Genomic DNA, 61,370 nt, shown 5'->3' on the forward strand with positions numbered 1-61,370 from the left:
ACCTGAAAGCCTGCAGGCTTCATACGGATCAACCGTCCTCAATGACTTGCGACGTTTCCTTCAAAACCCAGGTCCCGTCTCTTTCCTAAACGGCTGCCTACTTCAATCGAAACCGCCGTCCTCTGATCTTCCTCAATGCGCATTTTAGGTGTATATCTGAGGTTTATTTCGCTCCATGTTTTGGCCAAGAATTCCCTCAAACTTTCTTTTAATTTACTGGATGCATCTGAGCTTCTCGAGTTCAAACCATCCGCGACGACGGTCGCGGCCCACTCCTCCGGGATAGCTGGCAACAACATTATCTCCCTTTGAGACCTGTCCAGGAACCCTCGGAGCAACTCATCCTCCCGCTGCTTTATAGCAAACATATCCTGCTTGTGCATTTCGACCCTTCAGGCACCCGCGTGAGCTTTGACGAAAGCGTCCGCAAGAGCGGCAAAAGAGTCAATAGAATTTTCGGGTAAATGAGCATACCAGGAGAGCGCTCCTTTTACGGACGTCTGATTAAATTTTTTCAGCATGACTGATTCGATCCCATGCTGCTTGAGGTCGTGCCCGGTGAAGGTTGTTTCAAACATCATTATATGCTCTTCAGGATCTGTGGTACCATTGTAGTTAGGCATGTCCGGCATTTTGAATTTTCAGGGAATGGGCGCGGGGGCTGTGCTTTTCGGGTATGGCAGTATACCATACTTTCTGGCTCCCGCGCCTTTCATCACAGAGGGGGCTCCTAGAATCTGGCCCATTCGTTCATGCATTTCCCTTTCGACCCTGAGTAATTCCTCGATAGATGCATCCAACCATTCTTTCGCTGCCTCGGCCTTTATAGTTTGTAGGGTCGTAGGGATTTTATCCGCCTCTAATTTAATGTTAGAGTCCCTGCCCTAGTATGTTTGGCCATAACAGTCATAGCTCTTTCCACGTGTTGCATCCTCTCATCCTGTATTTTCTGTGTGGCCATCAGTACTTCACTCGTCAAGGAACCCGTCTTTTGAGCAGGTCTTTGCCCGTCAGGTTGAGATTGCGCTCGACTCGTTCTTCTGAATGTGCTCCTCGCTAGGCTATCCATGCGGTGTCTCACTTCCACTGCTCCCATGCTCCCTAATGGGTTCCTCCCCGTGCTCCGACACCTGTACCTCCACCAGGTCCTTCATACCCCTTACCAGCATCTGTGCGTCCTCGGGTCCCTGCATACTACTCAAGTTACCGCTTGCCTCAGACATGTACATCTGCATGTAATGACTTTACTAGAGTTCTTGGAAGGAGAATTTCTACTGCGAATCAGGACAACACCATAACTGTCTATCCCTACAGACGGCGCCAAACTGTTTTCCGGTGAAATCAGATAATCAGTTAGAGATTTGTATTTTAAGGGTTTAAAGACAAGTAGGTCGTATCCAATCTCGGAAACTCTCCTTTTGGGGATTAATATAGGTGATTATCAGAATCAGATTGAAAGAACCGAGCTTAAGAAATGATAAAATCAAGCAATATAGGTAAACATTCCAAGAAAACCTGCGTGCCCAGATGTGTATTGCCTAAGAGAAAAAAATAAGAGGTGGGTTACAAGAGAGGTGAGATTCCTTAGCTTACATGATAAGCTATCTATATAGAAATCAAAACAAGACTTTTCAACCCTAACGGATGACTGATGTGACCCGACGGCATCCCCACGTGCGTCTCTGCCACAACACACTGATCGAGGTTCATTGATATGACCCGAGTAGGTGAAAGTGGATGCCAGCTGTAGAGGCCTTCCCGGCCCCTCTGAGCTCCCGATTGTAGAAACTGGTCCGGACACGGATTTTACCCAATACAAAGACATCAAACAAGAATACTAGTGCTAGGATTCTCATTCACAATAGCGTGAACAACTTTAAATTAATATCTCATTTGTTATTATATGTCAGAATTAAAATACTTTTATTGTTGAAGAGTCTCACATCGGATAAAAAAGGACGAGTGGTCTTCTTATATAGATTTGAGCAATCCTCCCTTCATGAGCTAGTTTTTGGGGTTGAATTTGGCACGCCTTCATATAACATTTCCAATCAATTAAATTATGAGCACCAATTTTTTTTCAAAAATCGATTACTAACACCCTATGATATTGAATTGAGTCGTCTCTGTTAGCTTGTATTATTCACTGTATGTGGCGTTCTATATAATCCTATATTTCCTATTCCAAGAAAGTCACACAAGGAAATTAGTAGTTGAATCTGACTCCCAAGGTTATTGCTTTATTATTTTGAAGAATAACCTATGCAATATATCTTCAGTGAAGCTAATAATGTGCCTGATATTTTGTCGTAATATGACTGCGTTAACTGTTAATAATGTTACTATTTTCCTGTTATGTTTTATTTGTTGGCCTTCGTTTGTATGTCTTCTTCAGACCCCAAACAGAAGGAAGGGGGCAATTTGCAGGATTGCCCTTCGCTGGGGTGGTCTTTAATTTTTACCCCTCAAAATGTTGGTCTTTAAATTTTGTCCTCCAGGCAAAATTTGGCCTGCACAGGCAGAATTTACATGGGCAGAAATTCTAGCAACCCAAATTTTGTCTTAAGGCAGAATTTTGCTGAGCAGATTTGCAAAATTCTGCCTTGCGAATTTTTTTTTTTTTTAACTGAGCTGGGTTCGAACCCACAACCTCGGAGTATTAGACGAGGGGTAAAATTTAAAGACCACCAATTTGAAGGGCAAAAATTAAAGACCACCCCAAATAAAGGGCAATCCGCGCCAAAAAAAAAAAAAGCAAGGTTTGTGCACACTCATACAATATTTGGCCCTTTCATTCTCTACGTAACCCTACGTTTTGTGATTCTTTAATCATGATGCCTTAGAAGACTAGTTTTTGTTAATAAATGAAATCTAATTTAGCTTAGTACCGAAAGCAGCCATAAGGGTACAATAACAAAACGCGTTTACTACTTCGAATACCTGATCAACAATCAAATAATTACTGGGCCCCTCCATTTCAGTCACAAATTAGTTGGTAGTAGTGAAAAGGAATACTTGTTGGGCTAAACGATCCAAAAATATTGTTAATATCATGTGATATTGTTCGCTTTGAGCCAAATTCATAGTATTTTTCCAAAAGGCCTCATACCATTAAAAGTAGAAAAAACTACATATATATACATGTTAAGGAGAAATATTTACGAAACGTGATGATAGTTTTCTTTATTTACAAAACATAACGATATATTACGAAACATGACGGATTTTCATATATTTTTTGTTTTTTTTTAGAAAACATATATTTTAAAAAAAAAAAAAATTTATATATATTTTTTTAAAAAATAATTTTTATATTTAAAAAAAAAAACTAATTTGTTTTTGGCTCAAAGGCTTAAAAAATTACCTTAAATTTTTGTGTATGAAATGTGTATGTGTGAACGAAATTTTTAATATAATTTTCATACACAAAATTGTAAGCGAAAACTTTAAGCCTTGAATATTGTATGAAAGTTGTTACAATGTTGTTGTAGTTGTATTAATTTTCGAGAAACCTAATATGAACTTTATATACGAAAAATGTGAATGAAATTCTAAGTCTTGTGCGAGATATATACATTTCATACCATTCTCATGCATAAAATTTTGAGCTTAATGTTTAAGCCTTGATCGAGATATACACATGCATATGTTCTTCATACATAAAATTTGAGCGAACTTTTTAAGCCTTGAGCAAGATATAAACATTTCATACACAAAAATTTGAGCGATTATTTTAAGTCTTGAATGTTGTATCAAAGTTATATACAATGTTGTTGTAGTTGTATTAATTTTATAGAAATCTAACATAAACTTTATGCACGAAAATGTGAGCGAAATTTTAAGATTTGAGCGAGATACAAATTTCATACTGTTTTCATACACACAATTTTGAGCAGATTTTGTAAGCCTTGAACGAGATATACACATTTCATACATTTTTCATACACTAAATTTTGAGCGAACTTTTTATTCCTTGAGCGAGATATACACATTTCATACAACTTTCATACATAAATTTTTGAGCGAAAAAAATATTTTAAAAGAATTATTTTTTTTTTTTAATTTTTTTTTTTTTAAATTACATAATTTGTATAGGGTTTGTAATGTTATGTTTTGTAAATATAAAACTATAGTCACATTTCATAAATATTTCTCCCTAAGATGTAGATATACGTAATCCAACACCTTATAAGTAACTCTTTTTTCTTTTCAGCTACCAATGTGGTACTTTGTTCGCACACCCAACAATGTCCACCTCGAACTAAGCTCCACATGGCTCATTACCATAATTCACGGGCAGTGGCGGAGCCAGGAAATTTATTAAGGGGTGTCAAATTTTTTTATTTTTAAAAAAGGCCAATGACTGAAGTAAAAAAAAATAAGCATGTCACCAACTGGGATCGAACACGCAACCTTGTTAGCCTAAACCTTTGACACCCCTCAACCACTCGGCTAAGCCCTCAACTTATTACAAGAGGTGTTAATAGTAATACATATATGTATAAAATCAGAATTTCACATACCTATACAACGTAATTTTCCGGCGAAAGGGTGTCGCTTGACACCCCTCGGGACCAGGTAGCTCCGCCCCTGTTCACGGGTCAGAGATTCAACATGTCTATGTGCCACCACACATCTGGCCCATAGACGGGCAAAGGCACTAAGTCGGGCCCCACGCCACACTTCCCCATCTTTATACTCGTCCCGCCAAGCCATTGGCTCTGATACCAGTTGTTGGGCTAAACGGTCCAAAGATACTCTTAACATGATGTGATATTGTTCGCTTTGGGCTAAGCCCGTACGGGTTTTCCCAAAAAACCTCACACCATTAAGAGTATCAAACACCTTATAATTAAGTAGCTCTTTTTTCTTTTCAACTACCAATGTGGTACTTTGTTCGCACACCCAATAATATATTAACATCTCAATATTTCATGGAGAAACTTTTACAATTTCTCGGATCACTTTACCTGTTTGTACTGTAAGAAATTATTAACCACATAGATTTAAGAATTTGTTATGAAAGGCTTTTTTCAAGACGAAGTTAAATAAAAGTGGGAATGTATTCAAGGGTGTAATCAAGTGGCTAATGAAATATATTGAGAATTACTTATAAGGTTCGGGTTATTTGAAGCAAAAGTACTAGCTAGATAATTTCTTCCCGTGCATCCAAACCTTGATGGATAAAATTAACCGACACCTGTTCTGATAGGAGCTGGTAGCAGATAGATACCTCTTGACATTAATTGAGATGTTTGCAACTTGGCCAGATACCATAATTATTAAAGAGAAGACACAAGTGGGAATAGCATAATATTATTTCATCAATTTATAGTGACCATTAACCAATACGTATATTTGGAAACTATTATGCATCTAATGTTCTAGCATTATTTCATGATACTTTGGCAAAGGGCGTATGCATGCATGTCATGTCATGTCTGCAAATATAACACGCATATTTGTCATTTCATAAATAAATATATCAACACAAAAAAGACTTGCCTCCTTGGGCTTGAATTCCCAAAAACATGTCAGAAACAAGTATTTTTATGATCAATTGTAGCTTTTAGTTTATTTAGGTAAATCTTGGGCAAAAAATGTAATGAGCAAAATTAGACTTCAACGACGAAATTACTAGCTGGAGTCATCATTGGACATAATGACCATACCTGTACAAGCAGCGATGATGGGTAAGTAAAAGTTTACAAGTATATATTCTAAAATCTTCTTTTCTTCGAGAGAGCTTCACTAAGTTGACTAAACCTTCTAACCTTAGTTTAATAAGAGTAGTACTATTATTCTAAGAAGCCTGATATCAAAATTCAGAGCTATTTTTGTCTCTATTTACACGTGAAAAGAAGAGGAAATTTTTAAAAGAAAAAGGGGGTTACGATGACTTGTGATAACCTCACTTTCAACATACAGATAATACCCAAAGGCCAAAACACTTCCAAAGCCCTATAAGTTCTTTTATAATAGTTGGATTTCAAATTTCAAATTTAATTTTGATCAAAAGTCTTGAGTTCGAGTCTCACCGTCACCGTTATAAAAAAGATCACGTTTTTGGCCTTTAAAAAAATGAAATTTACATGTGACGAGACTTGTTACAGATATAATTAATTCTTTAATAAATAAAAGTGAGATCTGTTAATTGTTAAGTTACACAAAAATTTAACAAGAGTATAATTATATCATCAGACACAGATTCAGTGTAACTTTTTATTCAACATAAGCAAAAAAAATTCCTATGGAAAAAATGTGATTTTTTTTAGTACAAGGCGAATTGGACGGACTAACAAGTCAGGGGTACCATAACTTGTGGTGTGTGGTGTTAATTAAAAACTAGAACAATTCGAAAGGATGATGCTACTCACCCTTAACAAATGATTAAGATTTCAACAGTACATGTTTAGTGCTGATAATATAATGACTAAAAAGGAAGAATGAAAATGAAAGAAAACGAGAGATAATTAAAAAAATATCAGCAAAAATAAAAAATAAAAGAAAGAACAAAGGCACCTCTACTAAGGGTCCCATGTCTCCTCAGTGGACTATAGGATGTAATTTCCATCTTTTTTCTACAAACTGCACCCTTCCATTTTCTTTCCTTTCTTCAATACCCTCCTATCTAATTTTCTTTCCAAAAAAAAAAAAAAGAAAAAAAAAATCATGAATCCTTCAGCTATAGTCATGGCAAAGGAACTGCCTGCTGGATCTTCACGATCCAGCGGTGACCAGGTGCAGAATAATCCTGCACCGTTGAGTCGATACGAGTCACAAAAAAGGCGAGACTGGAACACTTTCGGACAGTACTTGAAGAATCAGAGACCACCAGTTGCACTATCTCAGTGTAATTGCAACCATGTTCTAGAATTCCTTCGATACCTGGACCAGTTTGGGAAGACTAAGGTTCACTTACACGGGTGCGTGTTTTTCGGACAACCTGATCCACCAGCACCTTGTACTTGCCCACTAAGGCAGGCTTGGGGCAGCCTTGATGCTTTGATAGGGAGACTTAGAGCTGCTTATGAAGAAAACGGAGGGTCGCCAGAGAATAATCCGTTTGGGAATGGCGCGATTCGCCTTTATTTGAGAGAAGTAAAGGAGTGTCAAGCTAAGGCAAGAGGGATTCCTTATAAGAAGAAGAAGAAAAGGAAGCTTAATAATAATTCAATTAAGTCCATTGGTGCTGCTGCTACTGCTGCTGCTGATGAACACAAGAATTTGATGCAAGCTACCTGAATATGGGTAAGTATTTTTATTTGCTCTAGAGTCTGGTAAATTATACGTCCTTTGGTTAAATCATAAGGCTTTACTTCAATTTTGACTTATATCTCCCGACAGTATCCATATAAAACTATAACTCATAATGAATCAAGTAATTTGCTTAAATCTTTGAAGTTTCTTCTTGAAAAGTAAAATTTTATGGGAATTTAGAAAATTTAGTAATTACAAGGCATATTTATGATTGCCATAGGGTAACTATCAAGTTCATTTTTTAACATGAAAATCCGTAGAACCGTGCTTAAAACCCTGATCTTTATGGTCATAGTGAAGCAATTGAATTTGAGGAATAGTAGATATAAGAAAATCCCCTCTCTTTTATTACTCCTAATCTTTGGAGTATAGGGTATGAATAGTGCATATTCTAGTAACCTTATAAGAAATCTCTCTCATATTTCTTCCTCTCTCTCTCTCATATCATGTAAAACCAGTTTATAAATTTCATGGAATAGTTCTTGGCCCTTAAAAGATTTGACGTGATTTTGTGTCTTAAATCTTAATGAGTAAACCATGTGATGTTACTATAGAGTTGGAGTAATTTTGAAGTGGAAACAAAACTTATATTGTCTTGGACCATTTAAATTATATATAATTAATAGAATCTTCTGTACATCACCAACAAGCATATGTATAATCATTACTACAAAAAGTTCCAAACGAATATACAGATAGTATAAGCAGACACATAATGCTTGCCTTTTGTACGTAGGTTCTAGCAGTCTAGCCTTTTTGGTATTATTTGTCTGTAAATAGTCATATATGTTGGTGAAAAATATATTTTAGATCTACGTATAGTCCTTTTGTAGCTTGTTATGCTCCTTCTAAGGAGTGTCTCTCGCTTCTTCTTGATCTTTTAATGATCTTCTCCTGTGATAAGAGCATCCTAGATGTTCAAGATATATGATCTTTTGTAAACTTCGATTTTTCCCTCTGATTTCCAAGTAAACCTTTTCACTCGGACTTCTAAGTAAACGGCCTAATCACACCATTCTTCCATAAATTGTTTTTATTTTTCGGTGTATGGCACCCCGTATTGTGATCCAACTAGATTCAGGTTAGCACCGGAAAGTCCCAAATTAGGGGGTAAAACACTCCCTAACAAAAGGGACTCCATACCAAGGTCTCGAATCTAAAACCTCCGCTAAATCACCATAGAGTGATTAAGAAGTATTTATCACTCTGCCGCAATCGTGATTAGTCATTCTTACACAGATTATGAAGAGGCAAGGCACTATATATGTCTGATGTCCGTCCTCATATATCAATTGTTTCCCTTTTGAATTCCAATATAGAAGGTGTTCATTAACAAGCATAAACATTAAAGTTTTTTTTTTTGTTTTCAAATTATTGATCTTAATTTATTGATATCTTTGTAAGTTAATTTTTTACTACGCAAGATCACTGCACAAATTAAGACACCATAAACAGGTGAGATTAGACGCGTACATGTTCCTTCCTCCTTCAGTCCTACAACTCTCAGTTGGCACTAGCTTGCCTATGATTAAAAGAGAGGAGAGGACTTAGAGCCTATTTGGCCTAGCGGTTTTAAGGTTAAAAGCGTTTTTTTTTTTTTTTGAGAAAAAAGCATTTTTTTAGATACTTGAGGTGTTTGGCCAATTAGTAAAACTTCTTTTAAGTAGAAGCAGAAGCAGTTTTCCTGCAGTTGGGGAGAAGCAGAAAAATTCGAGTGCTTGAGAAAAGCAAAAGCAGAAATTATTTTTTTTCAAGACAAAAATATCCTTATCGTAACTACATATTTACCAAGTATATCCCCCTCATTAATCTATTAGGGATTAAATCATTGAGAATCCTCATGATGTATGAAGGATTCTACTTATTTTGTGTTGAATTTTAATTGGTGGAATGATTTTGAATTTTATTTGGGTTGTAGTATTTTAGTATATTTAAATTATCGTGTTGATATTATATCAATATTTTATATTTATTTATTTATGTATCATATTAATTAAAAAAAATATTTACTTTTAAAATTTAATTAGTTAAGTAGAAACTTAATTAAAGTCTTTCATAATAGATATATTAAAATAATTTATATTTGTAAAATAATTTTGATAGTAAACGTTATTGATATTTGTCCTTTTTCGTAATCTGACACTCAAAAGCACTTTTTTAAGAATATTAGTCAAACACAATCTGCTTATTAAAAGTAGACAAAAATACTTTTCAAATGAATTATCCCAACACAAACTGATTCTCATCAAAAGCACTTTTTGAAAAGCACTTCTCAAAATAAGCAGTTTTTAGCCGCTAGGCCAAACAGGTTATAACCCTGATTTTAAACGACTCATTTTCAACCTTTAGCTTATGGACATGTATTTCTAGACTTTTAAATAGTGATTTTACAATTTTACCCCCGATTTATATTAGAAAATGTCTTTAAAAGATTTGACATGATTACTTCTCATTCTCTATATATTACTAGTTCTTTTTCACCATTCAAATATAACTATTTCATTATGTTAATTGTCCTATATGACGCAACCGAATAACCAAACCTAAAAAATCGAAGTAGAAAGAGAAAAATCGAACCAAACCAAACTTATTTTGGTTCGTATTGGATTGTACTTTTTAAAAACTGAACACCAAAAAACCGAAACCGTACAAAAAAATCGAATGCACGCCCCTAAAGATAAGACATGGAGTTTAAATTAAATTATTTTCTAACCTAGAAAGAGGGTCATTTTTTTTTCTTAAACACATTAAAAAGGAAATAGGTTCACTTAACTTAATTTGAAACAACGAGAATAGTACAATCAGGTCTTTTAATTTTCTGAATCTGAATACATGTCTAAATATGGATTATGATATTGTTTTAAAAATGAATACTAAATAACTAAGACTATTTGTTTTTTCAATATTGCAATGTATAAAATTTATTTTCGTTTAAAATAAGTGTGCACCTAGCCTTTTTCACACGCTTTTAGAAAATACTGACTCCTCTATAGAAAGAGAAAAGATATTTGACTAAACTCCCCTTAGCTAAATAATACCTCACTTATCTAAACAGGGATAACTCTGGAAGAACTTAATTAACTCCTTCTTAATTATGTAAGGGCACACTTATTTTGAAACAAACAAAAAGGTCAAGTGGACACTTATTTTGAACCAGAGGGAGTAATAAATATAAGATTCAATAAAATACTAAATTAATCTAATAATATATCAATAAAATATTTTAAAATATATATATGGTGTTTAGTGGTGATGATTATAGATGGTGGCTAGGGACGGTGACGGACGCTGAATGCAATGGTGATTGTGGATGAGGATGGTGGTTGGCGGTGAAGATTGTATATGGTGACTAATGGTGGTGACAGTTGATTGTCGTGATTAACAGCGGGTTGGGTGCGCATGGTGAATTATGGTAGTTGATAATGGTGGTCGGTTGTACTAGTGGTAGTGTGAATGGATTGAATTGGTGAACTGTCATTTTTGTAAAAAAAAAAAAATTGAATAGAAATCTGAATAATATTAAGATTATATTACATAACTTAACCGTTGGGGTCTATTTAGACATATTAAGTGATTGTAACATAAAAAAGACACAAACACTAATGATTAAGATCCAAATATAAAAATATAAACGAATTTAATGATTGAAATTCAAATGATTAAGATTAAAACTTTCAGTAAGTTACAAATAAATTCATGTCTAAAGTGGGAGAGGGCAATTTGTTGATAAAAAACGCTACATTCATAAATGTTTCAGACCATTAGAAACAAAGAGAAATAATTTGCATTTGAAAGAAAAGTAAGTCTAGGCTCAGCAATAGACACAAATATTTTGTTTTGGAGTATGATCACAGACAAGATATTTGCCTCTTAATTTCACATTGAGTTAAATGATGGAAGTTAAAAGGTAAACTCAAATGAATTATAAAGTTGTGACCACTAAAACTCACCTCCTCCGTCACATTGAAAACTTTTGATCTTCCTCTCGGAAATTGATTCTTTATGAGCTTTTCAAAATTCATAGATATTGCAAAAAACATTAGTTTCGTTTTAAGGAAAAAGTTAAGTAAATCTTGTACAAATTGCAATCATTCATAAAAATAACATAGTACTTTATGTTACGAGATGATGCAACATAAGCGTGTTCCCATAAATCAGAATATATTTTCCTCAAGGCTACATCTTCCAATTTATTGGTGCTAGGGAAGTTATTTACAACTTATTTTCAATTGAAATTTTCACACCCGAAAGAGATTTTATTCCAACTATTAATATTGATAAATTTATTTGAACGCAAAACATAAAATTCTTGGACTGACTAGATATTTTAATCTTTAATGCTAGATTGGATCTGTTCCCTTTCTAGTATACAACCGTTAGAGCTTCCATACAGGTTTAATCCAAAGCATAGACGTTGCTCTTCATCTTGTATTCGATTTCTAAATCTTTTAAGGTCCATAATCTTTTTCTCTCATTTCAAACATATCCAAAACGTATCCAACGGAATTCTCCTAGCATAATTGTTCTTAGGGTTTTATAATTTTTTTTCAAAGTCCTCTTGCAAAACTTATGACCTACCTATATATCTTCATCAAACCGTTTGAGTACAACTGTGAGCCTATCACAAATTTCTCTAAATTCTTTAATCTAGTCTTCCACGGTTTAGTTCCCAGCTTAATGGTTTGTAAATATTGCTTCAAGAAGATTTCTTTGTCCTCGCTATCATTTAGCTTTCATCCTTGAGATATTATTATGCTTGTTTAGCAGTCAAACAACCAACAATGAAAAACTGACTCCTCTGTTATTGTTCTAGAGATCAACTTCAAATAAGCATATTTTGTTCTTCCCATTCAACGAATTTGGGATTTGGTGTGATCTTACCTTTGTCGTCTTAGGGTGTATAACGAGTGAGTCATTTGTCACAAAATGGCAAGGTTTGTGCAATCAATTGGTGCAAAGATGAGGGAGATAAAGCTACTAGTTGTATTCGTGAAAGACGTACTTTTTGAGGATTATTTTTATCTGAAGTCTAGAATTTGATACTATGAAAGTTGCCGAGATGAGAATGTTGAGAAGGATGTGGCCACACCAGGAGTGATAGGATTAGGAATGAGGATATTCAGGATAAGGTGGGGGTGGCCTCGGTGGAAGACAAGATGCGAGAAGCGAGATTGAGATGGTTTGGGCATGTGAAGAGGAGAGACACAGATGCCCCAGTGCGGAGGTGTGAGAGGTTGGCCATGGATGGTTTCAGACGAGGTAGGTGTAGGTCGAAGAAGTATTGGGGAGAGGTAATTAGACACGACATGGCGCAATTACAGCTTACCGAGGACATGACCTTAGATAGGAGGGTTTGGAGGACCCAAATTAGGGTAGAAGGCTAGTAGATAGTCTCGTTATCCGTTCTTATTAGTAGTCGCAGTATCGCAATTTAATTTCTTGTGCTCCGATTTATGCTATAATTTGCTATTTTCTGTGCTTTAATTATCCCGTGGTATCGGTGTCGCTTGCATTATTTTATTTTATATTATTTCATTTTCATATCGCTTTGAATCTCTTAGCCTTATCTGACTTTTTTTATGCTTTTATGCTTTTCTTGAGCTGAGGGTCTTTCGGAAATAGCCATCCTACCTTGATAGGAGTAAGGTCTGCGTACACTCTATCCTTCCCAGACCCCACGATGTGGGATTTCACTGGGTGTTGATGTTGTTGTTGTTGTGTCTAGAATCTGATACTATAAAAAAACATTTATGAATCTATAGAACCAAAGATGTCTTCAATGTGAAGAGATGAAGAAGAAAAGTATATTCTACTTCATTGCTTCAGATGTGCACAACAGATTTTTTATTTATTTGACTAGGACTTGACCAGTTTTAGATGAATCCTAAATAGGTTAATACTCTTCAAACTATATCCAGTATTTGTATAGATATAGCTTATCTCATTTGACAAGGACTTGGCTAGTCATCCACCATCTAAACCTTACGTATAGTTAATAATTAATGCATATGCTCCTGTCAATTTATCATTTAGCCAGGTAAATTAACAGTACTCCTTATTTAGTGTATGTAGACATTTGGTGCGAATAAATAGTTGCCGCAGATTAATCTTAGAGTAGTATAGTATAGGAGTATTTCTTTACTTTATATCATAACAGCTGAAAACTTAACAGCTGAAAACTTATCTCATTATTGATGAAACAATATGCATGTAACCTACTCATTTTTCATTTCTCTGATCTCTTATATAGACATATAGAGCAGACGTTCTTGACCTACCTAGCTAGATTCCATTCCACTGATTCATATATAAAGGCAACCCTAAAGCTAGGCTATATTAGTGACTAACAAACATTGATGTACCATTACTTTTTCATGGATAATTTTAATCATTCAATTAATGTCGAAGTGCTTGAAGTTTTTAATTCTTTTCTTCTGGATAATCCTTAGTTTATGCTAACCAGATTCATTGCAGATGTACTAGGGTGGTCACAATCGGATGAATCTTAGATAAGAAGATGTTGCTGCCTACCACAAGACAAATATCTAGCTCATGAATACTAGCTAGCTAGCTGGCTGGCTAGGTTTATTTCTTATTAGTAGGTTATTAAGTTATATATACTGAAGTCTTAATTAGTCTTAAATAATTTAGCTAGATAATCAGTTTCTGTCAATGAAATAACTATCTTTTGGAAATTTGTGAAGCGAGTTTTCCACTGCTTAATTACTGCTGTAAATTAAATTAATTACTCCCCAGCTGCTACACTGGGCATTAATTATATTACTGCAGTAGTCATGATAGTTGTAGTATTTCAGCACTTGGTTATATAAAGTAAGCCACTATTTAGTCCATATTATACATATAGTGTCTCTTTTGTTTTTTTGCTTAAAAGGTTATTCTTCTTTCTTCCTTTCTTTTCTTTTAAATCCTTTTGTGTCTCTGTAGTATGTATCAGCAGAGGATTTATTCCAAATGGTCAAGAAAGACTTTGCAGTTATGATCGTATTAAATTACTGGTGGATTTCAAACTTACTCTGTTGTCCGGATTAACAAAATCTGGCATGCTAAAGCTTTTATTATTTATAATCTTTTTGTCAAAATCACATTAAAAGTAAATTAACAGGGAAAATTTTTGCTTAATATAAATACATCTACTTTGAGATCTTGATGTAGCCAACATGGGAGGAATTGTCCATTTTAACCAAAGCTCCAAGCTCAGGTACAACCAAGCACTTTGATGACTCCTCTCTATAGAGAAAGCCCACGCACTTGCAATCTTTATTGCACCTATTTTTGCATTCACTTAGCTTCATAGGTCCAGTACCTTCATTATAATCACTAGTGAAATGTTCAACTCCTTCAACCTTGTAATAGTCCACCTTTGATCCTCCCCTGCATGGTGGCAAATTTGGTGGTGCACAACCCTTGCTCCACCCAACCAAGCCTCGAGGGCTCGGACACGCCACACACTGGCTGTCCTCGCAAACGCCCAATGATCCACACCTCCTCGGGAGCTTGCATTCGCTTTTCCCATCGTTGCCCCTATTGAAAAGTTGATATGTGATCTCCCATGCCCGCCAATCAACATTTGGTTCATAAGTGTACATTCTTAGATTACCATCCATGTCAACTCTAAACATAGTGTATGTGCTATTGTATTTGGGCCTAGTAAAAATGGATGTGCCAGAGCTAGGAGAATTTGTCATGTTAAACCCAAATCCTAACTCAAAAGCATGGTTTGCACCATATTCTGACTCACAATAGAAGTCAAAGTTAGCTAAAGAGCCTTTCCCATTGCCATAATCGTCTGATTTGAAGTATGGCAAAGGCCTTTGTGAATTTACACTTCCATAATACATGGCCCAATGTCTCCCTTCCAGGACAAAGCTATAAGGCCCATCAACAGGTTCTTTGCTAGATTTTCTACTAACAAGCCTAGATGGGCCTTTAGCCCTTAAAGCTTGACCCACCAAAAGTGTATCAGTTGGGTGTTCAAAACTTTGCCAAACAAATCTATCATTTTTATCATGTAAAACCAAGTTACCATTAGGCAAGAGTTTTATCCCTGTCACACCCTTGTTGGCAGTATTGGTATGCCAAGCTACCGTGCCATCGACATCAATTAGTTTCAAATTCCCGTCAGCACCAAAGGTTAGAGTGGCGTTTTCTCGAACAGGCTTGCCACGATTAGCCTCCCATACCCATCGCATAACGGATTCAGATCTTCGATGGCCCATTCGTAGCCCAAGGATAAAGGCATTTGGGGTAGAATTAAAGAAACAAAGTGTAAAGGGGAAGTTGACAATGTTTAACGTACGATAATCTGCACCGTATTCAACAGAATATTCGCCGAATGAGCCTTCATTGATGTATTTGAAGGTTTTGGCAGGCGGAACATTGGCTGAAGTTGCAATGAATAGGGAACAAAGTGTGATTACAAGCAAAGAAGAATAGGAAGACATTGTTTTGGTTTTGTGAATGAGAACAAGATTGAGTTGCTAGGTAAGTTAATGACTTACCATATATATAACAAGTAAGAAACCAATATAATATGCAGAGACATCCATTTTATTATGTCTTATTTATGCTCTCTTATCCAGTGGATCAATATATCCTGTTTTTGACATAGCATTTGTTGACTTTGACAAATTCATCATTGTTCAAACTTAAACAACACACTTTTGAATCCACTTTCTTTTGACAAATGGGTTTTGACTTTTCGGTCTAGTCAATGAAACCATGACCCATAACTTTCATCATTAAAAGAGTCCTTAATGGCAGGGGCGGATTTACCTTAAGCCGAGAGGTGTCACGTGACACTGCTTCGTCGGAAATTTTTGCTAAATATGTATATTTAATTAAAAGGCAGAAGTTAATATGATATATAGAATATAGTGACACTCTTAACACTAAGTATTGCGCAACTCAATTGGTTAGGTGCTGAAATCATCTAGTGAGTGCACGAGTTCGAACCCTCACAACACCATTGGTCACCACCTATCTTTCTGCCAATCGATTGATGCGACAATAAACATCTTCAACTAAAGAAGAATCTTCCCACTTTCGTTGATAGTTATCTTTGTTATGTTTTTTTTTTCCTTTCACCTTCTTTCTCGCCAATAAAATTGATTAAAACAATTTACAAAATCAAATGAATAATCAGTTGTTTAGTGAATATTTGGTGCCAATTATTAAAAAAAAATAGTATTATTTCTACTAAGGTAATTTTGAATACATTTAAAAAAAAAAAATCATCGAGAAGTGTAATAGTATTTTTTTAGAAAAGTTATAATAATGTACGTGAATTGTGTTTTATTAGTATTTGTTCCTTTTTAATGTGGTGTTATATTATTTCATTTATTATTACTCACTTTAAAATGTGACACCGCTGACGAAAAATTCTGCGTACGCCACTAGTTAATGGAAGAACATTTATGGCTATAGTTCTGAAAGGCTTGAAGCACATGTGAGGTTTTTGCCGAAAATATACTATCAGAAATCTAGGAAAGAAGCATCCACTCATAGTTGACATTTACATATACGACTAGTCATGGATGTAATGCATTACGTCATTATTGGGTAACTTAGGAGTAATTAGTTGGATGACATTAATGATCAATTTAAGATGGAGTTCATCACCCATGCTGTTGATTTTTTCGTCCCAATTCTCTACAATAAAGATCCAATTTTTCTTAATTCTTTTAACAGTGATATATGTGGATTTAAGAAGCCAAAACAAGAGTGGAAGATTCATCTAACTCAAGGTGGATTCAAACGTTTTTCCTCCATTTTATTTGTGCAGAATTTAGAAACATAGCCAACCCTACAAGTATTTGTCTCTATATTTAAAGTTGTCCTCTAATTATAAGTCTAGTCTGTGGTGCGCTCTGCCATCAAATGTTAGCTGTGGAAGATTTTAGTGAATTTTCTGTATGTCATTACGTTGGTGAAGGGATGCTGTTGCATGTGGATTAGAGAACTTTGATGAGAGTGGTCCCCTAGAGAGTTGCAAATTACCAAAGGCATGGGAGTGAGTTAAGGGGGCAAATGAAAACAGAGCTTCAAATGTCACTGCATAATTATGGCAAAATCAACACAGCTATGAGGATGGTGTACTTATGGACGTCATTTATGCTACTTTATGACATTATCTGGGCTTTGGCTATGTATCTCCGCTTGGCACTTTTGTTCCTATTTTGTGTTGGTCTTTAATTTTTGTCCCTTATAACAAACAACTTTTTCGGAGGCATAAGTTAATATTTTCGTATCATAATATCCCACAAGTTATACCCTGCGCGGTTAAAAAACTTATGTCCGCTAGACATAAATTCAATTGCTAAGGGCAAAATTAAAGACCAGTCCGTTGAAGGATAAAAGTGCAATTTTTTCCCATTTTTACCCATCCAATAAGCCCATCTAAAAGCTAGTCTAATATGTAGCCCAAATTGGCCGTGAGAAAACTTGTTAATTTTTTTTTATTATTTGATATGTTATATATAGTTATGATAAAGAAAAAGAAATTATTAGGTAATTAAGCAAATTATAAGAAGGAAAACTATAACTTGGTTAGAGTTGGGCGGATTGGGCCATAATCCATTGTTTAGACCATTTGGATGTCCATTTCGGCCCAAATAATCTTTGGGCGGGTCAATAACTCATCCATTTAGGAGGTCAATCTATTTTGATGTGTCCAAATTCAGCTCATGGCCCCATTTGACACTCATAATCTCTATTCATATATTCTTAAGACCCCCATTCGAGAGACTTCAGCAAATAAAAATTTACTTTTTTTTTTCTTAACTAAACTTTCTTATTTCCCCCCCCCCCCCCCCGCGCCCCCCGCCCCCCGCCCCCCGTACCGCAACCCTCAGTTTGATAGGAGTGGAGAGGACAGGGAAAGGCGAATAGTTTCATTTTCATTATAATTATTTCTACTGCTAATCTGTCTGCACATATTTATACAGACAGAAAGACATTGAACATGTAGGTATTAATTATATACAATATTAACTCCACCTGCTAAGTACTACTAGTAACTAAGGACCACAATAAAATGGAGGTCATATAAGTATGCCACGTGTTTTGGAGAAATTACTTATGATCACGTACGTCTTTCTTCACTTTTGGGTAAAAGGAAGCCATCATTTATTCTTTTCTGTATTATTGTTTATAGCAATTTCTTCTACTGGAAAAGAAAATACTAGTAGTACGTAGTTTTTAATGGCTACAGTCTACAGTTATCTCACTTTCACACTGTCGTATACAAAAATATATATCAGTCGAGATCGAATTATTAGTCACATATATAATTCGATGAAATTGTAGTGACATTAAATTATAGAAAACTTGTGCATTTGTAAGTTGATGAAGTTAGTTGAGTCACGTATAACGTGAAGTCCAATAAAACATGAGGAATTTTATAAACTTGCCAACTAATCTAGCTATTCGCCACAACAACAACAAAACAAAAAAAAAGGTTGTTGAATAAATTTTAGTAACCAAAGATTAAAAAGAAAGATTAAAGATAGTACAATTTTGATATTATAAATCAAAGGGCCTATTGGAGTCTACTCAGGGGAGTGGGGGGAGAAGAAGACAATTAGAATTAGATATATCAATGGGCCTATATTTGTACCCTCACTACTGTGTCATGGCCCATGGGGTTAGTACGGAGTACCATTAGGATAAAACCCTACAAAAAAGGATTTTCCAAACTAGCTAGTGCGTTTCCTATGACGAAAAAAGAAATTTATGAAATTAATTTTCTAGTGTTTAGTTACTTTGAGTTGCTAAATATATTTTCTACCAGATGAAAAAAAATACTTTTCATCACTTAACTGTGAAAGTCGTTTTTCTTTACAGTTTTTCTTTTTTTTTTCAATTCACTTGCTTCAACCAAAATTGTTTTTGACTTTTATACTAAAAGATACCATCAAACGTTGTTTTCAAATCCCATCTCCTCTAGTTAACAAAAAAAAAACCATTGTTTTCAAATCATATTTTTTTTAATCTGATTTGATTATCCTACATGACATATATACTTTTGTGTCCAACTAATTGTTAAAAAAGGCTCTAGACCTATTTAATGAAAAATCTTTTTCACGAAAAATAACACACCCTAGCTAATATTTGCTTATTTCTCGACAAGGTTCTTTCATTTACATTTTTTACTTTTTAATAGAAAATTTGGCTCAAATTAGCAATTCCACTCTGATCATTTCACATGAATGAATTTCCTGCGTACTACTTTCAGTACTTTCACTTTGTAATAATTATTAATTAAGGAAACACAATCACTATTGCAAGGTTGTAAATGAAAGTGACCACTCACAGAGGAGCTAAAGACAATGTCAAAAGCTCTTACACAAATAAAGATCAGGAAATAAAATGCGTTAGTGCAGCTTAGTTTCTGCAGAAAATACAAAGACTATTTATTACAGCTATGAAAGAAAAACGACTAAAGGTCAAAATAAAACTATCAATTGTACTACTAATTACTGAATTCATGGCTTGGCAGGCAGAGAAATTCATTGTTGGGTTGTTGTCTGTACCCTAAACAAATGTTGGTCCATCCTTTGTTCCTCATGTAAGAAATGAAAAATCTATTAAACACTACTGTCCAAAATTATATGACGGCCGTCTCTTTTTATTCAGATTAAAAAAATATATATATTTAGTAATAATTTAACTTTAAACTTCTTATTTTATTTTGAATAAAATGATTTATTATCATACAAATATTTATATCTTATTTTAGATTACAAATTTCAAAAACATTGTGTTTATTCTTAAGTTTTATATTCAATCAAATACCTTCACATAAAGTGAGATAGAGGAGTGACATTTACTCGACAAGTGAGGGATGGCTCAGTGGTTAAGCACCTCCACCCACGACCGGTAGGTCATGGGTTCGAGTCACACTGGAGGGGAAGTGTGGAAACACTATAAATCCTCCTAAAAATGGGAGGGGGGAAAAAAAAAGACAAAAAAATTTCTTCCAATTTATGAAGAGTGGAAGGTGGTTGTGGGCGCATGCATTTGACACACTAACCAAAAAATTCTCTCCCTAGGAAAATGCTATCAGTGGACTCAACTTACCACAACCCCCTCCCCCGACCACCCCCTGACCCCAACCTTCCAACGGTAACAACAAAGGAAAATTCTGAATTCCAACCCACCCAAACCAATGAAACCACGCCAGCTCAACCATGTTTGGTTGCTCCTCCACCTCTTTCTCTACCTAACCCATCGGAAAATAGCAAAATTAAAGAAAGCCCTCCTCCTCAGACATCTTCTCCACCTAATGATAACACTAATCCAAGCATAGCTCCACCCAATAACAATTTCCCAAAAATTTCCTCAAATTTTGACAAAACAAACCTTCCCAAACCGACTAAAGATGCTGAAATCGCCCAGAATAAGAGGAAAGAACCTTTTACCTCTGCGGATGGAGTAGGGGAGAGACAAAATTTTCCAAGCTCTATCAATACTAATCAGGGCATTTTGAAGCCGAAAATCAGTGGGCAGAAAGGTAGTATCAACTCTAGGGCCAACAATCAAGGAATTTCGAAACCAAGTTTCTCTGCAGCGGTTCAAGCGAGCCTTACACCTCCGGAAAACTCCGCTCCGGTGGAGATTAGAAGAGGCACACATCTTGGTAAGCGAGCAGTTTTTTTCAGTGCCAATGACTACTTCATAAATCTTGCACAGGATTGTAAAATGACTGTTGTTGGGAAATTCTACAAAGGAAGGCCAAATATGGAGGATCTTAGGAACCAGTTTTATAGTCAATTCCACCTCAAAGGGACAGTCAACATCGCTTATGTAGACTCGACACATGTTTACATTGATTTCACAAACGACACTGATTTTAGACACATCTATTTCAAACCGTTCATATATTTTGGTGATTGCCCCATGAAGGTCCTTAAATGGACTCCTGATTTTAAACCAGAAGCAGAAACTACCATAGTCCCTGTTTGGATTCTTGTTCACAAATTACCTTGGCATCTCTTTAGATGGCACATCCTTTCCAGATTGGTAGAGGATGTTGGGCTAGCTATTGCTCCTGATCAAGCCACTTTCTCCAAATCTAGGGGAAATGTGGCTAAAGTCAAGGTTGAAATTGATCTTCTTAAGCCTAGAATTGATCAACTTTGGTTGGGTTTCAATAGGCTAGATGGTGCAGAAGATGGGGTTTGGCTTGACATTGAATATGAGAATGTACCTGGTTACTGTACCTATTGTAAATTCCAGGGACATAATGTTTTTGAATGTAGAACTAAGGCTGCATATGAAAGGGCAAAGAATCAGAGGGAACAACAGGAACAAGAAAAGAAAAATCAACCACATGATCATAATAACAACTTTGGTGACAACAATCGTGATGAAGATGAAGAAGGTTTCATTACAGTAAAAGGAAAGGGCAGACAAATAGGTAATAGCAGTGGAATAAATGACACCAATATGGCACAACCCAACAATAATCTCACACAAAACAGTGAAAGGGATAAGATAAATAATGGTGAAAGAAGCAACATCAGAGGTGATACTGGCAAACAAGTTGTTGATAAGCAAACACTTTCACAAATCAGTGATGATACAGATTCTCAAAACAAAAAAAAAATGGAAACTCAGAAGAGAACCCAAAGACATGAAGCTTGGACTAGCACAAACAAGAACAGATACCATGATGCTCAAATTAACTCAGGCAAGAACAAACAACATGAAGCTAAGGATTATTTACAGGACAAGGAGAAGCAGTTACCAAACAGGAAATATATTGACAAACAAAGGGAAAAAAGGCAGAGGAAGAAGACTATCCAAATGGAACAAGACACTTTAAAAAAAAACAAGAAGATGGAACAGGAGGAATCACAACAGATAGCGCCAACTCAGGAAAAAATTGAAGAAGGAAAAGTCCTTATTGATCAGATACTTCAGGATGAACACAAAGGGCCAAACCATACACCTATAGAATGTGCAAAAGATACAAACACAAGTCAACAACTCAAAGGCAGTGAAACACAACAGGATCAAAACACTCATGATGAACAAAATGTCCCAGAACATACCGCTAGAAAAAGTTCTAGAGTTTCCAACTCCAATCAGCAATCAAAAGGAAGTGATGGACAACATATTGAAAAATCTGATTTGCAGATTCATAAAGAACCAAACATCATTAATGCTACTAACAACATTCATGAAGCTAGCTCATCTGATAGTGAAGTTGGGGTTCCTGACAGTGATTATGAAATAGGGGATGACTCAGACGAAGAAGAGGAATCAGAGGATGCTTCAGATACACTGGATGAGGACGACTATGAAAGCCTGGAAGAGGGCCCTTTTGATGGTGATGAAGTTGCAAAAAGGATTGTTGAAACTTTTAATGGACAACATAGCAGTGACCCTACCATTTCCCAAGCTTTTGGGGATATCTCTGATAGGGTAAACCTATCACCAAGAGGATCTAATATGTCAAGAAGGGGAAGAGGCAACTACAGAGGTAGGGGTGGCAGAAATGCTCCCTCATCATCAACACAACACAACACAAAAACCAAGTTTGTTTACTATGATTAACATTTTAAGTTGGAATATCAGGGGCATAAAAAGCTCCATTGAAAGGCTATGCCAGCTCAATAGACAACACAAAATTCAGTTTCTTGCTATTCAGGAACCATTCTGCAAAACCACAAAACTTGACAGATACAGAAGACGATTGGGTTATAATTTTGCTTATGCTAACTGCAACAACATGATATGGATATTTACTGATGAAGATGTTGAATGCCAAGTCTATTCTGACACTGAACAACAACTTTCTTGCTTTATCAAGATTGGAGATGATACTATTTCCATCACTACTGTTTATGCCAAGTGTAAAGCTTCTCTCAGGGAATCTCTATGGGAAGATCTCAGCCTTATTGCTTCCAGTCAGAATCTTGAATGGATGGTTTTAGGAGATTTCAACTGTATTACTGATCAAACTGAGAAGATAGGAGGAAATCCACATAGAATGGAGAAGAGTTTACCTCTTCTTGAATGTATTGGAGACTGTGATCTTTATGACCTGGGCTTTATTGGTTCTGCCTTTACTTGGTGTAACTACAGAGCTATAGAGAATAGAATATGGAAGAGATTAGACAGAGCCATGTCTAATCAGAAATGGTTAACTACTTTTCCTGAGACTAGTGTCACACATTTGGTTAGATCTGGGTCTGATCATGCCCCTTTGCTTATACATGCTAAAACTTGTAACATTAGTCATATTAAATACTTTAAATTCTTGAACTTTTGGGTGGATAAACCTGATTTTCAGGATATTGTGAAGCAAGCTTGGCAGATAGATGTACAGGGTTCTCAGGTCTGGAGGTTCCACATGAAACTGAAAAATACAAGTAAGAAACTATCTTGGTGGTCTAGGAACATCATTGGAGACATTTTCGAGCATACAAAAACAATGGAAAAAAGGGTGGCTGATCTTGAGGATGTTTGCCTTCAAGACAACTCTACTACTAATATGGTTAACCTTAATGAGGCCAATGCTTTACTAATCAGGCATTACAAGACTGAGGAAGCCTTCTGGAGGCAAAAGGCTGGTATTAAGTGGCATGCTGAAGGGGATCTAAATACAAAATTTTTCCATTCTGTTATTACTTCCAGGAGGCAAAGATTGTCTCTCAAGAAGATAAAAAATGGGGAAGGTAACTGGATTGAGGGGGACAGAATTGCTCAAGAAGCTATTTCATACTTTGAGAACATTTTCACAGAAGACAACAATAACAATGATTTTTCTAAACTCTCATGTCTTCCTAAGATTGTCTCAAGGGAGGATAATGAGATGCTATGCTCTATTCCCACCATGCAAGAACTCAAAGACACTGTTTTCTCAATGGATCCTGGAAGTGCACCAGGCCCTGATGGCATGACGGGTATTTTTTATCATAAATGCTGGGATATTATTTCTATTGATCTTCTTAACATGATTATTGAGATTTTTAAGGGTGGGATTATAAATAGGGCTATTTCTCACTCTTGCCTGATTTTAATCCCCAAAGTCAAATCTCCTCAAGCTTTTTCTGATCTTAGACCAATTAGTTTAAGTAATTTTTCTTGCAAAATTCTCTCTAAACTGATTAATGGTAGACTTACCAGTATTATGGATAAGATTATCTCCCAAAATCAATCCGGCTTTATGAAAGGTAGGTCTATTAATGAGAATATTACTCTTACTCAAGAGATGGTGCACAACATGAACAAAGCTGAGCCCAATGACAATGTAGTTATGAAATTAGATATGGCTAAGGCATATGATAGGGTCTCTTGGACCTATATGTGCCATGTGCTTAAACAGTTGGGCTTCTCTGACTCTTGGGTTGATCTGATTCAACGTATTATCTCTAATAACTGGTATTCCATTAATATAAATGGTACAAGGCATGGTTTTTTCAAATCCACTAGAGGTCTCAAGCAGGGTGACCCCCTTTCTCCTTCTTTGTTTGTTATTGGAGCTGAATTGTTATCTAGAATGCTGAATCATTTGACCAATGACAGTTTTGTTCCTTTTACTTGCAAAAGTAATGGACCTTCTATTACCCATTTGTGCTATGCTGATGACACTATCCTTTTCAGCTCTGGGGATCGCAATTCCATCACTATGATGATGGATAAACTCAGTGAATATGAGAAAATCTCTGGTCAACTTGTTAACAAGAGAAAATCTGGCTTCATGGTTCACTCCAAGGCCAGTGACTCTTTTATCCAGGATATTATTAATCTCACTGGTTTTGCTCATCAAAAACTCCCTTTTAATTATTTGGGCTGCCCTATTTACACTGGTAGGAAGAAAATTACCTACTTCAATGATTTGGTGGCTAAGGTGTCCAATAGAATTACTCGTTGGCATAACAGGACTCTTTCTACTGGAGGCAAGGCAGTACTTATCAAATCAGTTCTTGCTTCTATTCCTCTTCACACTCTTTCTGTCATTCAACCCCCTAAAACCTGTATTAAACAGATCGAAATGTGCATTGCTAACTTCTTTTGGGGGGATAGTGATGGCAAGAAAAAATACCATTGGATGGCCTGGAAAAAGCTGTGTTATCCTACTTGTGAAGGAGGAGCTGGCTTTAGAGGCATCCAATCCTTTTGTGATGCTTTTGCAGCCAAGAATTGGTGGAGTTTTAGAACTAAATCTTCTTTGCTCAACCAATTCATGGAAGCAAAATACTGCATAAGATCTCATCCAGTTGACAAAAAATTTGCGAGTGGGGATTCCCATGTTTGGAAAAGGCTCACTGACATCAGGGCTAGATGTGAACAACATATATTATGGAAAGTTGGCCAAGGCAACCTATCATTTTGGTGGGACAATTGGACAGGACTTGGACCAATTGCTTACCTTTTACCTACTGAATACAGAGCAAAGAGAGTGAGGGTCTCTGAATTTATATATGATGGCAAATGGAACACTCTTACTCTTTCCAGTCTATTGCCTGATCATATTTGGCAACATATTGCCAAGATTGGCATTGAACCAGACAAGGATGATTATCCAGTTTGGCTACCTGATCCCAGTGGTAGATTTACTTGTAAATCTGCTTGGGATCTACTTAGACCAAGCAGAAACCACACACTTTCAGCAGCGAAAACATGGCACTGTAAGCTTCCATTTAAAGTTTCCTTCTTCATGCTCAGATTGTTACATTCCAGGCTACCTACAGATGAGAAAATTGTGAAATTTGGTGTCAATGGACCTTCTAGATGTTGTTGTTGCAAAATTTTCAAACTGGAAACTATTGAACACCTTTTTTGTCATAGTGAGACTGCCAAGGTTTGGGAATATTTCTGTAACACTTGCGGCATTCCGTACAAAAAGATTAATGCTAGATCCTTGATTCTCCAGTGGTGGTTGACTAAACCAAAAAACAAACTTCATGAACTTCTCTTACAATGTACTCCTATTTTGATCTGTTGGGAAATTTGGAAGGCAAGATGTGCTTTCAGATATGAGAATATCCCAATCTCCTATAACAGGATCATTAATCAAGTTACTTGGCTTGCTTATCTCATTATTAACAGCCAGATACCATCTCTGAATCTCAAGCCAATTTGGCTAGAGTTGTGGGATCAGGTTGAAACTATTAAACAAGCTATTGATATCAAGGTTGTTAGATGGGCCAAGCCTAATCACCTCACTATGAAACTAAACACTGATGGTTGTTGTAAAGGCAACCCGGGAGAGGCAGCAGGTGGTGGCATCCTCAGAGACTACAATGGACAGCTGGTGATGGCCTTTCATTCTTACTTTGGCACTACTAGTAACAATGTTGCTGAATGTTTGGCTATATTGAAAGGACTGCAATGGTGTAATGATCATGGCTTTCACGACCTTGTGATCGAATCAGATTCTCAAATGGTCATTCACATGATTAATGGGACATATAATATTCCAATTGTGTTGAGAGATCAAATCCGGAAGATCAGGCAGATTATGTCACAAGGAAGGATTATTGCTCAACACTGCTTTAGAGAAGCCAATTTTGTTGCTGATCATCTTGCTAATATGGGACTTGCTGACAGAAGGGATAAATTCTTCACTCAAGCTATTTCTTTACCACATGAAGTTAAAACTTTAATGAAGAATGATCAAAGGGGCTTTGCTCATTTCAGAATTAGGACCAAAAAAGGGCACTACACTTTTGACAATGACTAAACTTAGCTACTGTAATATGTGGTTCTTAGTTTTTGCTTTCAACACTTTCTTTTTCATATGTAACTCAGGAAAGCAGTCCTTTCTTGATATCATCTTCTACTTGTTTGCTAGCTTTTTCAGGATGTCTAATCTCATTCTTCATTGTATCATAGAGGCTAAGGTTTATGTCCTCCTCAGTGTCTTCTTTTGGTTAAATATATGGACAGGTAGGGGTCTGGCCAAACCCCCCGTCACCATAGGTTGATAACCTAGGTGAGTGGATTATTAAAAAAAAAAAAAAAAAAAAGGAGTGACATTTACTCACCTAGTGATAACAAAACTATCTAGAGAAACTACATCTCATATCCGCAAACCCGGTTGGATATTAATTTTTTTCTTTTTCTCAAAAAAAGATTTCAACATATAGTTGGATTGATTTTTGAAAATTTTCTTGATAATGAGTTTCAATTTGAATTAGGAATTTTGACCAAAAAAAAATCCACTCACAAAATTTCTACCTTTTTTCAAATTAATTAAATACATTATCCAACACACAACTTCAATTTCTAAATACCATTTTTCATTTTTTTTTTTCAAATATCAGTATTTTCTATGTTTAAATACAACTGAAATCTAATAACCTTAAATGACCCTTTGGCCATAGAATTATTTACTTTTTTTTGGATTTTTTTTTTTCAAAAATTAGTGTTGGGCATGAAAAAAGAAAAACTTGTTTTTCACAATCAAAATCTTGTTGAAAGTACATTTCAATAAAAAATATCATTTACAAAAACTTAAGCGAAACATACCTCTAACTCCAAAATTTCAAAAAAAAAATGTTTTTTTTTTATTTATTTCAATGGCCAAACGCCTACTAAAGAAAGAAGTCAGAAGATTAGAGTACTGAAACTATCTAGCACTCATGGGGTAGCGTGCTAGACCTCTAGGCTCTAGGTTTAACCAATTCCTTTTGTTTGGCTGTACAAAGAAATGAGATATATGAGTTTTATTGTACTAACATTGGAAAAGAAAGTAATGATAAATAAATGTATAGTGCCTTTCATTATATTTTTCTTGGATCTCATCATGCAGACAGCGATCATCTATCTGAAATTATGTATATTATTATTATTTGGATTTACTTTTGATGTTTAATTAATTCGCAAAACAATGTTAGTGTCTGAATCCTAATCTTTTAACCTACAATTGCTTTAAAGATAAATTGATCGAATACCATGTGCTCCTACTCTTTATATTTAGTTTTAGATTTGTCCCATATTTTTTCCTTTTCTTTTTATGGTAGTAGGGACCAATTTTGAGCTCTCAATAATTACCCAAACATATAAGTAGCAATAAGAAAATGTAGACAGCAAGTACAATTTTGAAAATGCACTTATAAAGTTTGCTTTTCAGGATTTGCCTGCAAGGGTGATGTAGCCTAATCAAGTATACATTAAAAATCATAAGGTCTCAAATTTTGATGGACAAAATTACCGACCTGTGCTGGTATTATGAGATAATGAGTACCTCATAAAATTAGTCGAATTATGCGTGTAAGCTAACCTGGACACCTTAATTATATATTTTAAAAAAACGCAAGAGTCCGAAGAACGTCAAAGTTTATGGTTTAAGCCTTAAGGTGTTACACTTTTTCATCTCTTCAACGTCAAACCTACTAAGTACTAACAAGAAGTAAAAGAAGGAAAAACTAGAAAGAGTTTGGTCATCAATCTTTTCGTTTGAACTAAGTGGTTGTAGCCTTTGGAATATTTTGGGGCCCTTGACCTTTATGTGAATGAAAATGACTTGAGGAGAAAAGTTCAATAATTATTACTTAAAATTTATTTAATTTTTAGGAAAAGATAAAATATTTATTTAATTGTGCGAATTAGTTGAAGTTAGCGCCACCTAAGATTCCGAACGGCTAAATTAAGTTACTAATTACAGCAGCCAATGAATGATATATTTATTAGTCGAATATAGATTTATAGATTATTAGTTGAAGTCAACCATATCTACTGACATGAAGATGCCAGCTGTTTCTATTTTTAATTTTTTTAGTCAAGGAAATTGTGTTGTTAGATCTACTAAATAGTAAATTTACTAAATCTTGGATTTTGGAAAGGTTTAATTAGATGCGGGACTTACATATATTTTATTCTTGTAGAGTTTGGACAAGAGAAAGAGCACAAGATCTAAGCAGAATCCACATGATTGACTGTAATTCTAGTTTCTTTTCTTGAGGAGAAAGTTGAAGACCATGATTTAATTGTGCCTGGGTAACTTAAACTTGGAAAAGTTTTTGACAAAATGATTTCTAAAACCTATTTCGATTATTGCTTTAAATGATTGTGTGATGAGAAGTTTCATCTATGGACTAGTAAAAAGTTGCATTTTTTTTTTTAATCAAGTAGAGCTTACTCTTAAAAAAAAAGAAAAAAAAAGAAAGAGAGAGAGACTGATAATTCCGAACCTAGAGTGTTTTTGAAGAAGCAAAATAAATTTGTCTACCACATATGCCTCTCCTGCTGTTATTTTATTTTTAAGCAAACATGGAAAAAGCAGATATTAAACACTTTAAATGCTTTTTGTCGTCTAGATGTCTTAATCTTTAGGAAGAAGTTTCTAATATTGTGCTGCTCTAATATTATTCCTATTGTTGAGCTTATAAGTGAATATATTTTCCCTCATTCTTTTAGAATTCCTGTCTCATCACCTCATTCTTTCTACTCATTTGACCATCGTTTTTGACATTAAACAGATCATTGATTATTTTTTTCTTCCTGAAAGAGAATATTTAACTTGCATAAACTTCTTAAAGAACAGAAGAAGCATCCTTTATATGAATTATCTGATTGAAAACAAGAAAATAGGTATAGCCAAACTTTTTAACTTTCAAAGTTGTGTCCTCATCTAGCAGTTTCATCGTGTTTTGCTGAGTCTGTGGTCTTAACAAATAAATTCAAAATAAATTTTGTTAAAATTATTTTAGTTGATAACTGTAATAATTAGGCCAACTTAATAATTTAAGTGTCATAACTCGTGTTGCACTTCTCCTAGATTGTAATGACTGTTTTGAGGTATCAATTAATTATCACTTATTAACAAAAAAATCACGCCGTATTATTACCTCCGATGTTATTGATATAAAATAATTATAGAGAAGTTTGTCATATCAACGAAAAGTACTTCACATACATATGTTTGTTCGATGCCTATATTATAGAAAATATTACGAAAATAAAATATATAAGCTTAGTGTAGGAATAAAAATAAAAAGCAGAACAATATAGATTTAATGTGAACAAATAATTATCAACAAAATAATGGCTTAAAGCGAAAATCCTATGATGCATAAGAAAATTGAGAATCAGAAAATACCTTTTACTTTTTAATTAGTAGCACTTAGAAAAAGAAAACTACGTATATTTTTATTATTAGCATTTAAATAAAGGTGCCGTGACCTACCATACACGGCGGAATAAACAAACACTTATGGGAACCCCAAATACTTTCCCACTGTTCAAATAATCAATAGATGAAGGGCAACATTGTCATTTCAAATCTGCTCATCTCCACCATTTCCGGACACTGAAAATCTGACTCGAGATTATGTGTCCTCGACCATAATTAAAATTCCAATTTACCCCCTCAATTAAAATTGAGAGTCACGATTACTCCTACAATATTTTTATTTTCATTATAAAAACACCCTTGAGGAAGTATTTCATGTCTTCCTTCAACATAATAGTACATAAATTTGGTAAGTTATCCTAATAAAATGAGAAATTTATGTTCAAATTTGTAGGTTTCATGCAGATACAATGCCCTTTATACTCTTTTTTGCTTGACGGTTAAAACGTTATTTTTGTTTTTTTTTTTGTTTGTTAAAGTGCATTTTGATATACTAAATTTGAATTTCTGAATAATATTTTTATTGAGATGAAAAATGTAAAATATATAACACTACCATGGACAGAAAAAAATAAAGAAATGATAGTTTTTGCCCTCTTACAATTTGAATAGAACAAAATGACTTTTTAAGATCCAGAAAAAATGATTTATGATCAATTATGCTTCATATATTATCCCTGGGGTACTCATACTTTTACATAAATCTACATATTACAATTTGTATATATTCTTTTTCTTTCTAAACTGCTCCGTAGTATTTTTTTGTCAATCTTTTGTTCACTTCAACTTTTTACTTTTTTAAAAAGAATTATACATGATGGAGAAGAAGGAAATTACAAATTGAGAAAATCATAACGAAGTAGGCGTTTGAACATGCGATTTCATTTCATGAGATAAATCCCAAATCATCTAAAAAGGCATGATTTGAGATTTGAACTCATGATTTCAAAAAATGTAAATGTAAAATTTGACCCATACATTTATATTTTGTAAAAAAACACCCATAAGTTGATAGATATATTTACAATCATGTTTACCAAGCATTTGTATTAAATACTAATCTGCAAGCTGGTAAAATATATTTACCAATCATGTTTACTATGTGGGAGGATTATATTAAAGAGTAGTTACATTACTATTCATGTTAAATTTTCTTTTTTATTGAACTAAAGTTTGATCAATTGATGTTATATTTTTAGAAAGTCCTTCTAGTAGCGTTTTAATTTTATTATGAATTATGATTTACTCATTTGATAAGATTGTTATAAGAATTGAGAAAATTTTAATGATTTTCACAACTTGTGGGGTTTTTATGTTTATGAAAAAAGTTATAACTTAAAAAAATTCAAATTATATGTCTAAATATGGTTTCATCTCATGAGATGAAGTAATGTCCAAATGGCTCCTAAGTGTAAGCTGTGATAGCTAATCAATTTATCACTTGAAAGTTGAAATTCAAACAATACGGGCGAAGGTGAAAAAATAAAATAAAAAATGGACTAATTGAACTTAGGAAGGTAAACTGAAATATGATTACCGATAAAAGGGCAAAAGAGTCATTGTACTGTTGCTCAACCTGTAATGATACAGCCACCCAAGGGAGCATGGCTTGCAGAGTTGGCAATGTCGTTTCTCTTTGGACGAATTCACCCATTTTTCGCTTTCTCTACCCCTCAACAGATTTTCGTTTTCTCTCTCTACCCGTCAAACTACAAACTCTCTCTCTCTCTCTATACATCACAGCAGTAAGTAGTTAAGCTGCTCCACTCCTTCAACTACTTTCTCTCTCATCATTCCCTTCATTTATTATTCCTCCTATATTCATTATTACTCTCCCATTCAATTTCAGAATAACTACTTTTTTAGAGAGAGAGAGGCGTGAAACGAAACGATGCCGTTAGTGAGAACTACGGTGAGGAATGTGTACGGATTGGGAACGCCGGAATTACACCGTGACACAGATAAAGAGGATCCTAAGGCGGTGCTTGACGGCGTTGCTGTCGCTGGACTCGTCGGGATCTTACGTCAGCTCGGCGATCTCGCTGAGTACGTTTTTCTGAATTTCTATTTCATTCTTTGTTTTCTGTTGTGTTCTATTTTGTTGTACTGTGGTGCAGTTGCAGTAATTTCTGAAAAACTATACAACTTTTTTTTTTTTTTTTTTTGTGCTGGCAAAACGGAAGTATTGCTGAAATTTCAAATTAGTTAAGTTACATTGTTTTTTATGAGAAGGAATTGTATGAAATTTGCTGGTTTTATCAGCATCTTTCTTTCTTGTTTGTTTTCATTCTTTCATAATTATTTCCCTAGTCTTAGTGCATGCAAAATAAGTACTCCCTCCGTTTCATTCAATTTGTTTGTCTGGTTTTGACTTGGTACGGAGTTTAAGGAAGTAAAGAAGAGGTTTGAAACTTTTGGTTGTGAACTAAAGATATGTAGAATGTACCAAAATGCCCTTTAATCTTATGTTTTTAAACATGTAAGTGGAAGTTGCCAAAAAAAAAAAAAAAGAAGGAAAGAGACCTTCTTGTTGAAACGGACTGAATAGGAAAGTAAAACAAAGAAATTGAAACGGAGGGATTATGTTAATTTGATTTGTAGAGTTATATATAAGAAGCAGTGGAATAAAATGCTAAGGTGGTTTACATTTTCATTGGTGTCAATGTAGACTTAGCTAAAGACAGGGCAAAATGGAAGAAAAAGATTCATATATGTCGTGCTACTAGTTGAGAATAGGTTTTACGCTTGTTACAGAACTTCTAATATTATTGTTCTTATTATTTGTTATATAATTAACTTATTTTTCATTTCTGTTTTATTTAGTATGATGAATGATATGAATTGGATTTTTGAAACTATATTATTACTACTAGTGATATTAAACACTTCTGGATATTTCAAAATAGAAAAAGGTCATTTTAAATTAGGAGAAAAAAAAATGATGTCTTATAAATTAGAAAATGAAAAAGGTAACTTCTTTCTCTATTTCAATATTTTGGTTACTTCGGATCTACCAAAGTCAAGTCGACTAATTTTGGGGCAAAATAAGAAAAGGATAAACTTTTCATTTGAAGATAGCAACTAGAGGTTTACCAAGGATAATTGTGGTCAAAGTTGTCATATTGACTGTAGAGAATTGTCAAGTGAAAAAATCTTTAAATGAAAGGGTGTCCATAAATTACATGCAAAAGAATCTTACTATATACTCTATGGCCAATCATGCTGTAAGGAAAAAATGTTATATTTGGAAAATTTAATATTATTCTGCTTACATTTGCAACATTTATGATGAGGCACTTGATAAACATGATCAGAGAAAGTTAAACTATTGATAATCTTAACATAGTTGCATTACAATTGTTGTCTTCACTTGAGTGGTGGATCTCCACACGTACATTCGTCAACTTGACTATGGCTTTCAGCAGTCATCTTGTACAATTATGGTGGGGTTTGTCGGGGAATACTGTGGTTCTAGCATTCAACATTGATGTATTGCCTTTTATAGGATTTGTCATCTGTAAATTTGCTATTATTTGAAGAATTTTCCTTTGTTTTTTTCTGTGAAGTGCTAGTCTTCTAGAAACAAGCTTTTCTTAGGCTAGTTGGAAGATATGGTTGGTTTCAATATGGGAATTATGACCTGTATGGCCAATAAAAACTCAGCAGAAAGTCCTGAATCGTTATAGCTCATACAGATTATACAGAGTAGTTATAATGCATCTAAGAATGGTAGATGCTGGGCCTGCGTTGCAAAAATGTAGTTTAATGTGAGCACCCTAGGATATAGCTTAGCGGTTAATGAAGTTGGAATGAAGACCATGAGAGACCAAGGTCTGAATCTTAGCAGAGGCAAAAAACTAAGGTGATTTCTTACCTGATACATGTACCTGTACTGGTGTAAAGATGGAAGTAAAGTAACTGTGAAATAGTTGCGGTGCATGCAAGCTGGTACAAACACTCCGTTCTATTCCATATATTAAAACAAGAAGAGGAGTTCAATGTGATGGTCTTACCTTCTCATAAGAGGTTAATGACTCGCTGCCCTTTGGAGGATGAAGTAATGAGTCCTGTGCTTAACTATGCATTTGAATCCTGGTGGGCTGAATTCTTTTGTTGCTATTGGGTTGTTTTCCAAGTTTTAGTTTCTAGCATATCTTTTACTGCAAACAACTTAAGTACTCTGAATTAGTCATCTCTTATATGGAGCTGAGGTGGATATATATATATATATATATATATATATATATAAAAGTTTCAGCGGGTATTTCAAACATCCAATAATAGCATGTTTGGCCAAGCTTCTGAGAAGCTAAAAGTGCTAATCATTTTTTGAGAAAAAGTGCTTATTTTAAAGAATTGAGGGTGTTTGGCCAAACTCTTAGAGCCTGTTTGGATGGGCTTATGCCTATAAGCTGCAAACAGCTTATAAGCTAAAAAAAATAAGTTGGGGTAGTCTAACTTTTTTTTTTTTTGGCTTATAAGCTGTTTTCAGCTTATAAGCTGCTTTAGATAACCTAAGTCAAATGGGCCCAATTATTTTTTTGAGCTTATTTTAAGCACAAAATGACTTTAAGCTGGCCAGCCAAACACTCAAAAAAGCTGAAAACAACTTATAAGTCAATCCAAACGGGCTCTTAGTCTTAGTAAAAAAATAAGTGCTTCTGAATAGTAGTAGAAGCTGGAAAAAAGTAGCTTTTCCCCATAAACACTTCTGGAACCTTGGCCAAGCACAAATTAGTGCTCTAATGTTGGCAAAAGTGCTTTCTAAATTGATTAGCCAAACACAAACTGCTACTCTGCAAAGTTGCTTTTTTCAAAAACCACTTTTGACAGAAAATACTCTTTTCAATAAGTTTGGTTAAATTAGATACATGCAAGTTTACTCTTAGTTTGATGTCCAATTAAGGATTGGAAATATAACTTTTGAATACTTAGAAACATAGTAGTTAAGAGTAGTTTTGTGCTCGTAGATTTGCAGCGGAAGTGTTTCATGGCTTACAAGAGCAAGTGATGGTTACATCCTCGAGAAGCAATAAGTTGGTTGCTCGTCTGCAAAAAATTGAAGCTGCACTTCCTCCACTTGAGAAATCAGTATTGGCACAACGGAGTCATTTACACTTTGCTTATACAGCTGGTATGACTTTTTAATCTCAATTACTGAATTCTTTCATCCGAGGAAAGATGAGAGTGAGAATGGGGGAAATTTGGTTTTATTTCTCAAACTCCGATATACCTGTCTATGATACAAATGAAGTTCCACCAATAAAGTTTTGCTTGTAGGAAATACTTCAACTTTGGTGTATTTGGAATATCCATTTCACAGCTTAAATGGCTTCTTTTTTTTGTTCTTCGAGTTTTTTATGGAAGCAGTTGGTATGCAGGATCAAATTGGCATGCCCGTATCCGTAGTGAACAAAATCATTTTATATACAATGACTTGCCAAGATTTATCATGGATTCATACGAAGAATGTCATGGTCCGCCACGCTTGCATTTGCTTGACAAGTATGTGAACTCACCTTTATAGCTATATTACCTCCTGATTGCACTGTTACACTCGTTAAACTTCTACTTGTCTGTTCAGATTTGACCCTGGTGGACCTGGATCTTGCTTGAAAAGGTATTCAGATCCGACTTTCTTTAAGAGAGCATCAGTCGGGTCAGATGAAGAATATATTGACAAAGTCCTAAAAGAAAAGAAGGGTCGAAAGATTAAGGTATCTCATGATAATTCTGAAATTACCTACCACAGCTTGACTAGTGTAGATTTACTTGTTTTTTTTTTTTTTTGATGACATGGGAACCCGCAGCCGCTACCCTTTGGGTGCGCACAGGGTAAACCCAGCTCCTGTGCAATAGCTCGCAAACCACACAGGAGAGGTAACCCGCACTAGGCAAGCCCCGTGCGACGAGCTCAACCCAGAAGGCAAATCCCCTGCTGTCGTAGGCAGGGGGTTTCGAACCGGAGACCTCCATTAGGAAAGCCCCATGCTCAACCAACTGAGCCACCCTTGAGGGTAGATTTACTTGGTTTTTTTTTTTTTTTTTGGTGAAGTAATTAAAATGTATTAGAATGGCATCAAGAAGATGCAGAGGTTACAACTAAGCATGGAGCTGCTTCAAACAAGAATTAACATGAAGCTAGCTGAGCAAAAATATGTAAACCAGTCAAAAGATCCAAAAAGATATCCCCTAAGACCCTACTGTGCTAGAGTTAGGGAGCTAACAAAATCCAAAAAATTATCCACACTGTTTACAGGGGAGAAAAAGTGCCAACTGAAAAGAGTAACTAAACATCTAGCCTTAATGATACTTATGGAAGTTGATATTCCATCTAGCCCCTAAGATTTACTTAGTTTTTTTTTGAGCAGTATCTTCCTATATATTCACAGGATGTTAAAAAGTTGAAGAAATACCCTATTAACTTGAAAATACAAGTACACACACATCAGTGATGGCCTCTCCAAAATGTCCCATGCATATAGGTAGAGCCAGAAGTATGCTGTATGGATATGTTGGCATTATCAGGGACAGCTAGAAATTTGATTCAGACGGAGAAGATCTTTTGATGTCAAATATATAGATTAGGAGTATAAACTTGTATTATTTTTATATACATGGACAAGTGAAGTCTAAAAATAAGATTAAATTGTTGAAAACTGAATGAAATGAAAAGTAATAAACTTTGATTGGAAACTATTGCACAAATTTAGCAGAAAAGAAAACAAAAGACTAGCATGTTAATTGATATCTCAATAGAACTGTCTTTTCAGAAAAGAAAAATGATCTTGTTTTATTATTAAATTCTTTTCAAGAAATTAACTCAATGAAACTAAACATCGATTCCTCACTGTTGGATACATTTAATAGAGCGAAGAAATATATCAGTAACATATTTTTTGTAAATTTAATGAAACTATATAATTCAAGTGGTAGTTCATATTAAATTTTCTTTTGGACCATGTAGCTCGGACTCTCCTAAAATAATGCCGCACCTATGTCGGATCCTCCCGAAATATACTACTTTTGGAGGATATGACATGCACCGGTCAGCATTTTTGAATAGTCCGAGTAACATAGCTTTTGGATGTAGGATTGTCATCTAAACAAAATGCAACTAATATATAACTTACATCTGTCAAATCATTGGAACAAAGTAATAGGGCAGTCCGGAGCACTAAGCTCCCACTATGCACAAGGTCTAGGTAAGGGATGGCCCACATTAGGTCTGTTGTACGTGACCTTACCTTTCATTTCTGTGAGGCCATTGGAAGAAGATAAAAAAGAAATTGCATACAAGCAATTTGTTGTCCTTTCTTTCATCTTTTCCGCGTTGTCTGTTTAGCTTTTGGTTTGCAGAACTTTCTTTGTGTATCCTTGATAGGAAAGGAGGGCATAAAATAGAACCTAAACAGAACCCAAAACGAAATAATTGTATTAAGTCATGCCAAATGTTAGGTATCCCCTGCCAAAATATGAATGTATGGTTGTCCTTCTTTTTCCTTTATTTTTCGTGTTTTGAGGTTGCTCATGGGATAGTTGTTAAGGGATTTTGGCAGAAGTTTGGGAAGAGGGGGGGGGGGGGGGGGGGTGCGGACAGCGCCCTCTAACATCCTCTTATCCATCTGTGCACACCGGTGCTTGACATTGATGAAATCTAACTTTGCACAGTGAACATTAAGAAGTTACTAAAAGCACGTGTTAGTACTGTCTGTTTATAATTGCATTAATCTTAAAATTGTTGCCATAGCCATACTCCAGAACGGAATTGAAAGGCAATGCCTGCCATATATGCAGATTGAGCAAAAGAGGCAAGGGGAATGGGCTGCTTAAGAGTCGTTCTTCCATTAGTAAAAATTGAAAAAGATCAGCTCTTATTTGCACTGGGATTTTGTTCTATTCCCTGGTATACACAATAGTCTTTTGTTTAACGGGTTGTTGCTTTGGCCCTGAAATATTAGAATTAACCTTCTGTAGTGCTTCTTATTATAAGCTCAAGAAAGGATGTTCTTCCAGCAAGTGCTCATGAATGCTAAACAAAAAACTGTGCTAAAGCAAGCTTATTACTTTCTGATGGTAATTTCAATAAATTTCTTACACAAATATGTGTCGATATTGAACAGAAGAAACGGTCATGGAGGAGGAATGGAGAAGTCTCTCGTAGTGCGTCTATGCCCAATTATGGTAGTAGGTATGCGTTACTTGTCTTCTCTTGTGGATAGAAAAGATGGGTGGTGACTTTAAAAAATTGATGTATGATAGGGGCAGTATATTCATAGCTTTTACAGATTGGAATTTTCTAAAAGATAACTTTGTGATATTTGCACATTGCAGAATGCCATTGTCTTCTAGAAATCTGGATAGGCGTCCTTCCTTGGTTCATAGTTTCTCCACGTATGATACCACCCTCAAATCTGACAGAGATTCGAGACATGGGTCGGGCCTGGTGGAACGTGTTTCACAGCCAAGTTTCTCAACTCAACCTGAAGATGGCAAATCTGAGACTGTTTCATCTCCAGTAAAAATGCAGCATAATCAGTCCTTTGATTATTCTTTTCTTGAAGAGAAGAGCGATCATGCTTACAATGATATTGGCAATGATTCGTCACAAGAGCTAACTGACCTTGTTTCGACTTCTGTTGCTTGGAACTTGAAGATGCAACCTGACACGCAAGAGTCTAAAGGATCCTTTGATTCGATTTCACAGCTACATCATAGCAATATGTCGCAAGAGTCTAAAGGATCCTTTGGTTCGATTTCACAGCTACATGATAGCAATATGCTTGATCATGCTTTTCCTGACGAAAGAGGTGATGTTGAATATGATGACATTTGTAATAGTGTAGCAGAAGAGCAAGCTGGTCATTGCACATCTTTTGTTACTTGGAATGATAAAACAGGACGTGAGAAACAAGAGTCTAGAGAATTCTCTTCTCAATTCCAGATTCATCATGATGCTTTGCCTGATTGTGCTTCCCCTGATCGAAAAGGCGATGATGAGTACAGTGATAGGGGAAATAGCTTTACAGAGGACCAAATTGACCGCAACTTATTATCTGTTGCTTTGAGTGGTAAGATGAGATCTGCAGAAGTGGAGTCTAAAGAAATCTTCTACTCTCCGTTGCAGATGAATCCAAGTACTTCCGTAGAAGATGCTTCACCTGATGAAAAGCTTTGGGCCATATCTGATGAAGAGAGTAACAATTTTCCACAAGAGCAAGTTGTTCCTAGTTCACCTTTCTTAACTAGCAGTGTTAAGAATGAACGATTGGACCTTATTATTCAGAAGTATGATGTTGATGAGAGTTTGGAGACACGTCAAGAAAATCTACTCCTAGATACACAGGTATTGGATTTAGCAACTTCTGCAAATATTGAACAAAGTTGTGAACCTAAGGCTGAAATTATACCAAGGTCAATTTCTTATGAAAGCCAGTTTGATGACATTGAAAGTGAAACTGACAATTTTATGGATGCACTTAACACCATTGAGTCAGAGTCTGAAACTGATTTGGATTGTCAAAGAAAACGAGCGATGGTGCTGGAGTCTAGTTTTAAGACTGAATCATCCTTGAATGGAACCCTTGAAAATAGAGCAGAACTTTCTGATCGGAATTTGTCTACTCCTACACCTGAAGCCACAGGTAGAAAATCCCCTGAGAACAGTGGTTTTGGTGGTAATACCAACTTGGCATCCGCTGACTCTGATCCTGGAGCTTTCTCTTCCTCTGAGAAAGTAAAATGTGAGGAGATTCCAGAGAATATCTCTTCAGAGTTTGGTGAGTTTTTATCGCCTCCTCAGATAGCTAGAATTACTTTAAAACCAGACAGTTCTATAGGTGTCCCTTCAAGTAAAAGATCCAATATTCTGGAAACATCACAAGAGGAACTACTTGTTAGCAATCATATCACCTCTAGCCCTAGGAATCCTGTTTCAGCATTGCCAGTGGTCAACAAGATCCAGTGTGGTCCTTCCGACTCTGAAAAACCTCCACCCCTACTTCTGGGCACTCCTTCAGTCAAATTCTGGACAAATGGTGGCTTGCTCGGGCTTGAGCCTTCAAAACCGCCAGATGGTGTAATAAATAGTGTTGGTCAAGTATATGAAGCTAATCAAAATGAGGTAGTTGTTACTTCAAGGCAAGATCCTGTTCCCAGCAGTGAAAAACATGCAGGAAAACAAGATAATGTACAGAATACCTCAAGAGAGAAAGCTGATTACCAAAATTCTGGTCAAGCAGTTGCCTTTTCTATTAAGAACATATCTTCAAGATTTTCAGCCAAAGATTTAGATGTCAAACTTGACAAGTCGAGTAATTTATGCCAGCAAAATGGCACTGATAAGCCCCTGCACAGTCCTTCAAATGGATCTGGTATGACATCTAGGACAATGGGACCAGTGAGTCCAGAATCCCTAACTATTGGAGCTGGTCAAGAGAATGGGAAGAATTCATCACGTATTCTTGAACTAGGTAATAGATTGCTTACAAATGGGTTCCACGGGAAATTCTCACTTGGTTGGAATGATAACACTGATTCAGTCAGTTCCTTGAACACTGGTAGCAATGAGCCGATAAACGATTATCAACATTTTATGAGTAGAACAATTAAAGACTTCGCAGGAAGACGATCCCCGTTTACGTCACCTTCTTCGTCACCCCCACTTGGACATATGAAAATCTCATTCCAGCTAATAGACAGCATTGAGACTTCCAAACTGAAACTCAGATTTCCTGATAGGAGTAGTATCCATGAAAGCAATAGCGATATGTTTCCCTCATTTCAGCTGGTACCAGAGCCTTCTATTCCTCTGCAAGAAGTTGGTTCAGACTCGGATGATGACACATTTTCCAGATCATCTCCCGATCTGTCAGATGACTATCTTAGCCATCAGTCTGAGTCAAACTCTGAACAGTGGGAATCTGGTAACTCTCCTAATTTAAAGGACCAGGAAGTATACAATGCTTTGCATAGAATATCGTTAACTGAATCAACTTCAACATCTTTTGAGAATGACCGAACAGCTCATCAGGATTTGCTCGCCTGCAGTAGACGTCACATTCCTTTTGCAGAATACTCTCTGGAGGATTCTCAGTCTGATAATTTATTTGATCTTCCAGTTCTGGATACCCAGCATTCCTCATTCAAGCATGGAGTAGGTAATGCGTCGTCTGCAAGAGATTTTCTAGAGCCATTGTCTGGTAAGGAGTCTACACCACCTTCTCCACCTCTCCCTCCAATGCAGTGGCAGAGTATGCAATCACATTCAGACGATGAACAAGATGATCTACATCTTTTCTCTGAAAATCGTCATGTCTTTGATCACAAGAAGCCTGGATCTACCATTTCACATCAACCTAAGCCTCCTCCATTTAAGCAAAACCAAGTTATTGAAGCTGCACTGAAAAGCAAGGTATGCTTCTTGACCCACTACAAAGATCAAATGGAAATGAAAAAAGAAAAAGGAACAGAAATTTTGGTTGAAAAGGTTCACTTTTCCACTTTCATATCACACTGGATTAAGTAGCGGATAACAATAATGCATTTACACATGCAGCAGCCACACTCGATAGACACAACTGGGCAGCAATTTGCTGATCATGCTGAAAATGGCAGAGGAGTCAATGAAAAGGATGACTTCCTGCACCAGATTAGAGCAAAAGTGAGTGGTCATTGAATATGTGCCTGCAACTGGTTTTGATGTTTGATTTAGTTCAGATTTGTTTACTATCTTTTTCTGTTAATTTTCTTTTAGCCCGTGTAAATTCCCTGAACAGTTCAAGAATTTATATATGATTTGGAAAATCAGCAAGCAGCTCTTTTTGAATTGGATATTGGATAGCTAAGCTAGTTGTAGCCTGCTCCCCTCAATGGGTTTGCTTGCTACTTTAAGCCCCATGTTTCCTTGAACTACCCTATAATTTGCTTTCTAATAAATGTGATCCACCTTCTGTAGATGATTTCTCCAAAGCTTTTGTTGAAATCTTTCAGTCTTCTTTGAAACATGAGTGGGGGTTGAAGTCACTTTGAAGTTATGATCTTCGTTCTCGAGGATGATGAAGCATCTAATAATTACCAATTTCATGCCATTTGACGAATTCTCATTAGCTACTTTCCTTTTTTTGTTGTATGATTCAGTCCTTCAATCTTAGACGAACTGTTCCAGCAAAATCAACTGGAACTACAGGACCTCCAGCAAACGTCAAGGTCACTGCAATTTTGGAGAAAGCCAATGCAATCCGTCAGGTATCAACATCTTACCATGCATCCTTCTCTCCCTTCTACCCCTACTTCCCAGATTTCCACCACCTGGTCTAATAATGAACACAAAATGGTGGATTGAGGAGGTTCCAAATTACCAACACATTTAGCTAAAATGTCAACTTGTTCCTTTCATTGACTTATTATTTTCAACTTATATTGTATGCAGGCAGTTGGAAGTGATGATGGAGAAGATAATTGGAGTGACACTTAATATTTTCCAAGCATGATGACAGTAGTCTATCAAACCAACCATGTATAATTTTGCCTCTGGAGTTAGGTGAGAGTGTCAGAAAAATATGTAAATAACTAGTTCTCATCTGTAATTATTTTTAGGTCCTGTTATTGTATCTCGATTAGCTTTTTGCCTTAGGTATCTTTCAACCTGTTTCTGTAAACATTGTGCTTGAGACTCTAGTATGACCCAGCAACATTTTCTTGATTACCGAGGCATAAATGTATGCATAAGTCTTTTTATATGAAGACACCTCCCATTGATGCTTTCTACATTTTATCTTAGTATTCTTCCACAGCTCCGACTGCACGTTCTGGAGACATAATGATTGCTAAATTTATATGAGCTCTTTGACTCCTCACCAAATCATTGAGATTCTCGTAATGCGATGAGATGATGACAGATTATATGAAGATTGAGGACATCTTTGTAATGTCACGAGATGTTCATCAACAGCTTTGATGAAGATGCTCACAATTTATCACTTAGTTACTCATTTACCCTTATTATTAACTATAATCATTTCCCAATGAATTTTTAAACATGGAATATATTATATTCAAAACGTGATATAGCAAACTTATCAGTTAATTTATTTCTTCCTAAGGGGTGTGTCAAGGCAAACGTGGAGAAGTAAAATGGACGGATGAAGTATTTATTAGGAGTTCGTTTTACTAAATTATCTTTATTAATTATGCTTCGGAAATTTAAGTTTGATTACTTTATATAGTTACTCAAATGAGGGTTTATTTTGGAAGAAAATAAATCTCTCTTGATTTGCTAAAATGAACAAGTAAAAGAAAAAAAAATCTATTTTTAATGTAAGGCTAGATAAAATGGTTACTCATTTTTAAATTATTTTTTCAAGTCTATTAAGTTTATACACCAATTAATATGAATATTATGGTAAAATATATACTTCATTTATTACTCCAATTTTTAAGGGATATGTAAGGTCAAAAGTAAACTGAGGGATAATTACTATGGGCAGGGCGGAGCTAGCATGGTAATCGGGGGTGCGGCCGAACCCAGTAACTTTGATCTAAATCCTATATTTGTCTTGGAAAATTCATTGAATATGTATAAATTGTTAATTTAGAACCCTGTAACTTAAACGAATTAGAATCCTGAACCCACAAGCTTGAAATCCAGGCTCCGCCTCTGACTATGGGTGAAGTATCTTATTTAACGTGGCACTAAATTCTTTACCTGCTTTATTATAATTTGTTTCTTTCTTTTTAAAACTATTTTTGTAGCTTAGCTGGTTGTTCACGACTCAAAAAGTTTCTGACGGTGATCATGGGAAAAAGATAAAAAGATACTACTGATTTGTTTATATAGCTTGGATTTGACTGACTGCTGATCTACACTGAAAATTAGGGTCAAACTCCGAGAACCGTGGCAACTTGGGCTAAAGAATATTAAGTACCTACTAATTTGCAAGTTGCATTTTGTACTAGTTGCTCTACTGAGCAGGATAGCATCCACCTATAGACAACATATATAGTAGCTTGATGATTTCTCCCCTGATGTCCGGGGTTTCGGATTCACGTGGTAATAGAGAATCGTCACAGTAAGAGGCACTTTACTTCCTAAGTGAGTCTATATGGCGCGCAGCGCATATGAATTAATTCAAGTGCCTTCCAAATGCTAGATGCTTAACACTATAAAATCTATAGAGTATGGCATAGTGATTAAGGGACCGAGTTGAAAATACGAAATCTCAAGTTAAGTTTTCAGCAAACGCTAAAATATTAGGTGACGGCTTTCCATATATCTGTTCAAGCAATTCGTGGATAGAATTACCTGATATCTATGTTGGTCAAAGATAGTAGGTATTCTTATAATTAATCGAGATGCACGCAAGTTGACTCAGACACCACCATTTTAATAAAAAAAAAGAGATACAAGCATATGCTTGAGTTTTTGGACAAATCCGTATAACCTTTAAAGCAAGCTGCTCATAATCATTAATCAGATAGCTGATATTACTTTTCTACTATTAAGAAGCATGGGGTGGGCTCCCTTTTCGTCGTCCGTTGTGGGGCCCCCATGAAAAAAAAAATATTTTGGCCTCATATTAAACGGTCCATAATTAAAAAAAAATGTAAAAAAAAATTATGCGCCCCATATATATTAAACAACAACTAATATTAAAAAAAATTGTGAGTCCCATATTAAAAAATTATGGACCCCATATATATTAAACAACAACTAATATTAAAAAAAAATTGTGAGCCCCATATTAAACACTAAGCATTATTAAAAAAAAACTGGAACCCACCACATCCAAACTCACGGGAAAAAAAAAAGTGGACCCCATATTAGAAACATTAAGCAATATTAAAAAAAAGTGAATTTCATATTAAAAAACAAACAATATTAAAAAAAATGTGGGCCCCGTATTAAACACCATGTGTATTCATAGCAAACACTGATATAGTAAAGTTTTAAATACGGAGCACAAACTACAATGTTATATTAATCGTGTTTTGAACATAGTTTCCCATATTGATAAAATCAAGCAATACATATAAAAAAAAATGTGAATCCCATATTAAAAAAATAAACAGTGTCAAAAAAAAAGTGCAGACTTTGTATTCTTAGCAAACACTAATATAATAAATTTTTAGCTACGGAGCACAAATTACAATGTTATATCAATCATGTTTTGTACATACTATATATATATATATATATATATATATAGTGCAAACTAATAATGTCCAAAAGGGAGGGCTTCATACTAAACAACACCAGAGAATATAAAAAATAAAAAAAACTATATAAAGCATGGGCTTAGACCCATGCTTCATCGTCCGTTGTCCCTTAAAAAAAAGGGTGGGCCCCATACTAGATAACACCGAGCAATAAAAAAAAGTGGAACTCACCACATCCAAACTCACGGGAACAAAAAAGTGGACCCTATATTAACAGAACCAAGCAATATTAGAAAAAAAAAAGTGAATCCCATATTAATAAAACAAACAATGTTAATAAACAAATGCTTAGAAAATCAAACAATTAAATCAATAATGATGGACTCATTGCCACATGCGTATCAACTCATTAGTGGGAGCAAATGAAATTATTGTACAGCAACATACTTAAAATACTCATATATTAAAATAAGATAGAATTTAATTACTTTTTCATTTTTTCCTTACTCTAATAAATGTGAAAAAATTGTGAGCTCCATATTAAACACCATCCAGTATTAAAAAAAGAAAAAAGAAAAAAATGGAACCCACCACATCCAAACTCACGGGAAAAAAAAAGTGAACCCCATATTCACAAAATCAAGCAATATTAAAAAAAAGTGAATTCCATATTAAAAAAACAAACAATGTTAAAAAAAATGTGGGCCCCATATTAAACACCGTGCGTATTCGTAACAAATACTCATATAATAAAGTTTTAAATACGGAGCACAAACTACAATGTTATATTAATCGTGTTTTAAACATAATATCCCATATTGACAAAATGAAGCAACATATAAAAAAAAAAAATGAATCCCATATTAAAAGAATAAACAATGTAAAAAAAAAGTGCAAACTTTGTATCCTTAGCAAACACTAATATAATAAAGTTTTGAATATAGTGTGTGTGTATATATATTATATGCATAAAAATAGTACAAACTAATAATGTCCAAAAGGGTGGGCCCCATACTAAACAACACCAAGCAATATACAAAATAAAAAATAGGCTTAATACCTAGATGGACCCTTAAACTTGGGATGTTTTGTAAGATAGGCATATAAACTTACAAGGTGACCAGATAGACACTTAAACTTACTCAAAGTGTATTTTTCAAGTTTTCCAGTTGTTTTGAAAACAAAAACTATATTTTTCAAACACTCACAATTTTCATGGCCAAACAAGCCCTAAATATATCACAAAATATTTTTTTTAAAATGCAAAAATAAGGCAAACGCATATACATGAGACTATAAATGTGCACTTAAACCAATAAATACTCGCTAATCGCAATTTTGCAGCTTTCAATTAACTCGGTTTTTTTTTTTTACACTTGAATAATTAAAAAACAATAACTTTAACCAATAAAAATCCTTAAAAAAAGAAATTTCAAATTAAGAAAACTGTAAAGCCGAGAAGAAAATCCTTAAAAAAAAGAAATTTCTTAATTTGAAATTTCTTTTTTTAAGGATTTTTATTGGTTAAAGTTATTGTTTTTTAATTATTCAAGTGTAAAAAAAAATCCGAGTTAATTGAAAGCTGCAAAATTGCGATTAGCGAGTATTTATTGGTTTAAGTGCACATTTATAGTCTCATGTATATGCGTTTGCCTTATTTTTACATTTTAAAAAAAATATTTTGTGATATATTTAGGGCTTGTTTGGCCATGAAAATTGTGAGTGTTTGAAAAATATAGTTTTTATTTTCAAAACAACTGGAAAACTTGAAAAATACACTTTGAGTAAGTTTAAGTGTCTATCTGGTCACCTTGTAAGTTTATATGTCTATCTTACAAAACATGCCAAGTTTAAGGGTCCATCTAGGTATTAAGCCTAAAAAATAAAAAAAATAAAAAGAAGTAACTATATAAAGCATGGGTTTAGACCTATGCTTCATCGTCTGTTGTCCAAAAAAAAAGGTGGACCCTATATTAACAGAATCAAGCAATATTAAAAAAAAAGTAAATCCCATATTAATAAAACAAACAATGTTAATAAACAAATGCTTAGAAAATCAAACAACTAAATCAATAATGATAGACTCATTGCCACATGCGTATCAACCCATTAGTCGGAGCAAATGAAATTATTGTACAGTAACATATTTAAAATACTTATATATTAAAATAAGATAGAATTTAATTACTTTTTCATTTTTTCCTTACTCTAATAAATGTGAAAATAATTGTGGGCCCCATATTAAACACCATGCGTATTCGTAGCAAACACTAATATAATAAAGTTTTAATACAAAGCACAAACTACAATGTTATATTAATCAAGCAATATATAAAAAATAAAAAAAGTGAATCCATATTAAAATAATAAACAATGTCAAAAAAAAAGTGTAGACTTTGTATTCTTAGCAAACACTAATATAATAAAGTTTTAGATACGGAGCACAAATTACAATGTTATATCAATCGCGTTTTGAACATAGTATATATATATATATATATATATATATATATATATATATATATATATATATATATATATATATATATATATATATTTTATGCATAAAAATAGTGCAAACTAATAATGTCCAAAAGGGTGGCGCCCATACTAAATGACACCAAGCAATATAAAAAATAAAAAAAAATAAAAAAGAAACTATATAAAGCATGGGTTTAGACCCATGCTTCATCGTCCGTTGTCCCTTAAAAAAAATGGGCCCCATACTAAATAACACCTAGCAATAAAAAAAGGAAGAAAAAAAAGTGGAACTCACCACATCCAAACTCATGGGAAAAAAAGTGGACCCCATATTAACAGTATCAAACAATATTAAAAAAAAAAGTGAATCTCATATTAATAAAACAAACAATGTTAAAAAACAAATCGTAAAAAAAAAAATATCAAATGGAGATCAAATAATGAATAAGGTAAATTAGTCAAATTATAATTCTAATCGACATTTTCTTAAAAAACCGTCCAAAAGATAACATGACAAGTAAAATGAGCTAAACCGAGAATATTTACCAAAAATTAAAAAATAGTATTTTTTCGTTTAAATAGAAAATCAATTTAGAAAATCAGTTTCTACTTTGTTTCGTTTTAAACATGTAAAATTAATTTAATAATTTGAATTATAATTATCTAAATCAAAATTTGATAAAAAATAATAAGTATTTTACATCTTTAAATTAATCGAATTAAAATTGAAAGTATCAACTGATGCTTAAATATTGCTATTATTTTATCTCAAAGAGAGGAAAATAGTTTCCTTTTAAATAAGTCTTCTCTTTTAAAAAGTATTAATAAATTTTCATAGCAAACACGAATAAAATAAAGTTCGAGATACGGAGCACAAACTACAATATTATATTAATCGTATTTTGAACATAGTATATATATATATATTATCATTATCTAAACATAACTACATTTACATAGATACACTATAATCCGAAATCTTGTGCCCGTGTGCAGCATGGGCATAGGCCATCTAGTTACTGGGTAGAAAACTTTGTCGTGAGGGCTTTGGAGTTGACTTTTGGACAGGTCTTACCCAGAAATGAACTGACGACTGCCTTTGCTTGTTTCTATTAGGCTGTTCCTTGTTTTCTGCAACTTTGTTTTTCTTTAGAATCTTTTATAACATATAAAATGCAATTACCTTTTTGCCTTGGCCTTTAAGGAGACGCAATTAAATACTAAACGTGAAATTTGTCCCTATTTTCACGCTGGTGTTTTTGTGATATGCTCTGGTGGACACTTATAATATTATATTTTTACTTGTATCACGAACCTAGTAATTAAGCTTTTATGTTATAAACTTTAAATTTTAAATTCGCATCTCATGATATGCACAACGTTCCTGATCTCGAAATTTCGCAGTTCATATGAGAGAAAAGACATTAAAAAGCAAAAATAAATAACTAAATAATTAGATCCCTGACCCATAAGCCATTATGTCGTAAAGCTTAGTTTGTATTATAAGCTTTATCTTTTTATTTTTATTTTTATAAGAATGTGATAAGTTTCATTATAACTTCCTCTATCCCATATTTAATACTGTCATTTTAGCTTTAATAAATTGTTCCAAAATAAGTGTAACCGTAAGAATTCAACATCAAAATTAGCAATTGTTTCTAACTATACCTTATCATTAATGAAGTAGTCCTTTTTCAATATTGCTCAATTCTTAAAAAACATCTATAAATAGGGAAAACTTAGTAAAACATCTATAAAACAACACTTAAAATGGAATGGAGTATTATTTAATCAAGTAATTTGACAACCAATTAAACTAACCGAATACTGACTGGTCACAAAACTAGTTTAATTTGATAAAGAATCTTTTTAAAATTAGATGAGATCATGCAAATTGCATGGTCATTACCATTCTTAATTAAATTATATACACTCATTTGGAGTTTAATCATCGAATCCCAACTCCCAATAGCTATGAAAAAAATATGAAGTTGATTAGTTTGATTCAAGAAGAGATGAGACACGAAAAATAGGATGAATAATTAAAAAAAAAATGCACATTATCTACAAATCATTTATAATACCAAGAACCAAAAGAGTTTCCATAACAAGTAAGAGACCAAGCAATAGGACAACAAATTTTAGTGGTATAAAAGTACGTACCCCATTAAACATTATCTGTTTCTTTCCTAAAAAGCAATGTGTCTTAGCTAACATCGTGGTAAATTCGCCTAAGAATAATCAACTAATTAAGACCAAAAAATAAAACAATTTCTTCGGAAAAAGATGCCTGTATCTAGAGCAGATTACTCTTATCTTCTGCATTATCAACAGTTATTACGTTAATTATTTTAATTGTGATGATGCATTCCCAAGTCTTCAACTTGGTCTTGATTGGAGGAAAATAGCATTAATTACAAAAGAAGATATGAATTAAATAAACAAAAGAAAGAAAGGGAAAGCAAAGACTTCTTTCTTTCATTTGATTAGTTTAAGCAACGTGGTTATCATCCAGACCAGCAACTATATGCAATTTAGCTTTTCCAACACATCCCTAATATGCTTTTTATTAGTTTAGCAGCTTTCTTCTTTTTAAAAAATATGTACAGTCAAACCACTTTATAACAACGTCAAATTTTACTTGAATTCGACTTCTCATGTTATACCTTACCTATAGCAACAACATCCATTATTTAATAAGAGCATCCATTATTTTACCTATAAAGTTTGAATGAAAGTCTTTGTCAGTTCAAGCGTTATATTATTACGCGGAGACAGGACTCTACGAAACAAGCTCCAGTTGTAGATATCTTCTGTTGAACTTGAAATATTTTTAATTTTAAATTAATTTAAAAATATGTATATTCTTTATTAGAGAATTCAATTCTTGTAGGAACAATATAACTAGTTATGAATTATTAATAATGTATTAACTTTTTTTAAAAATTAATTAATAAATTATAAATATTTTTGAGATTTTAAATTTATATTCTTTGTTTCCTTTATAGCATAAAAAGTTCGAAGAAATTACATCATTTTTGTATATAAGGACCCCAAATAAAATTCAAAATGTCAAATGCTATTATACTTATAATAACCGCTGGCAAAACAACCAACATGTAATACAGTTTTTTTAAAAAAAAAACATGTAATACAGTTAAAATTTCAAGTAACTGTAAGGGAGCTAAGTGGGAAATGTGATGAATACTAATTACAAGTTTACAGCCATAAGATTGAATATTCTCACGACCTTTTTGAAATTTTTTAACCAGACCCTAAAAGCAAACCAAAAAGAAAAAGTGCATACATCTTTTCGATGTAAAGGACGAGAGTGCTTCTTTGCCTACATTTTAATATGGAATAAAAGAAAAGTTTTGTGTTGGAAATGAAGAAGTTCTACTTTTGTAGTAATAGCCTGTTTGATCAAAGAAAAGGAAAAGATAACTTTATTAAAGGTAACGCCATAATCTTGAAAATTAAAAAGGTATCCCCTCTACTTTTTTCATTTGATTAGTTATTTTATGAACTGAAAGCTACGCAGACAACAACACATTCGCAAAATTTTCTGATTGATTTTTGAAAATGATGACACAACAAAGGCCATTAAAAAAAGAAATAAAAACATTAGATGCTACCAAGGCAAAGACTTTGATTAAAGAAAGCCAAAAGGAATAGCATTTACCATAACAAGCATCCAGCTTTAAAGTATCAAATTCACCCCCTTTTTGGTCACCCCAAAAATATCAGTTATTATCTCTTTTTATGTTTTTTTGTTTCCCTCGTTTAGTCAATGATTTTCCCGTTAGTTTAGGGAAAAAAATATTTTTCTTTCTTTTTCCTTTTTCTTCTTTCAATTTTCTTTTTCTCTTTTTTGTTATTCTATTTTGGTGGTTAGCTTCCTATTATTTAGGATCAATACACAATTTACCCGAGCTTACAGTCAAATCTCTATTATACACCCCCTCCTTTACGAGAAATTTCAAATGTTTCCTCAAGTCCGTCTAAATATATCTATAACTTTTGTGCTTGACCATTTTTCCAAAACATATGTATACATGCAACAATAAAATCGTGACACATGTCATTAACTTAAATAAGGTACAGTTTTTTTTTTCTGGTATGCAAGTTAATAGGGTTTTAAGACGTTGAGGTTAATATGGAGGTTCTTTCGTTTACTCAGTATGGAGGCATCATCATAATTTATTTATTTTTTGGTGTGGGGTGAGAGGAAACCATCATAATTGTTACTCCCTCCTTCCCATAATAAGTGTCATTTTAGTCAAAAACAAATTATCCCTGTGTCACCTTAGGAAACCAAGACATAAATTGACTAGTTTTTTCCAATTCTACCCTTAGACAATAAATTAACATCTAAATGATGATTGGAAAAGTCATATAGTAACTTGGTATTATTGGATTCTCAATGTCAAAAGGTTTACTTCTTGTGCATGTTCTAATCAAAAGGTAAAAGTAATTTATTTTTATTATATAGGGATAATTTGATAACCTTCACATTGCATTATTGATTTCTTAATATTCGTATTTTTTTTTTGTTAAGGTGACACTTATTATGAGATGGAGGGAGTAAGAGATAAGAACTGTGCTATGCAATCATGTCTAATTCTCTTCTTTTCCTGGTCCAAAGAAGAAAAGGCTGTTCCTCAAGGGCATGAATGAATGATGAGGGACCTAAAAGAAACTTAGCCAAAGTTATTAGTCAAAGGACAGGACTAGATGATATCAAAGTATAATTAAGTGAAGGTTATACTACTATACATTGGAGTTGTTTCAGTTCATGTGTCGTATTAACTGGAAACGATCTAGCTAAATCTAAGGATCTATAAAAAATTAAATATTATAGTCTTAAACCCCATAATATAAATAGTAACTTTTGATTCATATATATACGCGGGTAAATAGTTTACTCCATATAAAGGCAAATTGAAAATATGTCACTACAAAAAACGAGGTAATTTGTGAAGGTTGAAAGTTGCAATTCGCGGAGGTTCTAGCCTCCATTATTTGCCAGTAGAGCATAAAACGTTCGCGACTTGCAACTTTCAGCCTCCACGAATTACCCAATTTTTTTATAGTACGTTCTCTAATGATTTTTCATTTCATAAAAGAAAATTCACACTCTTCTTTTTAAGAAACGAATATGGATGAAAACATAGAATTATCAACACTAGCTAGTTTTAGCCAAAGTTAGTAAGATAATTTAGGAAAGAGATCCAGATCATCTTACCATAATTGGGTAGAATATACTATGTATAATGTACTACGGTAATATTTACGGCTTAAGTCATAGATAGACCCTCAAACTTGTTCATTTTTTTCATTTGGACCCCTCAACTGAGCAGCGTACCATCTGAACCCTCCAAGAAGGTGTTTACTGTGCCATATAGACACATGTCACTGTGCGTGTTGCCCACTTTTTTTAAGGAGCGTGAGAAGCATTTCAAATGCTATTGATGTGGATCCCAGTTGACAAGTGTCAATAGAAAAACATTTAACTAATAAAAAAAACATTTAAAAAATAAATCCTAAAACCCAGCCCCCCCCCCCCCCCCCCCCGATCCGAAGCCGGAATCCACAGCCGCCGTCAATTTTTTCCGGTGAAGCCGGATTCCACCGCAGCCGTCGGCGTCGCTCCTCTTTTGCTTTGTTCAAATACAACAAATTCGAGCCCTTAATGGACCAAAAAAATCAATAGTCCATGATTTCTCCATTAATGGACCAAAAAAATCCATAGTCCTTTGAAATAAACACACAAAAAAACCCTTCATCCAAGCACACCCCTTTACTTTTCTTGCTTTTCCTCTTTCTTCCTGCTGCTGCTATTGATGTTTATTGTTTTTTAAAGTAAATTGTTTAGAAGGAAAAGAATTAGTTGGGAGTGGGAGGACGACGGATGGCTAGTGGAGCAAGAAGAAAAAGAGAGGAAGGAGAGGGGCGGTGGGGGGTTGAAGAAGAGGAGAGGGGTCGGGCGGCGGGTGGAGGGGTGGGGGAGGCGGGGGAGCTGAAGAAGATGACCAGCAATGGGCCTCTTGTTCATCATTATCGGACCCATCGACATATTTTTGTTTTTACTTTTTTTTTTTTTTGCAAAATCCTTTTATTTTTATTTTTTAAAGCTAAAATCCACGTGGCTCCGTCTTATTTGTTATTTTTGCGTGTGAATTACACGCACCATTTGTGTGTTGTTGCATATTTATTTTGTGTTTAAATGGCACATTAACAATTATCTTGAAGGGTTCATATGGTACGCCCCTCAGTAGGGGGTCTAAATGAAAAATCAGGACAAGTTCAGCGGGTCCATCTATGACTTTGGCCTAATATTTACTGCTCTGATCTAGTTCGCCAAATTCCTAGCTTAGATATGGCCTTACTAAGATTAGAAAAAAGATAACTTTCATCCAATCGAGAAATATTGTAAAGAATGGTGACTATGGAGAAAAAAGGCTTAATGCGTATGAGGCCTCCTAAACTTACCTCTGTTTTTTTATTTTAGTACTTCAATTAAATGTTGTTCCTATTGAATTCCTGAACTTGTCCTAAAGTGTGTCTATCAAACACAATCCGACTTATATAGCATATATGGTGAATTTCATTCTTTTTTTTGCCTTGCGCATAATGTCAATCGCATCCTATGTGAAAAATTTAACCAATTAGAACACTCCACCCATTTAATTGTACACATCAGATAGGAAGAAATGTGTTACTGTGTTATACAAGTGAAGAACCACTATTTAAACCAATCAAATAACAAAACTGGAACATAAGAAATCAAAATTGGAAACTAACTGAAAACTAAAATTCAAAAATAAGAAACCAAACATGGAAAATAAAAATCCAAAACTGAAAAATAAGAAAATAAACTTGGAAACAAAAATTGAAAACTAAAAATTAAAATCAAAACTTAATATCTTATGTGCATAATTGATAATGTAGGAATGGAAGTAAGGGGCTGAACTAGGTGAAGTAGAATGCCCAAGAGATTTTAGTCTACAATTAGGTAAGAGTTGTTGGTGACTGTTTCATTATTATCAAAGCATGACAAAAAGAAGACGGTCATTGTGTTTTGTATTAGATTAACTTAATATCTGATGTGTATAATTAAAATGGGTGAGATATTTTGATTGGTTGAATTTTACACATAGGATGCTATTGACATTCACGCAAGACTAAAAAAAAAAAAAAACTCACCATATATATTATGTAAGTCTGATTGTGTTTGATAGATGCATTTGAGGCCAAATTCAGGTGTTCAATACGAACAATACTTAGTTGAGGTGTCAAAATGAAAAAAAAAAAAGAACAATTTTAGGGCCGCATATGGATTAAACCAAAAAAAATTGTCTATCAAACAAACGCAACTTTTTGAGAAGAAAAAAAAAAAGCGCAATTTCTTTTTCGAAAAAGAATGTGATCAAAAACTTCTTCACCCATATTTCCTTTCAAACGCCACCTAATTAATATATTCTGCCTTACTGACATCATATATCATTATCATCAATTTTGATCTTATATGAATAAATATAGCATTGTTAGTAGATCATAATTTTAATGATATCCACATGTTATCTGCCTCGTAGGACTTCATTAGGAGAGCATTCTAAGGTAGGAAATAGGACCCCCCGTGAGTGGGTGCTACTAAGCGAAATTAATAGGTATCCATAGGAGTTCAATTGCCAATGAGATGTAAAGAGTTTTTTCAACAGCCTACCTAAAATTACATTAAATTAATTAGTAGGCGTTTGGATTGAGATTTGAAGATTTAGTAGTATTTGAAGTTAAAATTGTATTTGGATATGAAAATAGAATTGAAACTTTATCAGTAAAAATTTGAAACACTAACTAAAAATTTATTTTTCAGATTTCAAATTTATATTTCAAGTTTGAAGGTGAAATAATGAATCAGTTTGATAAGCTAACACATAATTCAAATCTTATTCATGGCCAACCGACTCGTAGTGAATGATATTTGTTACTTCCAAATTACTATCGAACAAATATTTTAATAAAAGAAAAAATTAAGCTCAATCATTTTATTATTCCAACATTATGTATGCTTGACAACTATTTTTCATGTTTTTACTTCATAAATAAGATTTATTTGTTCTATAGGTAAGTCAATAATAAGATTAAAAGCGAAAAAAATATACCATAACATGTAAAAAGTAAAAGAGGCAAAGGTTGATAATTTAGAGGATAACGTGTGTATTATAATACTCAATTGAGACTAAGGGGGGGAGATGTCTATTGTTCAAAATCGTGAGAGGTATTTGATCTTTAAAATAAACTTGGAGGAGGAAAATGAATTTCACCCAATATAGTCCGATTCCACAAAGTTTATAAAAAAGACAGATTTATTAGACTTTGTAATTTTAAACAAGTCTGGCTATAGAAGATTCTCATTAATGAAAAAGTTTAAAGTTATTTCCAAGTATAGAAAATACGAAAAATATTTTTTAATTTACTTTTATCACATTAATATAAGTTAATATACGTATTATACTATTATTATTTAAAATATTGACTATTAAAATCGTTAAAATAAGATTTTCCGCGTATTTATTGCCATTCAAAAGTTAAGCCCGAAGAAGAAGAAAATCTTGGACCTTCACCCTTAAGGCTTAAGCCCGCAAAAACATGATGTGTCAGCATAATCTCAATCTTGATTAAACAAAAGAAAATACTTTAGGCAAAAGCTAATCCAGATTTGATATATTAAATAGACATTAGAAAAGACCTCCTTTTTTAGCTTTATCTCTTTTAATCACCCCCTTATCTTTATACTTTTTCGAAAAATGAATATAAGCAACCTACCAGGTGATGGGTCCCACTTCATGGAGAGATTTCAACACTACAAAGATGACGTGGAGTAATGATGTGGACAAAAAGTTCAGCATCAACTTTTTTATACGCCCCAACCCAACCCCAACCTCCTCTATATATTATAAATTATCATAGAATAATAAAGAATAAAAAGAAAAAAGAACCTTGTTTGTTGCTCATGGCGGCTCCCTTTTTCCTTTTATTCTTTTACTGGAAAATTTTACAACTTTATTCCTTTTGCACTTTTTGCTCCCCTAATTATATCTATCACACGTATATTGGTTAAGTATTCATATATTCCGTTCGTTTCAAAATACGTGTCACCTTAACAACATAATTTTTCCCAAAATAAATGTCATCTTAGAAATTCAAGCAAAAAACTAATAAGTTTTTTCCAACTACTCCTTTAGAATTAAAGAAGTAGTCCTCTTAATATTGTTCAATTTAAAAAAAAAAAACATCTACAATAATAAATAGAGATACTTTGGTAAATCCATATTGTATTTATTGATGTCTTAATTGACATAATTTTTGCTAAGATAACACTTATTTTGATACTGTAGAAGTACTTGAAAAACATGATTTTACTTTTTCTTTTCTTAGTCAAAAGTAAGGTATTTATTCAATATTATGCCATTCACTTTACTTTATGTGTTTTAATTTAACTGAATGTGTAACTTAAAGTAAAGAATTTCTTAAAATTTTATAATTTTAAATTAAAAATATGTTATATCAAATTAGTGTCGGATTTGATGGATTTTAGACATGCCATATCATTCCCATAAGAAGGTTAAAACAAACTAATAGCCTGTTTGGCCAAACTTCTAAAATAAGCTTATTTTAAAAAATACTTTTTTTTAAAAGTACTTTTCAAAAAAACACTTTTGGCGAAAATCAGTTTGTGTTTGGCCAATTAATTATAAAAGTACTTTTGAACAGCAATTAGTGTTTGACCAAGCTTTTAAAAAGTGTTTCTATTTGTATTTTTCTCAAAAGTACTTTTAAAAAAAGTGCTTTTGGGCAAAAACAGTTTTTTTTAGCTTCTGAAAAACTGCTTCTGCTACTCCCCAGAAGCACTTATTTTCCTCCAAAAGCTTGGCCAAACACTTCACTTTTTTTTAAATAAGTACTTATTGAAAAAATAAGTACTTTTAGGGGGAAAATAAACTTGGCCAAACAGGCTATAAGAGCCCGTTTGGATTGGCTTATAAGTTGCTTATAAGTTGTTTTTAGCTTTTTTGAGTGTTCGGCTGGCCAGCTTAAAGTCATTTTATGCTTAAAATAAGCTCAAAAAAATAATTGCGCCTATTTGACTTAGCTTATCTAAAACAACTTATAAGCTGAAACAGCTTATAAGCCAAAAAAAAAAAAAAGTCAGACTATTCCAGTCAGACTATCCAACTTATTTTTTTTAACTTATAAACTGCAAACAGCTTATAGGCATAAACCCATCCAAACAGGCTCTAAGAAGAAAACTAGAAATTCAATTGAAAGGTAGCAGCATTACATACAGTGAACCTTTTAAAGGATAAAGGCAAGAAATCATACACAAAGCTTGGGGAATCATGATACACTAGCCTCTAAAAATTCCCATATTTTTATTTTTATGCTTTTCCTTTTAATCAGTGATGATGACTTTTTTGGTACTTTTGAAAAAAACACCTTTACTTCATCCTATTTTATGTGAATGTGTTAGTACTGTTTGATGAGTCAAATTATTTATTTTTTATTATAATTTTTTCAATATTTTTTAAAATATTTTGAATCATTAGCTATGTTTACTTTTTATACTTTTTGTACAGTTTTTAAATATGTAAATATTATTTTAAAAAATCTATATTCAAAATCATAATTAAAATTAAATATTTTAACCCTCGAACTCCTTCACATGAATTAGGACAAGGAAGTAACATTTATATTAACTATACGTTTAAATTCCTGACATGTATAATATATTTTTAACTTCATACTAAATTTTCTTAGTAAATGCACTAACATATTCCCTCTGTTCCAGTTTATGAAATACACTTTCTTTTTAATCTGTTCCAAAACGAATGATATATTTTTATATTTAAAAATAACTTGACTTGAAAATTTCTCTTATGCCCTTAATGAAATGATTTATAACCACACAAATATCTATGATTTATTTTAGAACACAAGTTTTACAAGTTTTTCTGTTTTTTTTAAATTTCGTGTCTAATCAAACTATATCATATAAATTGAGACGGAGGGAGAGAGTAAATCTATAACCAGTGGAGTAATACAAGGTTCTCTTCATGTCCTTTTTCTTTCTTGACTTACCCATTTTCCATTGGCAAAGAAAAAGACTTACCCTTTTGGCCCTCTCTCTCTCTCTCTCGTCCTCCTCCATCTTCTATACTTTTATATTCTTCAAGTCGATCTTTTTCTCCCCCATCATCTATGAACTTTTTTTCCTCCCCTATCTAACCTACCATCCTTCCCACCCCACCCCAAAACCTCTACAACTCACTCTGCACTTTTTTCCCTTTTTAAGTACACATACATATACACATCTCTAGCTATATATATACAAATCAACTTCTTAATTAGCCCTTGTAAGTTCCTCTACATCAAACATAACCATTCACTTGCCTCCCCATCCCACCCCTCAAAACCAAGAAAACATGGCTGAAGTTCAAGAAAGTCGCATCTCACAAGGCATCAAATTGTTTGGTGCAACAATACAAGTTCAACAAAAACAAGCCAAAAGTCATGATCATCTTCATAATCATCATCAACCAACAAAAAACAAAGTTGATGATCACCATGATGATGATGATGATCAAGAAAAAAGACCGGACAAGATCATCCCTTGTCCTAGGTGCAAAAGCATGGAAACCAAGTTTTGTTACTTCAACAACTACAATGTTAACCAACCAAGACACTTTTGCAAAGGTTGTCAGAGATACTGGACGGCCGGTGGGGCCCTACGGAACGTGCCCGTAGGAGCGGGCCGTCGTAAGGCCAAGCCGCCTTGTGGGCCCGGCCCGCAAGGCGATATGGCCGGATTATCAGATGGTTGTTTCTTTGATGTTACTAATAATATTCATGGTAATATTATTAACCAGCTTGACTTTGATGGAGTAGTTGCTCATGAGGATCAATGGCATCTTTTTCAGGCAGCCAAGAGGAGGAGGAGCACCTCTGGTAGCCAATCTTGTTGATTCCCTATTTGTCTTTTAGTGCTTAAAAATTAAGTATTCTATGTACGTGGAATTAGTAAATGAAAACAACAACAAAAAAAAAAATGGAATGAGAAAAAAAAAAAAACATTTGCAGGCTGACTTTGCTTCCTTGATTGTATATACAAGCTGTCTTTAATTACTTAAACAAAGTTGTCTTAGTTAATCTTAATTAAGTACATATGGCTGTTAGCGTTGAAAGATCCACTGATTTATATCCTAATCAATCATGTTGATCACGAGTTAAGGGACAAGATAGCATGCCACAACCCATCATAGAGGCCTGTAGCCCGACACACTTGTATCATATTGGCACAATAATTGCATGTCCCTTATTTTGGGTGAATTTATTTAATCTCTCCAGTTCATTCTATATAATTATAATTTGATTGGTAAAATAAAACTAATATAAGTATTAATTAATTGTATTAGTAATAATCAGAAAACAAGGTCATGGTTGAAAATGAGTAGGATTAAAATACACTGATCACACCAAAGTTTACAACTTGAATTCTTGAAAGTTTGTGAGTGTTAGATAGAAAAGAATTATGTCAAATATTTTATAACGTTTCTAAAATGAAATGACTGTTATATAAACAGTGACGAGTTGAGTATTTTAGACAAATATATTTGTGTACACATACCTCATGAAGATAAATAATATTGGAACACAGGGGGGTTAGATAGGGAGTGTATCATATGCAATGCACATACGTGAAAAGATACCTCGAATGCATACATTAATAAGAGAGCATATAGTTGAAATTCTGGATCTGTCTATGTCTGCTTATATTTGCCAATATATATATATACTCTACATTACGATTAATACTATGTATAGATTCATGTTACATATAGATAAGTAATGATATGTAGATGAAAACCGGATGCACTAAAATAGACTTATGAATGATGTCAAGTGCAAGATAAAGGATATGGGCTAATGGTCAATAAAGTGGTTTAGAATCACGAGGTCTTAAATTTAATTTACAATGGAGGCAAAAGTTTTACTCCCTCCATCTTATTTATGTTGCACTTTTGCTGTTCCAAGTCAACATAATTTCTAATCATTGAAAGATTAACCATTATTAACAAAATATAATTTAGATATTAAAAAATTATACGAAAAGTACTAAAGTTTGCAATGCTTCTCGCGCAATATGATAAAACAATATACTCTAAAATATTGGTCAAATTGCACATAGTTTAAATTTTGGTAGGTGAAAAATGTCATATAAATTAAGCGGAGAGAGTAGCGAGTAAGCGATTCTAGGTGAATATTGTTATTCGGTACTTATATCGGTGGGAGGTCGACACACTCC

General features: G+C 34.0%; 4 protein-coding genes across 8 annotated transcripts; 3 read left to right on the top strand and 1 right to left on the bottom strand.

Moving 5' to 3' along the window:
• The first annotated feature begins 6,567 nt into the window (after positions 1-6,567).
• LOC132621380 (protein LIGHT-DEPENDENT SHORT HYPOCOTYLS 10-like) lies at positions 6,568-14,120 on the top strand. Of its 2 annotated transcripts, none has more exons than XM_060335629.1 (2): positions 6,568-7,251; positions 13,724-14,120. In XM_060335629.1, the coding sequence occupies exon 1, from the start codon at positions 6,673-6,675 to the stop codon at positions 7,243-7,245; it is 573 nt and encodes a 190-aa protein (XP_060191612.1). In that variant the 5' UTR covers positions 6,568-6,672; the 3' UTR covers positions 7,246-7,251; positions 13,724-14,120. The 2 variants fall into 2 exon arrangements, with proteins under 2 accessions (XP_060191612.1, XP_060191611.1); XM_060335628.1 differs by having other exon boundaries at positions 6,572-7,251; positions 13,735-14,120.
• Positions 14,121-14,306: 186 nt separating this feature from the next.
• LOC132621379 (epidermis-specific secreted glycoprotein EP1-like) lies at positions 14,307-15,798 on the bottom strand. Its single transcript, XM_060335627.1, has one exon. It carries the CDS (start codon positions 15,720-15,722, stop codon positions 14,412-14,414), a length of 1,311 nt encoding a protein of 436 aa, XP_060191610.1. The 5' UTR covers positions 15,723-15,798; the 3' UTR covers positions 14,307-14,411.
• A 16,172-nt stretch (positions 15,799-31,970) lies between these two features.
• Positions 31,971-43,135, top strand: LOC132621075 (protein SCAR3). 4 transcript variants are annotated; one of them, XM_060335212.1, is made up of 10 exons: positions 31,976-32,112; positions 32,217-32,413; positions 35,338-35,501; positions 35,749-35,872; positions 35,952-36,084; positions 38,491-38,558; positions 38,702-41,780; positions 41,925-42,029; positions 42,506-42,613; positions 42,798-43,135. In XM_060335212.1, the coding sequence occupies exons 2-10, from the start codon at positions 32,259-32,261 to the stop codon at positions 42,840-42,842; spliced, it is 3,981 nt and encodes a 1,326-aa protein (XP_060191195.1). In that variant the 5' UTR covers positions 31,976-32,112; positions 32,217-32,258; the 3' UTR covers positions 42,843-43,135. The 4 variants fall into 4 exon arrangements, with proteins under 4 accessions (XP_060191194.1, XP_060191196.1, XP_060191195.1 ...); XM_060335211.1 differs by having other exon boundaries at positions 31,971-32,413; XM_060335213.1 differs by having other exon boundaries at positions 31,971-32,413; positions 41,928-42,029.
• Positions 43,136-59,142: 16,007 nt separating this feature from the next.
• On the top strand, positions 59,143-60,214 carry LOC132621908 (cyclic dof factor 4-like). The gene has a single exon (XM_060336383.1). The coding sequence runs from the start codon at positions 59,491-59,493 to the stop codon at positions 60,028-60,030; it is 540 nt and encodes a 179-aa protein (XP_060192366.1). The 5' UTR covers positions 59,143-59,490; the 3' UTR covers positions 60,031-60,214.
• The last annotated feature ends 1,156 nt before the right edge of the window (positions 60,215-61,370 follow it).

This window comes from Lycium barbarum, chromosome 12 (assembly GCF_019175385.1).
Source record: "Lycium barbarum isolate Lr01 chromosome 12, ASM1917538v2, whole genome shotgun sequence".
In the NCBI taxonomy this organism is placed as follows: domain Eukaryota; kingdom Viridiplantae; phylum Streptophyta; class Magnoliopsida; order Solanales; family Solanaceae; genus Lycium; species Lycium barbarum.

Coding starts and splice junctions, on each gene's coding strand:
- LOC132621379 (XM_060335627.1), bottom strand. CDS start 15,722: ATGTCTTCCTATTCTTCTTTGCTTGTAATCACACTTTGTTCCCTATTC.
- LOC132621908 (XM_060336383.1), top strand. CDS start 59,491: ATGGCTGAAGTTCAAGAAAGTCGCATCTCACAAGGCATCAAATTGTTT.
- LOC132621075 (XM_060335211.1), top strand. CDS start 32,259: ATGCCGTTAGTGAGAACTACGGTGAGGAATGTGTACGGATTGGGAACG. Junction 35,873..35,951: donor CGCTTGCATTTGCTTGACAA/GTATGTGAACTC, acceptor TTGTCTGTTCAG/ATTTGACCCTGGTGGACCTG. Junction 38,559..38,701: donor ATGCCCAATTATGGTAGTAG/GTATGCGTTACT, acceptor TGCACATTGCAG/AATGCCATTGTCTTCTAGAA.
- LOC132621380 (XM_060335629.1), top strand. CDS start 6,673: ATGAATCCTTCAGCTATAGTCATGGCAAAGGAACTGCCTGCTGGATCT.